General features: G+C 38.2%; 1 protein-coding gene across 3 annotated transcripts; it reads left to right on the top strand.

The window, feature by feature from the left end:
* The first annotated feature begins 728 nt into the window (after nucleotides 1-728).
* LOC149273458 (voltage-gated potassium channel KCNC1-like) lies at nucleotides 729-32,602 on the top strand. 3 transcript variants are annotated; one of them, XM_089506299.1, is made up of 4 exons: nucleotides 729-1,328; nucleotides 17,988-18,921; nucleotides 23,495-23,605; nucleotides 32,466-32,602. In XM_089506299.1, the coding sequence occupies exons 1-4, from the start codon at nucleotides 729-731 to the stop codon at nucleotides 32,600-32,602; spliced, it is 1,782 nt and encodes a 593-aa protein (XP_089362425.1). The 3 variants fall into 3 exon arrangements, with proteins under 3 accessions (XP_089362425.1, XP_089362424.1, XP_089362427.1); XM_089506298.1 differs by having other exon boundaries at nucleotides 23,411-23,605; XM_089506301.1 differs by lacking the exon at nucleotides 23,495-23,605.
* The last annotated feature ends 28,346 nt before the right edge of the window (nucleotides 32,603-60,948 follow it).

Here is a 60,948-nt window from a genome sequence, read left to right as displayed (position 1 = left end):
TATATATATATATATATATATATATATAAAAGGCATATGGCAATGGAAATATAGGACAAGGTAGAAGAGAGGAGTTATCTGGGACAGATGATGGAATGTCAAGGAAAGAAATGTAGATTTACTGAAGCTTTGGAAAGGATAATGAGATGGGAATAATGTAAGTGATGTGGATTTCAATGAGTGTATTTCAGATGGATATGGAACTATGTAAAAAAATTACAAAAAAAACAAGAAAAAAAAATAATGAAAATAAAGTAACCTGTACATATTTTCCTTCTTCTTTCAGGCTCCCCAGTAGCACCAGCCAGACGTGTTTGAGAATCCAGTGATTTTTTTTTGAATATCATCCATCAACTTTACTATCCATAGTCTTCCAGCCTCAAAACTAGAACCCTGTTTTAGATCTTGAATTGATACATTCTATATATTTTTATACAGAAGAAAAACAAAACAAAAGGAAATCTTTCCAAATATCTTAATTACAAGGAAGCTCTATCCTCTCTCTGCAGCTTTCTCCTGTATTAGGTCTCTTTTTTTTGGAGGGGGTGTGTGTGTAGTGAAGGGGCTGGATGTGTGTGAGCTGGAAAAAAAAATATAATTACCCTGTGATGACGTCATAGGTTTGAAGCCACCTGATTTGATGTCCCTGTGAAACCTGATCTGTACTTGCAGATTTCTGTAGGAAAAAAAAAAAAACACTTGGGGTAAAAAAAAACCCAAATGCACTTATGATCAGTTCAGTTTGTGTCTCATCCTTTCGTGGGCGAAAGTCTGGTAACAAACCTCCTTCAAAGTCATGTTTGAAAGGAGATATGGGCAAATCAGAGGAAAGCGACAAGATTGTCATTAATGTGGGTGGCATTAGACATGAGACCTACAGAAGTACCCTGAAGACATTGCCAGGTACCAGGCTCTCCTGGCTTACAGAACCAGATGCCTTCAGCAACTTTGATTATGACCCCAAAACAGATGAGTTCTTCTTTGATAGACATCCGCAAGTGTTTGCCTATGTGCTCAACTATTACAGGACAGGGAAACTCCATTGTCCAGCAGATGTCTGTGGTCCTCTTTATGAAGAAGAGTTGGCCTTTTGGGGCATTGATGAAACTGATGTGGAGGCTTGTTGCTGGATGAATTACAGGCAACACAGAGATGCAGAAGAAGCCTTGGATAGCTTTGAAACTCCAGAACCCACCGAGGAAGAAGAAGATGGGGATCTGAAAAGACTCTGTCTACAAGAAGATGGTAGAAAGCTGGGTTGGTGGAAAAGACTCCAGCCTAAAGTCTGGGCTCTCTTCGAAGATCCTTATTCTTCCAAAGCTGCCAGGGTAATGTATACAAAGCTTATATTGACCTCTTTGTCTTTTCATTTGGCTATACGAATGTGTAGATATACTGATAGCATTGTTTAGTATTTCATTGCTTATTTTAATCTGGAAAATCATTTTAAATGAGGTATAGTAGTAGAGAGACTATCCTTCTCTAGAAGGGGTGTTTAACAGTTGTTTAAACCACAGGGGATGATGAGGGGACATGTTGATGATAATTGTGAAGCCTATCATCTAGGTCTTGCAATCTTAGGGTAAAATGGTACAAAAATACAGGTGCATTCTCAAAGGGCCAGGGGCTACTAATGCATGCTGTATCTATAAGCCCACCATTGCTTTAACTGCAGAATATAGTGCAGGGTGCAAGTGTTAATGGGGAGGTCTGGAAATTGGACTGCAGTGCAGAGGAAAGCAGCAAAGCTTGCAAGAAATTCCCCTGCTGGAATCTAGCTTTACCTTGTATGTGCAATGGGTCTCTTAGACCAGAATAAATCAGAATTTAGGGCTATAGAAGGCTGATACAGATGACCGCAGACCATTCACTCCATAGCATGACTTAGAAGAAGGCAATCAAGTCTACCGAGACTTAATAAAACACAGTGGTCCTTCTAAATGATGAAACTGCAGTTGGCATAGCTCTTTATTTTAGTCTTTACAATTAGATTCCAGCAACTTGCTGTCTGTGTTCTGGAAACCTTCATCCAGACCCAGACAGCATTTAATGTTATCAAGTAACCACAAATATGAGAATCTCAAATGTGGGTTAATCTAATATTTGGTGATTACATTGAAAGAAACAAAGTAACCAAAAAGGTTTGTTTCAGGAGGTAGGTCAAAACCACCAATATGAGACTCAGCATCAGCATTTGGTGCATTAACATTGTAAAAAAGAATTATACTGATCAAGTATTTAACAAAAAAACCTTCCTTTTTTTGTAATAGACTTATAGCTCAATTGATACATAGATGAGGTTGTGCTTAGCTGATGCTGATTTAAAATCAAGGGTAATTTGTTTACTTGGGTTAACCACAAAACCTCTTTCCCTAATGTATCGGTTCACCTTCCTCTGTTGGTTCTAGTTTTGTCAGACCCTTTGAATGTACGGATTGTAAGAAGAGCTGCGGAAATTGTTGTTGCTATATAAATAAAAGATAATAATAATAATAATAATAATAAAACAGCTATAAACACCATGATGTATCTTCTTGACGTGTGAAGCTAAATGCAATTCTCCGTACCGCCAGTAGAGGGCGTTATTCTCAAAAGAAACTAGAAAAATGCAGCAAGAATTTTAGCTAAATCTGCAGTTTCTTACACCTCTCTTCCAAATTAATTATCTATTGTCTTGTACAGTAAACCGTGTGTGAGATGGTTGAGATCTATGGCAGTCCCCATAAATAACCATAAAACCCCTGAAACCACTTAGGAAAACCTGATTCCAATTATTGATCTATTTTTTCTGCATCAAAAGCTTTCATCCCCACCCCCCACCAAGTATTACAATACAATATTATTATTATCTTATTTTATTTATATGGCGCCAACAATTTCTGCAGCGCATCTTACAGTCCAAAGGGTCCAACAGAACTAGAACCGACCGACTTAGACGAACCGATACATTAGGAGAAGAGGGCCCGGCTTGCAAGATTATAATCTATAGGTGCTTTATATATATATATATATATATATATAAATTAGCAAACCAAATTGGCTATAATCCAATTTGGGATTTTTTAGGATTAATTCATTATTATGAAAATAATTGTTGAAGGCTACAGATTTATAGCTTAATCAGTTGCACTGACATCATACATATGCACGTTATGTACTTAATAATCATTTAATGAGTGTGAGATGAGATAAAATTATCACAAGTAGATCATAGAATTCTAAAACATTAAGAACAGAGTGTTACTAAAGGCAGTTTAACTCCTGGCATGCCATGGGATGTAGAAGTGTATTCCTCTAGGTTGTAAGCTAATGAACAGATCTCATTACCTAATGTATCAGGTCGTCTTGGTCTAGTTTTGTCAGACCGTTTGAATGTAGGGACTGTAAGAAGCTCTGCGGGAATTGTTGGTGCTATATAAATAAAATATAATATTATTATTAATAATGATAATACCACAACCTCCAATTTTACCCTGGAATGGGTAAAATCCATCAGCCCTGTCCCTAGTATATTCCATCTGTAGTTTATACCCTCTTTGGGCCATCAGCAATGCGTCTATGATAGCTGTCCATGGTGCTGAACACTGCAATAATAGGAGCAGAGGTGCTGATTCTGCTGGTGTCAGCTTAAAATGAAACGTGGAGGCAGAGATCTGATACTAACATGTAGTAAATAAAAATGTTATTTACTAATAATATATACATTGTAACTTAACCAGCAAACAAAACCATATCAAATGCAGAAATAGATCATAACTCTATTTTGATGACGGCCAGACTTCTGCTGCAAAGGCCACTCAGCACAAACTCCCAGTACTCTCAGCTGGCTATGCTATAAGGTGTAATACAGTTTTCATTATTAGTTTTCTGTGGCCATCCAAGTTCTATAAGTCTTAATAACCAGAGTTGCATTATGTAACCAACTTAAAGCCATTATCGTTGTTTTCAGGTCTCCTAATACCCCACGTCTTTACTATATGATTTTAAAAACTTTAAACTCTGTACATTTTATTATGAATATTTTGTCAACTTTTTATTTTTTCTAGAATAAAAAAGGCTAGTTCTCAAATAATAGAACAAGGTTATTTCTCTTCAAATTAAGCTTAGCAGTCATTAGGGCTCTTTTTATCTGCCCCCAAAGAGGCTTCATTCTCTGGAGTCTGCAGTACAGTAGTTATTGACAGCAAAAGCCTTGGCAAATATTATGACGGTGAATGCCAATGTTTGTTTATATTGGATTACATTCACTAAAAGCATATTACATTAATGATATTTCTAGATATATATACGGTTTCTTGGGAGGGTTTGTTAGAGACCTTTAGGCGAGATATGCTTCTAGGAATTCTTGTAGGTTCCAGGAATTTGTCCATGAGTGTGAAGAAACGTAGCACTGAATACTCTTTCTTATTGAAAATATGATAAATTATACCAAAATATACTAACACAAAAAAAAATAACTATAGAAAATTGGGAGAGAATAGAAACAGGGTTTGCTGGCAGATCGGCGCCCTCTGGCCCTTCTAGTCTGCCTGTTTCTCCTGCTGTAAAGACTCAAACCTTAATCAGTTGTTGGTCTCGTCTTAGATTCAGGAGCCGTATGTCTATCCCATGCATGTTTAATACCCTCACTGTATTAGCCTCTACCACTTCTTCTGGGAGACTGTTCCACTTATCTACCACCCTTTCAGCACTGATGGCACTGGAGTATGATGTCATATCTAGGGGCCCTCAGTATCACCACCCATTAATCATATGGAGCAAAGGAGTAGCAGATGAGCCTCCAGACGCGCATGCTTCTCTGCTACCTTCCACTTGACCACCAGGGTTTGTGAAGCCCCCTTTTTCTAATCAGGATAAATAATGAAACAGGGAGAAGAGAGGTTCGAACAAACAGTATTCGGCCTCAAAATAAGTAAACATTGGGTCCCCCTCTGCTTCTGTTCCTTTACTCTCTTCGCTCTCTAGGTTATTTTATCAGAAAATCTATTGGTTCTCCCTATCGCCATTAATTATTAATTTTTTTAATTATATGAGCCAGTTAAAAACAAACAAACACATTAATAAAAAAAAACAACAATATACTGTTTAAATCAATTTAAATTGGGAAGTACCAATTTTGTCTTTTTGTAACTTTTTGTATATGTACCCATTGTATGGTAGGGCCAGAATATTTAAAATATAGTAATGGTTTACTGGTCTAAAATCCACTTTTTTGTCACTTTAAGAAATCTATAAAATAACGCATTCACAGCTCTATTGGCTAACGCGATATCACACGCATCGATAGTCTTACTGCATCGTGCAGCGAAACAGCTGGGCCCCGGCCATGTCTTATATTTAAATATATATCATATTTATGGGATTTAATAGGGATTTACCAGGGTTTCCTTGTTGAGAGAGAGTAACGTCCTTTATGATTTTAAATGGAACAAAGCTCATTAAAATGCTAAAGTTTTTAATTATATTTTACCATGTCTTTTCCAATTTCTTCCCCCCCTTTTTTATTATTATTGGAAATATGCAGGCAATTTATAAAAAAAATATCTATATACTACTACAACTAATAATAATAATATTAATAAATAAATAATAATAATAATAATTTCAGGCTCCTGCTCACCCTGTGTTCCAGAAAGAGTTAAGCCTTATTTATAAGACTCACGGGGTGAATGGGTGAATTCTGGGACAACAAAAATTGCCTCTTTGGAAAAAATATAGTTCTTGGCAACACGTTAACCCATGCTTTGGTGACCGTGCTGCTTCGAAAAGCTCTGTAAGTTCTTCTGTAGTGGTTGGCAGCTTCGGTCCTAGAGGTCCTCTATTATCACACGTTTCCAATGTATCTCCCCCCAAAATGTCCAGGTAGCCCTTCTATTAGCCCAGATGGGTCTGTGAGGCAGACGATGATGATTGACGGGCCGTTCTTTGCTGATGTGAGAAATTACTGATAACTTGGAGGATCTTGGGCAACCGAGCAGGGTCCACCACTAGACTTTACAATGTGATATACCCAGTTTCTGTATCTTCTAACCAAAGCCAAGTGTGTCTAGAAGCAGAAGACTGTTTGCTACATTTTAGAACGCTGCTGTGGACGTTGCTTTATCTTTATCCATCCTTTTTTCTCACCAAAACATACAATTTGATGGCGACTAAGAACCCCCTGTCCCATCTTGATGGTCCTTTTTCTACAAGCTGTCAAATGTTAAACCTCACTTGATCCTTGACCTGGTTGGATGCTCAGAATAACCGTATAGACTCAAATTACCTCATTGTATTAACTTCTACCACCTCTGCTGGAAGATAATCCTACTTATCCACCAGCATCTCAGTAACATCTAAAATGCCAAACAATACCCAATAGAAGACACCCCGCTAAATCTTAACATTACAAATAAGACTAATAAATTCTCTCAGTACATTCCATTTACGTGATTCTATATCTGGTACGAAATCTACCGTTTTCAGGTCTTGGTTAATTTTACTGTATTAGCCTTAAATCTTCCGTACTATCGTTTTTTTGTGTTGTTGCTGTAGTGCAATAGATGTTACAGCATTGCAGTGTCTTTCGGACATGAAGGATATCTCTTGCTTGGCTTGCAGACGCCGAACGTGTAGACAATTATAGACATCCCGATGTCCCTAGATGTCCCGATGACCGTATAGCGAAGAACACATTCGAAAACACGCAGTCATCCTATTTTTAAACAAAAAAAAGCAAAAAAAAAAAAAGGTGATTGGTTGGACAATGAAAACACAATTAAGGACTTATCGAATGGAAGGTGAGGGGTCGAGGGACGTTGGGTGTTTATATAAAACTGCAGTCTCAGTAGGAAAAAAAATAAATAAAATCCCACCCAAAAATTCAGAATTTGGAAATAAGTCCCAAGTTCCATTTGTAGAATCCCTTATTTCAACCTGTTACCAGGAATAGTTCTTTAAATGTAAGGAGAACGCATTCGTTATGAATTAGGGCAAAAAAAAGATGAATTGGAGGATATATTTTAATGTTTTCCAAATAACACGTAAATAACAAAATATTACATGGGTTTTTCTCTTTAAGGAATAGGCAGCATTTGGCCTTCTGAGGACCTCTATTGCGATGATGTGAAGCATGCCAAATATCAGGCTAAGCATCATGGGAAATATGGTCCACAGCAGTCCTGGAATACTCGAGGTGGCCCACACCTGATTATTATTTCACTCGTAGACCTCCGCACGTTTTTAGAACTCGCTAAAAATTAAAATCTCCTGCCTGCCCTAATTAAACATTCCCTTTTTGTCTCCGACTTTATTTTTAGCATCAGCCTGAAGGTATGTTACATCATCATGGGAATGACAGTAGGATCTTCATAGAACTCAGGAGAAATTCTCGGAACTCTGGCCTATTTTGCTGCATTTAGAACACAAAAAAAAAAATAATAAATAAAAACCTCCCCATTGTGCCAATTTATAAAAAAAATAAAGGGCCAGCCTGGGTTCTTTCCGTCTAGAAGAAGGGTTAGAGTAGATCCTTGGGTATGTTAGACACTGACGATTATTAATTTAGATTTTTAAAATTGTTTTAGAATTTCAATTAAATCTCTATTTTCAGAAATATTTTACATAAAGGTCATGTTATTTTATACATTTATTTAATACAGTTTCCTTAAAATGGGGGAATGTGTGAATTATACTTTTTTGGTAAAAATGGCAGATTAGGGGCTCCAGAAAGTATGGTGACTGTATAACCTGCAGGCAACATTTTATATTTCTTAAAATATTGTTAAACTTATCCTTAAATGTACCTTCATGGCACAAGTGGACATGGAGGAGAGAATTGTGCAGGGTAACATAGCTAGCCTGTCCATGTAGATTAACAGTAGTAGTAGGGCGTTAGATCAAAAGAGGTGCCAGGTCATGAAGGTCATGATGGGTCTCATTACGCGTCTGTGTGGTGGAACCTTGTATGTCCTCTTCTAGGAAGACCATGTAGGTGGAGAAGGTAGATGGAAGTAACACAAAGGTAGAGGGGTTGGAGAGACTGTGAGAAATGGGTGGAGAGGACATGATGTTGAGGGTTGAAGGGGAAAAGGGAAAGTAGACTTGAAGGCAGGTCTGTTTGAAGGAACATCCAACAAACCTGATACTTTCTATATCGATTCTTGTATGGATAGGGGTGGTGGCAGTGATTCGGAGAAGTCTTTGTTCGTTGAGGTCTCCAGATCCCTAGGTCCAAACTGGCAAAGTGACTTCATTGTATACCTTGAGAACAACCCAAAAAAGGCTTTAAAATCAGCCAATCGAGCAGATAAAGTTTGGTTTTGAACTTGTTCATGACTCAGATAAACCTTTTTAACCCATGAATGTGACCTCTAATGTATCCAGAGGGAATAGATCAAATATGTATAAAATATGCATGAATGACATCTATTCAGGGTAATAAACATGGACTGCAGTAATATTTGCACCGATGAAGAACTCGGTTTGCTTTTTTTATTTTTTATTTTTTAAAAGTGACAATAAACCTTATATATAACTTAATTATAGCGTTCAACCAAAAACTCTATAAACAAAGTCACTCATGTTTAGCTGTTCTGAGTTGATATCCCATATCGGATAGAACTCAAACTTTCAGGATCTCCTGGGCCCAACAGATCTTCATAGGCCCGATACTCAAACAGTGCCCAACCTGCAGGTGGATCATGTTTTGCTCGAGCAGAATATTAAATCGACGTTTACTTTGCAACTTGCAGATATTGCCCTAAAATAGTGCTGCATAGGACATGGGTAAGACTAAGCGTACCCCGAACGAGTTAATAGCGGGGAGCCAGTTCAGCTTCTGGTCTACTCTAACGTTCTAACCATTAATGGAGCCTCCGACACCAGTGCGATGAGTTAACAGCCTCGGCTGACCTGGCACCGTGCTTTGCTTTTCTGAGCTAGATTCGCACTGCGACTTGTCACTGCAGTACATCCTCCGTGACAAATATCAGCAGATATAAAGAACAATGTCTTATGGATCTATCGACTCGACCGTAGAATCGACATATTCTGCAACATCCAGAATGCTGCGTCTTTCCCACGATGGCCAGGGCTGTTGAGGAAGACCCCTCGGGCTCTGCACTGCAGCCTATAGTGCTGCAGTGCAGATGTTCAAGCAAACAACGTTATCTTTGGGATTCTTATTAGAACAGACAATTACCGGGGGGGGTGGTGGCCGGAACGTCAACTATTGATGTCTTTGGCGGCATCGTCCTCAGCCTGTCCTATTCAGGAAATAACTGCTGCTGATACCCAGTAGCCAAAACTGAAATTCCCGAGCCCCTTACAAAACCCCTCATTTACATCATCACAGAATTTGACGCTTTCAGTATTTATTTTTTGCTGAGAATGGAGAGAATGGTCACTTTAAACCAGTGTTCTAGACCGGTGGTTCCCTACTCTGGTCCTCAAAGAAACCCAACGGCGTAAGGTTTCAGGATCTCCTTAGATACAGGTGGGCCTGGACACGTAACTTCACGCGCTCATATCAAGTGAAACTGCGGTCTTCTCAACTTTAAGGTCAATTCATTTATTAAAACCACCCATAAAGTGTGCTTATTTGCTTGCGATATTTAATTACTAAATCCTCCTCATTAAAGATAAGTCTCAGAGTGTCGGAGCCGTAACTCATAATATTAATCAAAAAGTATTGACCAGTTATAAGAATCATTTCTAGATTAAAGAATCACCAGAATATTATGGGATACAGTAAGGAATTATTGATTGGTTATCTAATTTTTAATGCCAACGTTCTCTTTCTTTCTCCTCCCCAACCCTTACAATGGCTACCTGGACCACTCATGGTCGTACATGGGAACGTGGTTCCCGCGACGTCAGCAGGAGGACCTACTGGCGTCGGCGGGAATGGCCACTGACATCAGCGGAACCGCACTGTCACTGTAGGATTTGGGGGCAGATGCCCCATAGCTGTTGGCGGATTAGAGCTGGAATCAATACTCTGCTTTGTTGTGGAATCCTGTGTACCCATGTTTTTGGAACACATGCACACAGTGCAGAATTATCTGTATCTAGAAATATTTCTGTAAGATGAAGCCATCAAAGCTTTGAGACCCTAATGAGCAGGTTCAATGGTTATAAATCACCCCACTTACAGCCTGTGGTTACCCTGCAGGTTAAATACATGTTGATTTCAATGCTATAGGATACACGATATAGATGTTGGATTGGTCTGGTGTTGTGGTTGTTAGATGTTGAAAAACTCTCAAGCAAATCAAGGTGAAGTTTGAGATTCTGATGGAATGTCAGATGCAGACAGGTAGCTACCAAGAGATCAATAACCTACATCCATCTGCTGAATCCAGGGCCAGACTGGGGACGACTAGGTGGCTCTGGTAGTTTAAGGCCAGTGGCTAACAAATGACGTAAGATCGTCTGGTGGCAGGATATCCATTCAGTGGCAGCAAGCTATAGTACCCTATCTGTAATGGGTGATGTCAGCCAGCGGCCCGTAGGGCATTTGCCCAGTGTGCTAAATGACCAGCCCGGGCGTGGCTTATATCTAGTAGGGTAGGGTTGGGTTAGAAATCAGCCGGTGTATTGGTGAGCATGGATCTCAGCTGTTGAGGAACCTCAATGGAAGTAGTTGTTTGAGTTGTAGCTTTTTACAAATGGATTAATCTACAAATTATGAAACAAAATGTTAATTCCAAGAGGTTATGCAGGGTACTTTACATTGGCTTTTGTTTCGGATATCCGAACTTCCACATTGGGCAAAGCTTTAAGGTTTCACCAGCCTCTTGGACCAAGAGGGAGGGCTAGTATGGATTTTACATGTTGCAGATCATCAAGATGCTGGATACATATTCTGATATAATTAAATTAACTTGTATATATTATACATATTGCCTGGCTTTGTTTATGAAAAAGTCATAGACCGCTATGCTCCAAGGGTTGTTCAGAAGTGTCCGTTTTTAAACAGCAGATATGCCAACTCTAGGAAATATTTTTTGTTGAGTCTGGGAGATAACTGAAGGTCTAAACTGATAACGCTTGAGCTGATGCCAGAAAAATATCACCTTGATATTGTGTTGCGGTGTTGGAATACAGTATGTTTAGCTAAACACTTTGCAGTGGAAAAAAATCATAAGCAGAAATGAAGGGGGCGGCTTAATGTTGGGCGATTGGACGTGAGGAGACACATGATTTGGTAAACATAGAATCTGCTGGCAGATCGGCCCTGTTCGGCCCTCATCTAGTAGCCTGTTTTTTCCTGCTGTTAAGACTCAAACTGTAATCAGTCGTTGGTCTCGTCTTAGAGTCAGGAGCCATTTCCCCCTCACTGGTATACTCTTTAAAGAGCATATATTGGCACCCAAACAAAACACAACCGAGTTTGTACGTTAATGAAAAATGTTTTACTTTGTCATGTTAAAACCAAGGTTGGAAACCTCAATTGGACCGGATGCAAAAGTATTTTCACAAAGGGCTGGCCTGACTTTCATCAAGCTGGTACACGTTAATCTGGCCCTTTGTAAACAATTTTGGACCAGGCAGACATCACATTACGTGACCCCGAGGTTAAAGCGAAGCCAGAAAGAAATCTGTGGGTGAGGTAATCGGGTGAGTGGGAGGGAGTATGTATGTATAAGTGTGTGTGTTAGCATGGATGTGTATGTGTAAGTGTGTGTGAGCATGGATGTGTATGTGTAAGTGTGTGTGAGCATGGATGTGTATGTGTAAGTGTGTGTGAGCATGGATGTGTATGTGTAAGTGTGTGAGCATGGATGTGTATGTGTAAGTGTGTGTGAGCATGGATGTGTATGTGTGTGAGCATGGATGTGTATGTGTGTGAGCATGGATGTGTATGTGTAAGTGTGTGTGTATGTGTGCGTGTGAGCATGAATGTGTATGTGTGTGTTAGTGAGTATATGTAAATGCATGTTAGTGTAAGTATGGGTCAGTGTATATACGTGTTAGCATTAGTGTATATGTTTGTGTAAATGTGAGAGTGTGTGTACACATATGTGCCAGTGCATATGTGAGTTACTGGGGGGGGCAAGGGGCCGAAAGAAGATGGCAGAAGATGCCAGTTTTCCCCTGTAAGTGGAGGCCCTAGACTACGAGATACTTAACTGCATCACATTGTACCAGCAACACATTATTATTATTACTATTATATTCTATTTATATAGCGCCAACAAATTCCGCAGCGTCTCCTTTTAAACCCCAATTTAACATTATCCTCCTTTAATGTTGCCCGGGCCAAGGACAGCTGCCACTTTCACCACTTTTTTTTTTAATCTATTGCACCTACATGAAAAGATCAATCGTGATTTAACACAAGGCAGGACTGTGCATCTCATTACTCGGGGTTAAAATAAAAACGGGTTACGGGCATTGTTCAGGATGATAAAGGAAACCTCGCAACGGCTGTATTTTTCTTTAAACGTTAAGCATATCTGCATCAATGCAGCAGCACTTAATCCCAGTCCTCCGTCTCTCTTTATACGAGCTTATTTCCATTCACTGACCCACTGCGGTCTCAGAAATATTAGCTGCAATGCATCAAATTGTAACTTTACTGCAAGGAAAATGCATGTTGGGGGAAACAGTTCCATTTACCGGGATGAGAGGAGCTATTTTATTCTATAGGATATATAAGATAAATGTGTGGTCCCAGCCGGAATGTTTTTGGGGGTTTTTTTTAGATAAAGGTTTAATTATAACCAATGTATGTTCTATGAAAGAGTGCAGGGTGTTCCGTGTTCTCGTAGAAGGGTGTTATTGGGATTCGGCATCGCGAAGGTATTGCGGTGGAAACTGCTTACATGCTCTTTGCGGTGCGGAGGATCGAACATCGCAGCCCCCCTAACGCAATCCCTTATCCTCGGCACACGCAGAGCTGGAATGCAGACGTCACGGTTTGCCCTACGCTCTGCAGCAGAGCGAGCCGGGCGCATGCACACGCAAGGGATCGTTGTAACATAGAGCTTTCGGTTTTAGAGGGTAATAAAGTGGGGGGGATTTAAACATGCGTGGGGTAGACATACGGCTCCTGAATCTAAGACGAGACCAACGACTGATTAAGGTTTGAGGCTTTACAGCAGGAGAAACGGGCAACTAGACGAGGGCCGAATGGGGCCGGCAGATTGTATGTTTCACTTCTGCCGGGTGGCTGTTCCACTTACAGGGAACTAAAGCTGGGGACAAAGGAAGTCCTATGCCCCTGCTCAATTCTTTTCCACCCTATGTCCAATATATTAAATTGAGTGAGGGCACGTCAAGCTCCTCAGTTCTTCTTCATCACCTGGTCTGTGGGTCGAAGGCTCAGACGCTTTATTAAGGGTTTTAGGATGTTCAGATTTTTTTTCCACGTTTTTGACCTTTTTGGGTAGGTAAAAAATAGCAGTTTATTAGTGAATAACCAATTTGAGGAGGCCTACAGAAAATGTTTAAGAACCATATTATTGGCTACTATAAGTAGATCAAAAGGCACCTGGAGTTGATTTATGGAGGAATTAGGAATTTGATCTCTACCTGTGGGTTTGTGTAAAAGGCCCAGGACATTTGTTGCTATTGATCTGTTTATATTCCGACACATTGTTTCCCTGGCAGATGAAAAAGAGGCCTCCTGGGAAGGTCCAAAAGAGCCTCCTGTGCTTTAAATATCAACTTAAGAAAGTGAAAACAATCCAGACACACAGATAGAAGTCAAAATAAATTAGGTAGAAGACAGGAGAACACATTGAGAAAAAAAATCATCGTAACACCAACAGCTAACATAAAATAATAAAATAATAAAAAACGTCATGCAAGATTTGTATTAAATTTGATTTAAAAAAATAAAATAAAAAAAAAATGTAGAATTTATAACAAGGAAAAAAAATCTTATTTTAAATAATAAGAAAATAAATAAATTTTACACATTTTAATTGTAAACCAGGGGATTAAAATAACAAATAATATCAATGTAAATTAAATTGAATTTTTTTCTCTAATTTGTTTTCTTTTTTGTAATTTTTTACAGTTATTTTTATACATGACGTACATATATTTATACAATGAAGATTTTTATTAAGATTATTTTGAGCTAACACAAAGGTTTGTCACACATAACATTTTTGATGAACCATAAAGATATCATATCATATTAATCTTTACAATTCGTAAATCATAATTTTCACTTTCTTTAAAGATTTTAAAAACCAATTTGGCCAAATACTCTCATTGCCTCCTTCAAATTTTGAGGATGAACAGGCTCTTTAAAAATAAATGAAATTCATAATTTCGTATTTTATATAATTATAATAATGATTTTTTTCATCATATTTACAAAGGCTTTTCCCATTTAAAAGTTACGCCAGCACCAAAATCTGTGCCCCCCCCCCTTTCAGTGCTTATACTTTGCTCCCACTGCCTTCGAGAAGAGATCAAGCAGGTTTTCAGTACGTGGCTCCTCATTTGACGCGTCCTCCATCCATTCCTTTCTCTAATATATGTTGTTGTTCTATGTCACACAAAATCTTTGTTTCTGTGTTTTGAAGATGACACCATGAACATTCTACACTTATTCTTGACAATGAAGTTCAAAGAGGTCCACTGGAGCAGCAGCAGGGGATGGAGAAATAGTTGGCTGTTTAGAGCAGGCTAACTGACAAAAAGAGCAGAAAAAAAAACACCTGTTAGTCAGGGGTGTGCAGCAAATTTTTATTAATTTAATTCTGTACACCCCCAGCTGTCAGAGTAGTTTGGTTTGCTCTCCTCCTTTGCCTGTAGCTGGTCTCCTCACCTTCACTGTGGCAGATGTTCCTTCACAGACACAGAGTCTCTGCCTGGGCAGAGATGCAGTTTGCAGGCTGCAGACACAAGGTAGTTTATTTCAAACATGTTTTGCAGCTAGCGTTAGTGAATACAGCCGTTGAGACTACATTTCCCATGACTTTCAGCCAGTCTAGTATGTTAAGCATCATGGGAAAGGGAGTACTCAACAACTGGAGTGCCAAATGTTAGATTTTTATATCATTATTGATTGGCGGTGCAGCTGCTGTGGAATGCACATCTCGTGATTCTCAGCCATCCATTTGGTTGACTGAACATCATGAAAAAATGTAATAACAGCACTTTGAGTGCCAAAACTATCAGGTGTCCTATTTTTTTTGGTTCCAAGCATTTATGTCACTTTTTATTACCCTCTAACTACCTTTTTTTTTTGTAACACCTCAGAATGTTTACAGTGCGTCACAGAGCCCAACTTCACAACATTAACGTTTCATGACTGCAGCTCCCCTGATATACAGCCATTACAGTCCTCATGTTGTGCAGGTTCATGATGGTCTGTAGCTACTACTACTGCAGTCATATCCATTTTCCTATTAATGGGTAACTAACACCTGCCCCCCACCAGGAAACCCCTCTCCTGGGCCAACAAAGGTAGGCAATTGGGAGAAGGTAGGCAGGTATTTGGGGGGGGGGAGGTGGGGAGAATATTTTGCCCCCCCTGGAAAAAAGGATTGTTTATACCTTGTCTTGACCTGCAAATAATACATTTTTAAGCAAATATCTTAAGAAGTTATCTGTACTATGATTCAAACGGGTTAAAAAGCAGAATAAAATTGGTTGCTTTATATGGAACATTTTGAAGTAGTAAGTTATGTGATTTGGGTGCTTTTATGGTGTACCCTTGACTTCATTAATTCATATTTATCCTTAAGAAAAATATTTTCGTTATTGCGGATCGTGTAGGGTAATAAACTCAAAACACAGAAAGAAAAGTTTATTTGGGCAAAATAAGACAACATAGTGAAAGGAAATTCAACTCAGAAAAATGCAAGGTTATGCATTTGCAAAATAGAGTTAAGAATTCTATTGACACATGAAATTATTGGGAAGCTAAAAATAACAGCAAAATAAAAAAAATCATTGTTTTCCCCAGGACATTAAAAAGTAATAAGCTAGGATTTCTTTATAAAATATATTCTGTATGATATCGAGTACTTCTAGCTGCCAGCCATACTCTCTTTTTCTGACATTTATGCATATGTAATATTTTGCCATTTTTAGAGAAAGACATACAAAAGTATATAGACGTCACTTTAAAGAGTCTGAAACTGATAAATCTATCCCCCAAAAACTGAAAAACGTATTCTCCTATAGACCAGTGGCCAACAGCACCACACAGATATCCCACCTGCAACTCCCGCTGGATATTCCCAGACACATTCAGCTGTCGGCCGCACTTACATCATCAGGTGGCCGATGGCCTTAAAGAACCAGGGCCGCCCCGTTGCCACCCCAGTGTCTGAACCGATATATTCTGTGTTTTATCAGTTTTTTTTTTCTGTTACAGTCTATGGGAGAGTTTATGCTCAATTTATCTCCAGTAATAACCCCAAAACCATTTCTTCCATGGGACGTATAAAAACAGGGAATAAAAAAAGTTTGAGATCGAGGACGTTTCACTGGGGAGGTGTATATACTTACAATATATCCTATTTAGACCTAAAAAGACCTTAGATTCTGCATTTCTTTAAAAAAATAAGAAGAGAGATAGAAAGAAACATTGAAATATTTTCATGAGAATAAACAAAAAGCGAAACACATGGAGCTAATTTCTTTTTTTTCTATTGCGAAAGTTTAAGCCCGTTTTATATGCGCAGCTCTGGATTGATAATAAAAAGTAATATAGGTACTCTATCCAGGTACCACTTCTTAAGATAGTACTGAGTAGCACTTAAAGAATGATCGTTACATTCATTCTTAAGAAGCCCGTCGAAGAATGAACGTTTTTGTGCCGTATTCATTCACAAAGTTTCCATGTAAATGAAACAAAATACGCCTTCAGGCAACCCTATAATCATATATAAGTACCTCTTTCTTTTTCTTTGTATTTACCATTTTGTCAAGGTGTTCAAGCTGATTCCAGCGCGCTATTTAATTCAGTTGAGTTAAGAAATGGATTGAGATTTATTATCAAATATTTTAATTGGAAATTATTCGATTCGATTACCATTACAAGTTTCCATCCAGGAGAACCATGAAATGGCTTCAAGGGTAATATAATTTTGGAGATCTATTAAGGATCTCTCAAAATCCAATGGAATCTTCAGTTAGTATGTCCATTGGTTTCGTCCATATCATTGAAACACAGAATTTGACGGCAGATAAGAACCATTCGGCCCATCTCGTCTGCCCATTTTTCCTGATGTATCAAAAGCGCAAGTCAATCTACATGATCATTGTCTACTGGTGTTCAACGCAAGCATTCACCAAAGTCAACCGTACTGAGAACCCTTGGATAGAGCACATGATTAAAGTAGGATTAAGCCCCCAAACCCTGGACAGATCTTATTTTAAATTGTTCTATATTTCGTAGTAAAAGGAAAAAAAATCATAAAACAGTTTGTATATTTTAAATGATTGGAGGACAAAAGGCGCTCACCTCCCTGACTACCTTACTTGGCCATGTTTGGTGGGTACAGGACCAACACCATTCCATATATATATTAAGAATCACACCAGGTCCAGGTTATGTTTCGCATATTATATATGTTCCACAATCCTCTATGAGAGATGGATAGAAATGGATTCACACTGAAAAAAGTCACTTTTATTTCATTATATCAATATTGTTCCTGATGGTCAGAAGTTGGTTTAAAGATTAAAAAAAATGTTGTAGGAAGTGTAAAAAAGAAGGCTTTAAAATGTGTGGTGATTGGATATTTAAAAAAAAAAATAAATTTAAGGATATTGCTTCCTTAAAATGTAATAAGTCTTTAGATAGATAAATAGATAGATAGGTATATGAGATATTCAGCCAGGGAAAGCTCTAACAAACTTTGTTGGAAGAGTCCCATTCTATAGCAGTAAGTCTTGGTCCCAGCGTAGAGATGAGTAATTAGCCAAGCTTTTATATACCTCTACAAAATGTTTGTGTTTTTCTATTAATATTTTCCATTGAGTCTGTGTCGTTTGTATAACTGTAAATATTCTCTGTGTTTGTTTGGCAGTATATCGCCTTTGCTTCCCTGTTCTTCATCCTCATCTCCATCACAACGTTTTGCCTTGAGACCCACGAGGCGTTCAATAATATCAACAACAGGACCGAAACGAACACACGAAACAACATCACCAGTACGGAGATCATATTAGAAGTGGAGACTGAACCCTTTCTAACATATGTAGAAGGCATGTGCGTGATCTGGTTCACTTTTGAGTTTCTTATACGTGTTATGTTCTGCCCAGATAAAATGGAGTTCATAAAGAGCAGCTTGAATATTATAGACTTTGTGGCCATCTTACCGTTTTACTTGGAGGTTGGCTTGAGTGGTCTGTCTTCCAAAGCAGCTAAGGATGTTCTAGGCTTTCTGCGGGTTGTCCGTTTCGTTAGGATCCTGAGAATCTTTAAGCTCACTCGACATTTTGTTGGGCTCAGAGTTCTTGGTCATACTCTACGGGCCAGTACCAACGAGTTTCTCCTTCTTATCATTTTCTTGGCGCTTGGGGTTCTAATCTTTGCCACTATGATATACTACGCAGAGAGGATCGGCGCTGATCCAAAAGACATCACCGGCAGTGCCCACACCAACTTCAAAAACATCCCCATAGGGTTTTGGTGGGCCGTGGTTACAATGACAACTTTGGGCTATGGGGACATGTATCCAGTGACTTGGTCGGGAATGTTGGTGGGTGCTCTCTGTGCTTTGGCAGGCGTGCTAACAATTGCTATGCCGGTTCCCGTTATTGTCAACAATTTTGGAATGTATTACTCCCTAGCTATGGCTAAGCAGAAACTACCAAAGAAAAAGAATAAGCATATACCCCGGCCGCCTCAACCTGGATCACCTAATTATTGTAAACCAGACATGCAGTCTCCCCTTAGGAGCATGCAAGGAGATTCCTGCCCTTTAGCTCAGGAGGAAATCATTGAGATCAACAGAGCAGGTAAGAATGGATTTCAGATCAAAAGAATTCACAGCTACGTACAGGTACAGTATACATTATATGGAAAATATTACCAGCTATCCTAAAAGAAGCAAATAACAGGTAATAACAATTCTCGGAATGGGTTTAAATAGAAAACTAAACTATTTATATCTGCTCATTGTATCTGCTGGTAGACAATCTTATGGTGTTCTGTATTCTAACAGTGGATCGTCCACAAAGTTTTAGGTATCACTAAGAAAACTTTCCAAACTACCTATTGTTTTAATTCGATATAACCATTGTAGAGACTGTTGGTGTCGACAGGGCTGTTTTGCCCCAGAAATGTTCTGTATTACCAATGACTTCCATGTCGGCTCTTAGGACCAATTAACTATTATCAATGATGAGAATCAACATAACGATCCTGGCCTGGACCATATTCTATATATTAACCCCACGTAGGACAAATACCGTAACAATATGGGCTGTAGAAATCATATACCTTGATAAAAACACCCATTGTCTTTATACCCCTGAATAAATGGGTGCAGAGTTCTTTAATACAGTGCTAAAGGACCTTATTCTTCTAATATCTTAGACCATTGCTGGTGCTCATTCATCATGCGCTCTCGCTGAGTGTCGCCAAATTTGTGATTAAATAAATTAAATACAAGATTATATATATAAATAAATTAGCTAGAACCAAACAGGAACACTGGCAATATCAGCAATATTAATATAAGATAATATCTTTATTTCCTAGTATGGTATAATTTTTTCCTGCAATAACATTTTGTGACAAAAGGGGACAAAATAATTAAAAAAATGATTCATTTTTTATTACTCCCATGTTTAAAAATGTAAAGAAATGCTCAGCCTGCTCATAATATCCATCAGCAACAAACTGAGCCCTTAAAAACGGCCCTGTGGTCAGCAATAAAGTGTCTTATTCAGGCACTCACTGAATAATTAAAGTCAGGGAGGAAAGGACTTCATTAGATAAGCAGGACTTCATTAGCATCGCCATAAAGCATCACCTTAGTGTAGTGTTGGAGCAGGGAAGGTCACATGACTGACAACAATGGCGGCCTCCAGGTCTGCAGATAAAGGGAGTTTTTTGGAACAGTTTGAAATAAAAAAAAAAACCTTTTCTTGAGTGCAACACTACATTATTATATACATCGCTGTATTTAATATTTAATATTTTATTGGATAGTTATTTTTCTAATAATTTTTGGACTCATTTAAATAATTAATTTAAATAATTAGTCTTTCAATTGACTAACTATAGTTCAATGCTGAGGCATTGACTTAATTTTTATCTAGTAATCACTTAAATTACAGAAATATATAGCCTGCACATATTAGAAATTCTCCCTTCATTTAATATTTTTTATTTGTGATATTTAGATTTTAACTGGATGCTATGATTTGCATTTTTCTTAATTAGTGTTTTTTTTTTTTGCTAAATCAGAAAGGTATTCAATAAAACTTTTAAATCATATGAAGAAGTTTGCAAACATATGACTATTTTTTAAGAGCTGAACTGAATCTTTTAGAAACGGCGCGTTTTCAGCTTTTCAAATCAGATCAGATTTGCCCTACTTTTGAAGAAGAAAGGCTTTGGTAAATGACTCGGAGGCACAAATGGTTTTTTTTTAAATTCTATTTTTAGCATCTTTTAAATTGGCTCTATCAAGAATGAACAACTTGGCCGATAATTGTATGAAAACACGCACACAATGGATGTCAATGGATACTGCACGTTGTCCTTTATCTTTCCTATGGAGGCAAAAGTTTTATTACTAGATAATTTGCGACTTTGTTAATCTGTACAGGTTGGGGCAGTAATCTTAAAGTACCCCTGCGTAGGCATTAAACAGCTGTATTATAACAACCCAGTCAATGGGTAAAAAAAAATAACCTAGTTTTGCTACCCCATTAACTCTATCAGAGCCAGAACTGGAGCGAAAACATTTCCAGGCACTTAAAGCCCACCAGTGCAGTGATTATGACCTTTTTTTGCAGTTATAAAATAAAGCCTGGGCATTTAATCTTCTTGCCCGATGGCCAGTTAATGCTTGCATTTAATCCTAATTCAATAAATCTTAATTCATTAAATCCTAATTTTTTAGATTCCAAATCTTGTAGCTAAAACAGAGCCACTTCGATGTGGGCTGTTGCCCATTTTGTCATACCAGTACTTTCCATCATAAAAATGTTGGTTTATCTCTACACCCGGAAACTTCCCAGGACTGCCTCCCAGGAACTCTCTCTCATCTGCTCCTTATATGGAGCAGAGAGTGGGTGTGTCTGGGGTGTGTCTGGGTGGGGCTAGCCATGAGTGGGGCGGAGCAACCTTCCAATAAAACATGGAAAAAGGGCTGTGAGGGTCTAGACTCTAGACAGGACCTAGACAGGGAGTGGACCGAATGCTGCTTCCTCGACAATACATGAAATGCTTTCATTCAGAATCAGTCCTGATTTCCAGAACTTTTTGGGTGAAATTCCAGATATTATGCCCCAAGCTGATTTCCCACCTAGCGAGAGTTGATTAATCAACGTGGTGGCATCTAGAAGACTCTCGAAAAGCCAACATGACAAAGAAGACGGGCTTAGTTTCTCTGCATTTTGTTTCTTATATAAATATAGCAAAGATAGGCAAAGAAGGGCATTGGTTTTAATATTAAATAAAGCTAATTTAGCTGCTGTAATTAATTATTTAAGCCCTCCTTGATTTCTGCGGAAACATCTAACATCTCTCCTTCAAGCTTCACCTACACTAAATTTACTATCATCCTGCGGCTTTTGATGCGTTTTCCCCCAATATGCCATATATTAAACATATTTTAAGACTTCGCAGACCATAGAATGTTGGCATCATTAGTTACCGCGTTGTTACCGCCACGGAGTTCTAGCTGCCAAGCCTGTGTCGAAATTGTACGAAAAGGGAAAAAAAAAAAAGAATAATTATACTTTTTATGGATTAGACCGCATCGAGACAGTCTCATTATACATACGATGACAATTTTGTGTTTACTAGCCTGTGATAAATTATACCCTGCATTTGTTAATTATACTTTATCTTTTGCATTTTAACTGTGAATGTTTAATACATGTAATACAGTTAACTGAAGGTCAGATTAATGTTAATGGCTTAGGGTTGACTTTGTCAACATCTTGAAGTGCCACACCAGCTCCATTTTAGTCTAATCGTTTGGGAGGGGGTGGGATGTACCACTGTTCATCACGGTGACTAATTACAGCAGCAAATGGGTTAAAATCAAGATTTTTATCTAATAAATGTTTTCCTTAGTGTGTCTCAGCAGATATAATACTCCAGGGCAAAACACTATATCGCTAATTGGCTCAGCTGTTATCAGCAAATTAAAAAAATATAAAAATTAATAGAATATGATGGCTTCGTTACTTTCGAACTAATTTATTAAAAAAAATCTGTAATAAAGTATTAATGTGTAATAATGCTACGGGCATACATGTGAATTTATACATTTCAGAGAAAAAGCTAGTAGCCTGACCCAGAATCCGTAACAGTACGAGCTGAGCCAAAATTAATTCTTTAAGATCACATTTAGGCGACTTGAGGGATCTCAGAAAGGACACCATGGGCTTGGATTCAAAGCTGGGGTAACAGCTAATTACAAAGATACATAGAATTTGCAGCCAGATCGGCCCCATCCGGCCCCCGTCTAGTCGCCCGTTTCTCCTGCTGCAAAGACCCAAAACCTTAGTCGTTGGTCTCGTCTTAGATTCAGTGCGACAAGTTAATGAAAATTGGCAAATATACTTCTATTTTTTTCTTCCATTACAGTCTATCTGAGGATCGTTATTCACATACTTGCAGTAGATTTATTTCAGACATTGACTTCAGGCCAAGGACATCATATTTCAGAATTACAGGATGAAAATAAAATATTCTCTGACGCTAAAAGGTTACAAACTAAGCCACTCTGCTACTTTTAGAACGAGCACAGAATCCATAGAACGTCTTTCCAGTAGGGGTGGTTGTGATGAAAGGGTATCAAAAATGCTAAACCTTACTCCTAATATCGAGGTAGATTTGATGATACTTAATGATGGATTTAACTCTTTGTTATCCAGTGTGCATTAGATGGTAGGCCTTTTGTTCCTTACACACGAAAACATTATCTGTGAAAACAAGTCTATGATGGTAAACCAAAGTTCAAATGCTCTAGACTGCGCAGAATTTTCTAGAATTTGGTAACCAGGCATTTTAGAGACGAGAAAAGGCTGTATCTGTAGTTTTCATGTAGTTTTCATCAAACTACAGTAAGTTTTAACATGGTTTCTGTTCATTAATTCTAGGAGAACTCAGTAGGACCACAGAAGGTCTCAGTCCAAGACCTTCTGTGGACCTCATGAGTTCTCAAATTGTATAATTTAGATATTTCTAGCATGGACCACATGTTTGACCCTTCTAGAACTAACACTAGATGTACTTTCTGTCTTTCACTTATCACTAAAGACTCAAAGCAGAATGGAGATGCCGCCAACGCTGCCCTGGCGAACGAGGATTGTCCTACTATAGACCAGGCTCTATCACCAGAAGAAAAGTCTCCTGTTACTCCAGGGGCAAGAGAGAGATACAATCGTGACAGAGCGTGCTTCCTGTTGTCCACCGGAGACTTTGCACATTCACCAGATGGCAACATTCGCAAAGGTATTCGCCTCTGACGCATTTGACCACCTTCACCGCTCACTTTCATTTATGCAGCTATTTCAACCAAAACTCCTTTTGCAAAGAACAATGTTTTTGGTCTTCCCTCTACTCCTTAGATATCTCGGGGCTTCTTTTTTTTTTTTAAACCATTTCCCTCTTTTGAAACATCAATGCTGATATTTCCTTGGGATATATAGATGATGTGCGTCACACATGGCCAGTGTATTTTCAGAAAAGAGCTGCCTCCATCCTGACGACCCTGCCTTCTGTAGGTTATCACCATAAGACCCTTATGTTTTAATCCATAGAACATATTATCCAGGCAGCAGACATGGAAGAGGATCCTACTTTTTTTTTTAAAGCACCCAAAACAGATTGCATGATAAATATGGAGGAAATAAAAAATGAAGACACGAGTGCATCAAATTTACATTTCTTTTAAAAAAATATGTATAGTGTGTTACTGTTTTTCGGGTCCCCAAAGCAAGGCTGTTACTCCCTTTTTTTTGTGATGGATGATGACAGGTTTCTTTTAACTATCTTCACTTGGAACAGGTATGAGATCGTTAAAGTGATCTGAAATAGGAATATGAGTATATGGAAAAGGGATTTTGGAGGAGAGATAAGAAAGGCCAATTCACAGGTTAAGATATAGCAAATCAAGCCATAAATGTCTAAGCAATTCCATTCATTTAGTCGTATTATGGTAAATGGGATATATATTATGCCATTGCCTTGGGCTACACTCATCACATTACATTAACAATAGATTTTGCCAGTTTATTGAAACCGAAGAAAGAATTATCACAAATTTGTATGTCGTTCTTTTAAACAGACGACATAGAAGAATATGGAATCTAATCTCATCTGGCAGCAGGATAAGATACCCTCGCTCCAGCTACTATAGTCCAGAGTATTATTACTAGCAGGGTATGATGGGAACTGTAGTCCATCAAAAAACATTTTTATACTGAGCATGTACACTCAATTCATGTATAATGTCTGCATTTAAATATACATAACTAGCCTATAAATATACATTCATGTAAATATGTACACACATGGAAGTGAGTGGGAATCAGCCATGAGTTCTGATGTAAAGCTACTTTGGCTCTTAAAAAAAGTGAGGTTTAATTATTATTATTATTAAAAATGATGAGCTGTATATGGGTTGAAGTGGGATGAAAGATCTCATCTCATTGAACTCTTTTCATATGTCTATGTTGAACCCTTTTTTATTGCATTTATGGCCAAGTTCCACGTAAAGTAGACTTGGCATTGTCCATGTGTCCACTTTTTTAAAGGCACTGCAGAAGATTAGTGAGTGTGGCTTCACTGCACCCATTATAACCATGCCACCCATTCTTTGCCCATGTTCCTTCCACTTTTCACCCATGCGCTTCCTATGGTGGCATTTTTGATAGGTGTGTTCCTAGGGATGTAAAACCATCCCAGACCATATGATGAAACTTTAAACTTAAAAGAGTGAAAATTGGATGAAAAAGATGCTACATGAAAATGGTGTCCATTATCTCCTTGGGATTTATAGATGATGTACAATGTGTAAATGTCCAATGTTTTTTGTAGAAAAAAAAGCTTCATCCTAATGACTCTAATGACTTCATGCTAAAGACAAATAAATTTTTTTCAGTAGGCAGTTAACAGTCGGGTAAAATCTCTAAATCGATGTCCAACCTCAGAAACTAACAAGCTGAGTTGGATCCCTATTGACTTCAATACAAAAGCCAACCTCGAGAAACTTGCATTCTCACGGACATTATTCAGCTCAATAGCGGACAAAAGAGAAAAATGTATACATCAACATCCATTTAGTGCTATTATAATAGGGGGGGCAGTAAACTTTAACAGTAACATTAAAATTGAGGATGGACAATTTGGCAATATAATTAACTGAAATAACTATTACTTGAGTTAAAGGGTCACTGAATCTCATTATATAAATCCAAACTGGATTGTATATTTGCAAGAGTGGGACCTTCTTCTCTTCAGAATGTTAATGAGCAAGCTACTTGTAACCTTTCTTGTAACGTTCAAGAGTAAGTTTGCCAGTAAGTCCAAAATTTGACCTCCATTTTTTTCAATAGAGGAGAGTGTACACATCTAGGCAGCCGAATACGGTGTAATCAGAAGCCTTCACAAGATAACTTTACTCAGTATTACTCAGAACAGTATAAGGGATTTGTATCACTTTATCATTGTCATGCTTGCAATTGGTCATTTAACATTATTGTACTGGCATCTTGAGAGTATTGGAGATGGTTGTCTGCATCTGCTGGTGAGTGTCAAGTACCCCCCATGTATCATGTAGGGAGGACTACCCACTTGGCCATTTTTCTAGCGTATCTTAATGAACAGAATTATCTTACCTCCCATGGAACCCATCAGGAGGCAAAGCTGACAATCACACACCATTAGTGACCATGGCTCATAGAGGCTCATTTATGTATTTGCAGGACCTGTATCGACCATAGAGTTAGTGATACTTCTAATCATCCCACCTAAAGGGTGACACTCAAAGGTTTAAAGAAGGGGCCATATACTGAAGCAGATGTTTGGTTCTTTAAGACCCCCCCCCAAGCTGGATAGTCATATAGATTCTACGAGTAACCTCAGGCATGATAGCAAATATTGCAAACCAATAACTTATAGCAAAGGGGTCGAAATAGTTACTTAGAAAAAAATGTAATCTTCTGTATCTTGCAGGTTTCTTTCAAATAGAAAGAAATTAGCTCTTTTACGCAGGATGAGACAAAGGCTGGGAGTATGGGGGCGGAACACCTTTATAAACCATCCACATTAAAGCATTTCTTTTTTTTGTTTTTGTTTATTTTCATTTTCATTCATGTTTCATTGTCATTGCCTGCGCCCTTCGCTCTTCAGCTGTCAACGCCTGTACTCCATCTCCTCGACACGGCGAATGGTACAAACAGGACATTGATCTTCTGCATGATCTTAATGCCAATGCTGCCTCTTGGATCAAGCAATAGGATGCATGGAGCCTTAGGGGTGAGTAGCATGAAAGGGGATGCCCTTTTCTCACCCTCATTAACTCTAAAACATGCTCTTTTATGTTTATTTCTGCAATGCACCTCAATAATCCTACTCATAAACCTCAGATCCATATGGATTATACTTTGGTGTTTTTATTGGCTGGAAACTATTAAGTTTTTTTCACATAGATAAAGTCTTCTCCAGCCAAGTATGGATCCGAAATTTCATGTAACTCATATTCCATGTACTAAATGGTTATCTAATGATCTGATGCCCAAATGCCATTTGTCTAAATGCATGTCTGGAATGCCCAAAATACATTGTATCAAGCAAGCCTTTGGATACAATATACAGAGTTCAGATCATTCCTTAATAATTGTCACATGTTTACAGGTTACAGTAGAAGTCAACTGCATCTCTGCAACATCTGAGTCCATACATGGCCAACATACAATGATAATCTCATATCGAAGTTCATTTGATCCAATTAAATAACATTAATGGAATGTTTGATCAAGCAAACATAGTGTAGACATACGACCCACAACCATTAGTGGATTGTCCAACTTAGCTCTTTTTGGAAGTCCACCTAGATGTATCAATAAAGTATAATATACTTAAAAGGAAACTCAGTTCTGAAGAAAGACTGAGTTTTATCAACTCAAGTATTAAGTCTAATGAACATTCTCTTTCAATATCTAGAATTCAACACTTGATCATCTTTCCACCCAACTTAAAATGCCATTCCATTCTTCTCTATAGGAAATAACATAAAAGTAGCAATAGCACATACGCCATTCCAAGGTCTGCTATGTGGATTTTGTGTGGCATCCTTTCACGCTGCCCTCTAACCCATTTTATTGAGTTCCAGGTAAGTCGTTCCGAATAGAAATTGCAGTAAAACAATCAAAGGGACGTGCAGTGACTCCAGACAACCGTTATTCTTTATATGTAATGTTTCAAAAATCTGTAAGAAAAAAATCTTTAATTGTCTTTTAAAGGGGTTTTATTAGTCGGAAGACGTTCTATTTTAATATAGTGCGTAGGCTTATACAAGAAACGGTAAAATAATCAAGTAAAATTATGCCTTGTTCATAATTCTGCTAGGGACACTTAATTGTCATGTGACATAAAAGCAGGCTGTTATAGGTTGTTTCAATAGAAACTGAAAAATGATAGACCTGCTTAGGTTTATTTGCTTAATATCCTAAACAGTGAAATTCTCTCAATTGAGAAAAACATTAGGGGCTGCATGATGATTTTTGTTTAATTAGACACTTGTAGAAATTAAATAAACATAAAAAATTGTGATGCATGTAATACTATAAAATATTTCCAATAAAAAAAAAAAAAATTAAGTAACAATATAAAATTCACAAATATTCTAAAAAATACCTTGATCTACTGAGATTTTTGTCTCATTATAAAGTGAAGTTACATTTAAGAGGTAAAAAATGTTTTAAAATTGTCTAAAAAAAAATCTCAAATTACATAAAATAGCCATGAATTATAAAAAAAATATATATATATATATATATGTAGTTAATTGTTGCATATTTGCAAAAAAAATGTCAACATGGAAATAGTAGCTGATTCTAGCTGATTCATAAAAAAATATGATATTAAAAAAGATTTAATTTTGTTGAGAGACGCTTTAATTATTAAACACATTTTACAAAAAAATTTAAAAAAGAATAGCGAGAACCTATTTTGATTTGCTATGTTATTCCTCTGTATTTTTCCAAATATTCCATGTAGAAATCATACCATATGGAATTGTTTATTAGCTTATATTCAAGTTAAATGCTTTGAAAAAGATTAAATATATGGCAATTTAATCAAAATTCTTCATTAAGATGTCACTTGAATCTAATTATGAAATAAGGAAATTGGTCTTTATAAAATATTATATAATGACTCACATTAATGATACATTTTCTGCATTTTCTGGTATTGACTCAATACGGCTACATGAGATAAATGAATCACTAATGTTGGCAGAATTTTATACACTTTATTTCTATACAATAATATTACAACATTAGAGTTGGATTCTGAATCAATTTAGTAATTTCTAGATATTAACTTTTTTTTAACTGACTTGTGTAAGGAAAAGGTACATAGTGGAGGACTGCCAGCATGCACTTTTCGTTTGAAAGTGTATTAATCCAATTCATGAAAATGCCGTAAATGTTGCGGTAATGAGGAGACCTCGAAGAGGAAGCATGTGCCAAATATGTCTGCCCCGGGGTACCTAAAGTAGGGCTTAGTGAGTGTTGAGGGGTAAAAAATGGTCGAGTACTAGAGTGAGGTGTAAAAGAATGAAGAAGGAATAAAGAAAAGGAATATATTTTTTCATAACATTAAAGCTTAGTGGAAGATACCTAATCAACCCCAAAAGCTAAGGCAAGTCAGATCAAGTCATTGGTCTAAAAATAACATTCAAAACCTTCATGACGTCTATACACAAGTTTTTAACATCCAGTGTGGTTGGCTGAAGCATGGTGTTCTACAGCCAACAGTGCAGATACAACTTTGCTCAAATTCCACATTAAAAGTTTCCCCACCTTCGCTACATATTCTCCCCCCATTGCCTGCTTCCAATGTGCAGGGGAAAGGAGTATCTTCAGTTGCTATATCTGATTACCCAATGTGTTGGAGAAAGACCTATTTTGCGCTGAATCACGCACATTATTTTGTGTACTTCTTCTGTAGAGTCACCGGACTCCATGAAGAATTGGTACGAAACCTTTTGACCTTCTGCATTTTCTGTCATTATAAAACTGCCCTGCTGAGTAAAGCCAAGATGAGTTCACCTTGATTTCTATTGTATTTTTTTGTTGAGCAGAATAGGTCCCAAAAAAACCCTGATTCTCCACATGCATAAGATTAGCCCAAATTAAGGAAATCTTACTAGGTTCAGATGGTTGAGTTGGCTCAAATTAGTCTAGATAATTGTAGGTCAAGGTTGCCCATCTATGTCTCTAGTACCAGGTATCCTTTCCTCCCAACTTTGGTCATCCTGATGTTGGAACATGTCACCTACAGAGAGATGAGTGCCCACAAACCCACAAACCTTCACTTTATTCTACATATTCTAGAGGTAGGACTAAATAATCCCATCTTCAAGAAAAACCAGTGAGAACTTTGTGATTTCCACTGGACTTCCTTGATGCTCAAAGAATGAAGACCTTCATTAGATATACCTAATTCTGAATTCTCCATACAGCTGAGAACAGAATACAGATATGTTCTCTGCAAATTAGAACCAAGCTGGTTTTTGTTTTGAACTAGGATTTTTTAATAAGAATTATCAGCATGCAGTTACATTATTTTTTTCTGATGACTCCACAGCTCTTACATATAACCCAACAATGGATACCACATGTTCTCAAAGTCACACTTCAGGTAAAAAGAGTGTTTTTTAACCAGCAAAGAATATTATTTTTAAAGAATGAAGTCTTCCTCTTTGCCAGTATAGAAACTGGGAGCCAATTATTCTAGACTAATGGTTTTATTCGCAAACATCGATGGGCAGAGGGGACCTAGTCAAGAAGACCTGGCAAATCTTAACACAACCATCCCATGACTTTCACTCATTCAGTAAAAAGTGTTTATATCTAGTAGGGGAGCAGAAAGGCCCATCTAATAACCGGGATTCCGGTAACCCTAACAGGGTGAAAAGGACTTTATCCGTGGCTTGCTTGGCGCACTTTTTCTTAAATTTTAATTCTTGATGCTTCTGACCGTTTGAGCACCAGAAGAGTGGGCAAGACATTGCTGGGCAAAAAAGTACACTTCCAGCAGGTAATTTTTCCATGGGCTTATGCTTGGGAGAAATACCCACTGCGGCAAAGAAACATAGAACCTGTCGCAGATCGGCCCCATTGGGCCCGTCTAGTCGCCTATTTTCTTGCTGTAAAGACTCAAACCTTAATCAATCGTTGGCCTTGTCTTAGATTCAGGACCCATATGCCTATCCCATACATGTTTAAATTCCCTCAGTGTATAAACCTCTACCCTTTCTGCTGGAGGCTGTTCCACTTATCTACCACCTTCTTGTTATCACATTTAAGTAGTAGAGTTCTATGTTCTTGCAAATTTCAAATAGAATTCTAACAAACTCTAAATAGTTGATAAATCCAGCCTTCACATATAACTAAAGGGCACTAAATTTTTGATAAACATATCATGGCCTTTAAAAATAAACATTAGCCTTGATACATTTTTATGGATTTTTTTATTTTTTTCGCGATGGCTGAGAAGTCTATATTCTTATTGGCTGGGACTACAATAATTTACTTGTTTGGCTACTTTAAAACTTGTTTGCATTTGGCATTCTTGTTAATTTTTCTCTGCTTTAGCCATTCTGAGACATAACAGCCAAAAATATATATATTTCCTTAATCAAAAATAAAATGGGGCTAATTTATTTGAATTTACAGAATATTATAAGTGGGCTTCTGGATAATTAGCTTTTTGCTATTTTGGTGGGTAATATAAAGCATTTAATTATTTTACCTTTTTTTTTTAGTAGTGGATAAGTCCAAATCATGAAATCATTTTTAGCTGGAAATATTCAGTTTTGGGGCTGTGTAACTTAGAAATTAAGGTATTATCCCAAATATATTTTCTAGTGCCGATAAATATTTTTTCCCTATTTTTTTCAACGTTAGGAAAATTATCTTCAGGATTGTCTCAGAATTATATAAATGAGTAAATATATCAGACATTAAATAACATTTGTAGAAGGGCAACTATACACCGTGACATATTTAACATAATATTTGCAGCATCTTACAATCATAAAATTGATTAATGAATTTAATAGAAGTGAAAATATAAAAATTATACCTAAAATTTACTTTGCGATGCTGGTAAACTTAGAAGGAGGTACATGGTGTCTGCAGCTTGTGTTTTCAATAGCCTGGGGGAGTTCTTTTCTCTTGCACTCTTCACTTCCTGCTAAATGTTATATCAGCTATCCAAACAGGAAGTGGAATGTAAGCTAAAATACTTTCCACTGTAAATGCAAATATTTGTTTCCCTGATAAGATATTTTAACTTTTGTTTCCTATAACACTTAAAGAAAAAGTGTTTCTTGTTTCTAAATCTTGCAATTTTTACTTTTCTTTTTTATAAATGAAAAAAAATGACTCAAAATTGATTTTTTATTTAACAATATCTTATTTACAATGATAAAATTAACACACAAGAAATATATTTTTCGATACTTGGCAAGTGCCATTGATCTCTCACGAAATCCACATTGCTCTAGACAGTAGTGCTTATACTACTTTTTTATGTTTTCCTAAAGACTGAAAAATACGACTGAAAAAATACAAATTAGCTATTTTTTTAAAAAAAAAGGGCAAAAAAGCATCAGATCAAATAGATACAAATACTAAAAATTCTAAATGAGAATTAAATGAATTGGTTAATGTAGTAAATATAGTTTTTGGGGGTTTTTGCTAAATGACCTTCAAGTTAAATTCACGTGGCCAATAACTGAACTGGGGAAAAAAAAATTGGAACTAGGGAAGGAAATCCATAACATTTTTAGATAAGAACTAGTGATGGACAAAGGTCTCGAGAAATTCCACATCCCATGATGCTTAGCGGAGCGACCTTACCGAATGTCATGGGGCTTGTTGGTCGCCAACATCAGGAGACCTTTGCCCATCTCTGGTCCTGTCAATGGGAAGATATAAGGCTGTCTGTGTCTCCAAACTCCCACAATATTGGCTTTTATTGTATAAAGTTATCCTTGCCCCAGGATCTGGACAAAATAAGTTGCACTTCATAATCTTTATTTTTTTCTTTTTTCATTTATGTCATGGATATGAAGGTTATGAAAAATCCCGGAGTCTAAACAGCATAGCTGGCATGAGTGGAAACACGCTCAGACTGTCTCCTGTCTCCACCCCATTTGGGTCACCATCTGCAGTGAGACGTCCGCGGTCACCCATTCCCTCCATCTTATAGCATGGACTCAACCAACTGATAAGGGGAACCTTAACTAGTAATAACAAGTCAAATACAAACATCAAAACTGGCAAACGAACACAAATAAGAGACTATAACAAATTATATTATTTTTTAAAGCGGTTGACAAAAAAAAAATAGATTATACACAGATATATTTAAAAAAAATCAAGTCTGGCTTTTAAAATAAAAAAAGACAACAAAAAAAAACAAACAAAAAAAATGCACTTTGCTGAGGAGTATTAAAAAAAAAAAAAGACTTCAACACCCCTGGTGAATCAAATTGGTGTGCTCCAGGAAAAAGCTCTTTACGGAGTTGAGAAAGCTCTTCCAGTAAGGAAGCCAAAACACCAAAGGAGATTTTATTGGGGAGTCGGGGGATAGGGTATCATTTTTTTTTATTGATATAATATTTATTGTTGTTGAAAAAAATGGAGAAAAAAAAAGACTAAACTATTTTAAAAAAGAATGAAACTGTTAATGAGCCTGAAAAACCTCTCTAAATATATATATATATATATATATACATAAAGAAATATATTTAACTTTATAAATCTCCAATACATAATATTTCCTTTATAAACACCTCTTCTATTTATTCTTTTCTTTCCTGTTTTATTAAAACTTTGATCTCATTCTTATGGAGCTGCATTCTGCTTCCCCTGTCATCCCGTTACCACCATACTCAGGATATTATGAGCCATATCGTACAAATATATGTGTGTGTGTATATATATATATATATATATATATATATATATATATATATATAGCCACACGTTTGTTAGACATATACATATATATGTGTATAGATACATACATTCTCTCTATTTCTACATATATGTATATATATATACTCTATATATTCAACAGATAATATATAGGTATTTATATATTCTAATACTTGTCATTTCCTTAAACCCTTCTGTGCATGATCTAGTTTTGCAAGCAATAAAAAAATCTGCCTGAATGCATGTTTTCACGTAAAATAAATTGAAAATTGTATATATACTGTAGCTTAGCTCGGTTCCATTCCCATACCTGGCTAATCATTTTGGTGCATGGCTTAATATGGTGACAGTCTGTGTCAGAATGTCCACGTTTCCTCTCTCTCTCTCCCTTTTAATCTTCTTTCCCCCCTACTCTCTCACCTACCTCCTTTCTCCTCTGCTCCTTTTGTTTTTCTCTTCCCCGCACAGAAAATTATAAGGAGAATCCAGTACTTGCCCGATATATGCAGGCGGAAGCTGTCACTGTGAATTAATTGATTTCTCCCCATAATTAAAAGTATCCTTCAGATACTTTATTTTCAGAACAAAAAAAAAAGAGAGAAAAGCAGATAAAAAAAACAACCACCAAATGAAATTTAAGGTATCAAAAATAATTTAAAAATTGAATTAAATGGAAAATTAAGGCAAACGAGGACGAGAAAAAAAAAAAGATGGCGAAATGATGAAGCTTGGAAATATATGATGCATGGATCAACATCTAAATGAAAATGGAATGAAAAAAGATGGAAGTGAAATGGGCAGCTAAGAGAAGAGGATGAATATGAAATAAACTGGATTCTTCTATTTTTAAAATTGAGGTTATATACACATGATTGCACTGGAGAGTATTGAAGAATGTGAAGATGATTTAGACTTTTCTTGAGAGGCAGAAAACTGCTGCAGATTCAACAAAGAAAAAGAACTGGGAAATGACAAAAAAAAAATTACTAAAAAATTACAAAAAAATTTACTATTTAAAGGTTGCATTTTCCTAGCCAGCATGTGTTTGCATGTTATACTGTAATAATATTTAATGTTATATGCAAAAAAAGGTATATTTTTCCTTCCAGACTGCAAAATCTGACAAAAATGTACAAATTTAGCCAGCCATTCAATGAGTACCTTAAGGACGATATTTAAATTGATGACTATATATATATATATATATATATATATATATATATATATATATATAGCTCCTTTTTGCATTGGTTTTGTTATTCTAATGTAGGTTCTTGGACGCGTTAAAAAGTTACCATTCTAAATGAAGGAATATTTTATGGATGCATTTCCACAGATGCGTACGATATGTTTGGGGTTTTATGTTTGTTGAAAACCAAAAGGGTGATTTATCGTTCCGTTGATAACTCAAAAAGATTCTCACCCTATGTTCTGTGTTGTCTCTAGAGGTTGTACCTTCAAGGGTTTTTTTGTGCCATCACTGGTGGTTCAACTTAGAATAAGACATATAACCCCATTTTGATAATGGAAGAAGGAGAGAAGGAAACAGTCAGCCATATTGTTTGCCCCCCCCCCAAATCGAGCAAATAATATGGTGGCCAAACCATGGTTCAAAAATGTTTGAAAAAACAAGTGACATTTAAAGCTTTTGGGATACAAATCCTCGTAAAACCAGGAATCAGTTTGCTATTTTAATTAATCTGGTAAAAATTTTGTGGCTCAGAGATCAGGAATGTATTTCCGGTTCCCACCGGTAACGAATTCTCTGAAGTACGGAATACACCGCCAAATGCGTTCACTTATTTCCCATTCAATATAAATTATTCAGGTGTGACATAGTAATCTTTTGAAGGTCTTGTGTACTCCATTAGTATTTCATAAAGCTTTGGAACTGGAACAAAATTACATGTTGAAAAAAAGATGGACGGTAGAAAACATTTAAAAAAATAGTAATAAAAATCCTAATAAAAAAAAATGCATATTAACGGTACCTTATGGCCATACGCATATCTTTAATATCTTCTAGTAGACGAGGTCACTGCTGTGCATTTAGGGGACAAATGTATATAAGTATAGCATCCTTAGTCAACATCTCAAAGGCAGTCATCAGCTTTCAGATCAAATCTAGTAAAACGGACGCTAAAAGTGTTTCATCTTTTAAATTAGGCGTATTCGCTTGTTACCCTGCTTCCCCAGATTTCCCATGTATGGGGGGTACAACGTAAGAAGAATTACATTTTTGCTAGTCTAGATTATATGGTTGATTTTTGATAACAGAAACCAATCTGGTGGTAAACTCCCTGGCTTTTCTTCTCCTATCCACCATTTTCTCAAGCCTTCTCTGTAAAACTGTGATGTTGTCTGTAAGAGATTTGGCGCCATGTGCGGTACCTTCTTGCACATCGGTAACCTGTCTCCTGTCTCATCTTCTTCTTCTCTCCCTAACCATTTCTAACCACATGCCCTCGCCTGGTATTTGTTTCTTGATTCTTTCTTTCCCTATGGCTCCTACACCATAGGTAATTCTCCTTCTGAGCTCACTTAATCATGGCCATGCAGACCACAAGGAGGTTCTAGATCAGGTGGCCTACCCCTGGAGATGGAGGGAGCCAACTAATGAAAGGGCCAGTGTAATAAATCCTTGGCGTCTACCCAAAAATTGCCCTTTTTTAATAAAGGACAAATACTATTTTTCCCCCATCGTTATTCATTGAAAATACCTTTTTTTTATTATGATTCCCCTTATCCCAGGGCCCAACTGGCGATGACAAGGTCCACAGGTATAAGGAACTCAGCTGGTCTTTGGAAGACTAGAAGACTTTGGAGGACACATTGGTGGATCTTGGCCAAAACTGGTGGATCATAACTGGAAGTGGATGTGGCTAAAGAACATATTGTTCTAGGCACATTTTATTGGACATATCCAGTAACAAACAAAAACCTATGATATTGGTATATTTATGTAATTTATTATTTTAAATGTATTATTCAATTATCTAGTTTATTTTAATAACCGTCGATTTCCAAAAAAACAGAGAAAATACATTAAAAAAAATAGCCAGTCCAGGTTTAACACAAAAGATTTAACTGCTTCCGTGAGAAAGTGAAATGTCATGGATTCATTTTGTATGCAACTTATTCTATGCAATTCTGTTCTTGTCTCTCCTTCTTCCAACGTAAAACAAAACCCCAGTAATAAATCAAAAATCCCTTTGAGCTAATGAGCACTTTGTGTTTTGTGTGCATGTTTTATACAATTTCCTAGTCAGATTATTTTCATGCTTGCAAACATATTCCTGGCTGTTTTGGCTCATTCTTCTCTCTCTCTTTTATTTTTATTTTTTTTTACTGTTTATTCTCAATTAATCTTTGTGATCGAAGCAGAAGATTGGGTTGATACAAAAAGGATAAAATGCATTAAAGACAACATTTCCTTTAAGTGTTTTTTTTATATATTTTTTACATTTTTCTTTATTTATTTATCCCACGATGGTTATTCAAGGAGGTTCCTCCAAGTGCATTTGGCCTTCATGTAGTAGATGGTTAAGCTTTGGTTCAGTAAAGTTAAGTAACACTTCAGTGAATGAGCCTCAAGACTTTAGATCTCTCACCATTGGAAAGAATCTTGTAATGTTGGGGAACCCATGTGAAACAAATACTGTGGGTTACAAAAGATATCCAGTGTTCTATATGTAGCTGTTGTTGAAATGCAATTCCAGCGTTCCATGCAAGCCAGTCTTCTGGCCCCCTTTGGATCATTGGGACCCTCCAGCCAACTTTCTACATCAGGAAAGTGTTGTACCTCAACAACAGTTGGTTCTCCTCGGTCAATGGCTTCCGATTCACTTGAGTATGGCTTCTGGATCTTCTTGATTCATTGATTGATTGTTCTTCCACTAATTTTGTATAAGAAGATTCTGAAATACTGCATGGATTAGGAGTTATATATTTTCTGCTTTGCTTGTGTTCTACCTGTAACATCTTGGGAGTGAAGGATATCCAGCGCCCTCCAACTTGCTCTTTTGTTTTAAGGCCGAAGTCTTGCATGGCACATAAAAAAATTTGTTACAATAACCCTGTCTTGATTTAGAACTGGGGACAAACAGATGAATTGTTATTTCACAATGTAAATTAAGGAAATCTTATTGCTCTGATGGTAACAATATTTTGTTTCCCCCTTATTATAAAAGCATTAGAATTAGGTAAACCAAGGGTTTTTGGAACTCTATGCTACAAGGTTATAAAAATAAAATACTCTGAGCCACTTTAAATTCATCCAGTGGTAGGGCCTGTACTATTCCTGAATGAGATGGACAGTGGTGTTATGGCATTGGTGTTTTTATGGCAAAGATGCTACTTAATTCCATGTGGGCTCCAGGAGAGACAGCATTTTCTGGAGCCCTCACTTGCTGCTGTTGTGGACGGTAGGGTGGCAATCAGACACCTAACACCCCTAGGGATAACTACTGGATGCCTCTTTTCTTGGTCACCAAAAGGCACGTGAAGTTATTTCAACACACGGGCAGCACTGTGATGTTACATCACGACCTGCCTTCTCATCTTTTATGGATGAGCAGTGTCCAAGTCAGCGATAGTACATCCAGAACGGCCGGAGATCCTGATCGGGGGCATCGACTGGGCCAGCCGACGATTGGGATATAAGTTGTGTAGACAAAGAGTGGTTAATATGCAATCTAAGTTAATATGCAATCGAGTGCATGTGTAAGATATAGTATTTATTTTTTTTAAAGAAGTTTTACAGAAGATGTAGTTTGGAGCCCAAAACACAGCAGATGAAGCTTAACTTCAAGACCAAATGGCGGGAGATGTAGTTTGACAATCCCTTCACGTCAAATCTTGATCATTTTTGTATGTAAAATTAGGAACAGACTTCCTGTCCTCCAGGGGTGAAGGTTTTTCATGTGCGCATATTTGAGAGCAAGATATTGATTGATCCACCTGTGTAAGGCAGGTCCTACCATTATAGGCAACCTGACCTGGTGCGGTCACCAGGCTGTCCACTGTGTTAGCAAGAAATACACTCAGGAGCACGCACTTGACACGCCAGGAACCCTACAGAAGGTTCTGCAATTGTTCTTATTTGAGTAAGATTTGAAAAGCTGGATTCCTGGTGGGGCTCGAGAACTGGTGTGGAACACTGTGCTCTTAAAGCACCTTGAGTGATGGAAATAGGCATGACCAAGTGTTAGCCTATGGTCTTGCAAAACTATGAAGAAGCCCCATCCTTAGTCTACCTATTCTCCACCCACAATTGCTTCTGGAAATGAGAGTTAAGGTCCTGATTGGAATCTTACAGATATTGTTTCAGAATCTCTACTGCTTTTTATACAGTTCTAACCATTTCCGTAAATGTCCGTAAATATTTGAAGCAATATTTGGCTTTTGCGTTGTCAATGTGATAAACTAGCATTAGACTTAAAGACCTCACATCATGGAGATGTTGTACTAAAACCTTAATCATCAGCAAAATATTTGTCCTATGTTTACTGTACATATTTAACTCCGAGAAGTAAAGAACTCAATACGGTTGGGTACGACAGGCTCGTGATATCTGCAAACAGTCAAAAACTTTCACAAATGGGGAAATCGTTAGAATTCAACCCGTATTCCCACATTTTCAGGGAACGTTGCTGAAATCTTTAACCTCCTTGAATGGTACCGAAAAGGGTAAAACCAGAGGTCGGCTGTTCCAGTCCTCGAGGCGGCACCCCCGCATTTTACGCGTGGGTGGGACACTTCGTTTGATTGGTTCATTGACTGGCTGGCACACCTGTATTTAAGTAGGAATATACTTTAATTGTGGACTCTAGGAAGCCTTCGAGGTCTGGATGGGCCATGACTTGTTGCCTGGTGATCCAAAACAAGGCAATCCATGTTAAAAAGGCATGAGTCCGCTGTTCTCTTTGTACGTAACCACTTGAAAAATGTTGTATTAGAAATATGCTTTTTGCGATAATTGTGTAAATAAGGGAAATGAAACAAAATTGTATAGGGGAACGGTCTATGATCAAAAATGCATTTAGTATTCGGACTCGGTGCACTTACATTAATAATACAGCTACCAATAAGAACTAGGATGCTTTTTTTTCTATTAAAATTTAAAATGTGACTATAAAAAAAAATACTATTTTCAAAATGTATGTGCAAATATTGATGCTATTTTATATACAATGTATATGTAAAATGTATGGGTGAAAACATTCTTACAAACACAAAGTTCGTGTGTTAGCTACGTGGGACTCAATAGTTTCAATGGCCATCGTTTCCAACGCTCCCTGACATTCTAGTGATCGCCTCATCTTGGTGCAAATCTGTGCGTTTTTACATTTCTTTAGCCTTAAAAAACTGTGTTTTAACCCTTTCTTCTTATGCATCAATGTATCCTCCTTCCCTTAGGAGCTATTTATAAAAAGTGATTCTGGTTCAAACGGCAACTGCTGATTGGACGATTCCGACGGTTGCTATGGTGATAAGACCGCTTTCCAAACTTTGCACCAGAATCAGTTTTATACATAACTCCTTCAGTGCTTATAAATACTTGCAATATTTTGCACATGGTTATAGCACTGCTACTTAAAGCTCAAGTATGATTTTCCTATGCGTATGAGTATATATTTTAATTTAATAAATTTAATGTGAAATAAGGACTCATAGTTCGTGGAACTAGGTGACAGGGGGATTTGTTTTTCCAGATGCTTTCCAGAAAATATATTTGGGGCATTCAGACCACCCCGCCAATCATGCATGCCCATTGGTTATTGCCGTTCATTAAAAATCCGGTATCATAGCAATAGACTAAAAGTGCTGTTGGCCCAAAATGAATCATTTGACCCTCTGCCCCCTGGATACAGTTTGGTAGAAGTGAAACCATCTACTAAACAGCATTCGCAATGGAATTTTTACATATATATTTTAAGAAACATATATATGTAGAAACATTTGCATATATGTGTAAACATTACTTAATGCTGTTTCATGTACAACATAGATTTTTATTCGTTATAATTTCCTTTATGTATGGAAAGGAACAGAGGTTACAAGACCTGACTTATTTTGCTTATATGAGAAATTGTCACGTGTCGAGATGATGTAATAAGCCTTCCAAACCAGCGCTAATCACGATGTATTCCATCATTATTTTTGTATATGTAGAGACCAACTTAGAAATCTCTTCTACTAGTTTCATATTTCATATTTAATCCAGGAGTTGTAAGAACTAAAACCAGCTCGAGAGGGACTCATTTACCATTTGTGTCACAAGTCATAAAAATTTTAACCCCTTAAGGACAACGGGTTGTCCTTAAGCCCATTAATGATAATGCATTGTGAGCCTATACGGGCTTTGTCATGAAGGGGTTAAAAATATTTTCATTTCGCTACGTGCCTCCAGCCTCTTGGGTTGGGATAAGCTAAACACAAGGTACATTTCCATCCCGAACATCCTCCACGCTACCTAATGAGGTGGAAGGCAAGGAATTTGATTTACAAAGCTTATCGCATTTTTCTCTTAAGTCTTTTAACACCGTAGTAACATGAAGTGGATGCCATGAGTATGAAAAGTTGGGAGACAACCGTACAAGGCATTGGTTATCCATTCTTCAATCTCTTTCTCTTAATAATAAGAAATCTCAAACTTCCTATCCAAGGTACATCTTAAATAATGATTTGCCAGTATAGTGATGTCGCTCAAAATAATATGTATGTAGCTTTAAGGACCATCCAACCTTATTTTTGTAGAGGAACCTCTCTAAATTTCCAGAACGTTTCAGATTTTAGAACTTTGGTGACCAGACCCATCTTTTTCCAAGGGAAAGGGCTTCATCAAATCATATCGGCCCCGCTTGATGCATTCTTTGGCATCCTCGTTTTCAGTTTCCGCCACATCTGCTCACCATACTTGAAACCATGAGAGACCATGGTGGCCTGAATAATACAGAATTACGATCTATGTCGAGCGAAATAGCTCTCATTTAGAACCTGTTTTTAGGATCTGAATCAAAATGTTATCAAATTGAAGATCTGGAGATGTTTGTTGTAGAAACGCAATCAAGAATAATGTCCATTTATTGACAATCACCCTGTCCTCTTTAACCCAAGAGAAGGTAACCTTTATCAATGTGTAATGATTACGAAATACTTTCATCTCTTACATACAGCCTATGGTTTGTTAGAAGAAAATGCATGACAATATTTCTATATTTTTGTGTATAGCCTTATTCTTAAATACGGCTGTAGATGCCAATTTATATTGCTAACTTTAGTCTCCTACTAGTAAGACGGGATCACTTATTTGCCAATCTGCATGCTAGATTTGCCTAATGTTTTAATGAAATCTGAGATACTTTTTGGAGCATATTAGAGTTGTGTGAGTACTTTATTTTCATAAGTTTCATAATAGGAAAAAGAGTTCTTGCTGAATTATCTAGTATCGCATACAACGCAAGGCAAGGTTGTCCACGTGTCAACACTACTATAGCGATGTCGTAGTGATCTCTGTACAATGGCAATTTCACTCAGGTATAGCAGAGACAGGGAGACGGTTCTGCTACGTTATTGTATTTCAAACCCGTTGTTTCAAATACCGAGCAGAATTCAACTCTTTTAATAAGATATCTTGCATGTTTTGTCTTACATAAGCACACTATGAAATTGTCCTGGCAATAAACGTTTCTTACCAGTAATAAATTGTGACGATTCAGAAAATGAAGGTATTTAAATTAAATTCACGTTTATCACGCCTTGTATTCATCAGGAAAACTTAAGCATTAAACTGTGAGCTGTTTGGGGTTAGGACTAGAAATCTGCTGAATTGGATAGCTTTTTATTAAAGTATATTAAACATTGTATTAAAGGCAGCAATTATACATACAATCATTAGGTTTTTTAATATATGTAAATTAGTAATAATAATTAAATTCATATATGTAAATTGGAATGTCGGTGATGTATCGCACTCCTTTTCACACCTCTGAAAAAGTGAGTTTCTATTAAAAACAATTGAAAAGAATGATTTTTTTTATTGGAGCTTGCCTGCCCTGGTCGGTAAGGTAACTAATAAGCTTCGAAGCTAAAATAAATTGTGAACAAGCAAAACATCAATGTTCCAATTAAATATCATAGAAATATTCATACGTTGTGACAAAAGGGCTCCTGAAGATATTCTATTATGTGTTATAGATTGATTTGATGAACTGCATCTGATATAAGGAGTAAGTTCCAACATTTCTATCCCAGATTCTATTTTTTATTTGTCTTTTGCCATTTTGTGCCAAACCCCAAACCATTTAATAAAATATAAACTAAACTATAAAATATATAATATATGATAATATAATATATAATATATGAGAACATAAAATATGACATTTATATACTATATATATATATATACAGTATATATATATATATATATATCGGTATATGTATAATATTATATATATATATATATATATATATATATATATATATATATATATACATATATACATATATATAAATATATATATGTATATAATATCTTCTGATATGTACATCTTTACAAAATGACCTAAAGCAGGTATTTTTGCTAGAAAGTATAATAAAAAACAGGCCCATTATTCTAAAAATGACCACATATTTCGAATGGTATGTTTAAAATACCTGCATATTCACAGCCAGCATATCCCCAAAAAAATACAGGGCAATCATTTGCCTACATGCCAAATAATCTAAAATTATTTCCTGAAGTTGGTTTATAGTCACGAGAACAAAAAAAGTAGAATATAGACCGATAGATGTTTTTTTTGTTTTTTTATTAATTGTTTTATTCTTAAAACACCATACTGCTTCTCACTTGTCTGGGAGACGAAGAGTCCAGAAGATCCAAAGAGGCCGATGTATAAAAAAAAGTTTTTCTAGTGCAAAATTTGGAAAAAAGGCAGAGTCTTATCACTATAGCAACCGATGGAATGCTCCTGCTGATTTAGACCGCTCCGCTGGTTGCTATGGTGATGATCTGTATCTGAATCATTTTTTTTTATACATAAACCCTTTATTTCCTTGTCTAGAGGTTCTCTTTGGAGGACCAGGAGGATTCCATATGGCTGTAGGTTCCTGATGTCACCTGAACCCTAAATTTTAAAGGGTCCTACCAATGTGGGGGGGATACCTAAAAATATCTTTATTTATCTAATTCTTACGCATTCCTTCATTCGTCTTCTCGTCTTTCCACCATAAGACCCAACAGACGTTAAAGTAACACTGACCACTGGAATAGTTTTAGATGTTAACTAATGAAACTAGTGCCTGGCGAGGGGGTAAGAAAATATATAGAGAATTATATTTCAAAAAAATCTATGTTTCCGAACATTTCTCATTTTTTACGTCTCTTCTTTTTCTTTGATTGCCTTTTTTTTTTAACAATGGTGCTAAAATAGAATTTCACAAAGTAGATCCTTAACGTCTCAAGTCCAGAAAAAAATAAAAATAAACGGTTGTAAGTGAACAGATCGAGATATGTTATAACGTTTAATTTTTTAACATTTCCTGTATAGACCTCGAATCGATGGGGAGCCTGGGAGATGGGCAGCTCCTGGAAATGTATACATGCCTGTTGTTTATTTTTTGTTTGTTTGTTTACCGTCCCATTGTACGATGTTTATTTCTGCAAACAAAAAGCTTGTTTTTCCTGTTATTTCTATGTCATCTGATTACAAATGTTGAAGTTTCGAATTGCAGGAAACGTATGCATGAAAATGACATGCAGGGAGTTGACGCATGAAATAAACGTTCCTTTTTTTATTTAAACTTTTACCTGGTAATGCTGTGTGGTCCTTTATTTGAGTCATGTGTTGTTTTGTTACGAAATATTCCGACATGCGCCGGGTTGGGATAACAGGTTGTAACAAGGGGGGTCTATTCACTAAATAGAGAGTTGCGTTTCAGCTCCTTGCCATCACTATTTACTAGGAGGGGCCAACACTGGCAGGTTTCTCCAGAAAGAAGTCTAAGATGGTCCAAGAGAATGTATAACTCAGTGGATGAAGAAACCTCGCTGATTTAACTATACATTATACAGGGCTGGCCAAGCTCTCCCTGCAGCAGAAGCCCTTGATAATGTATGGTGAAATCAATGAGCTGAATCCCAACATCACATCGTATTCATTCACATTTTGTGAACAATGTGAAACAATTGCACAAAACCAGAACCTGGTCAACCCACGCTACTCCAGAATTGACATTTACTCAGACAAAGCCATATTAACGCAAGAAGAAAACAATTCTCAAGTTAAAACCTATTATTGGGCCAACATACAAAAAACATGTAAAGTTGTCCTCAAAGGCATCTTTTTCCTTCTGAAGAGACCTCTGAGGTCCAGAAAGCTTATACTTTACACCTTGTCCAAAATAAGGGTTTGTCTTCACAACTTAATTGTAAAATAAAAATGACTCATGTCATAACAGCCATAGGTTTGAATTCACGCACACACACAAATAAGCGTATGAATAAAGCCTTTCCGAGGAATTATCAGCCCGGCAGAAGCCAAAAGCAGACTTAACACAATTATTTTAGTTCTGTGTTCAAATCCTTCTTTTCTTGAAATGTTAAGATTAACGGCTTGCGCATACTCAAGCTGTGCTTTGATCTTTTCTAGTGTTAACATGTATCTGAAACCAAACAGGTCTTCAAATGATTGAACATCGAAAAAAAGAAGTTGGCTTAATAAATCTTTTCGTTTTATCTCCACTCTCGCTTGGTGATGAAGATACCGGAAACACATGCTTTATTTTTTTCCGTCTATGACATCATAGTGTGTCTATTTATAAACACAACAGAATACAGAAAGACGCACGTTACGATTCTAATAATTGTCAAAAATTTACAAATTCTGAAAATCAATTCTGTTCCTTACTTTCTATTTATTTGAAATCAATAAAAATAATTTTAGATAAAATACTCGAGTTAACTTAAAAAGATACGTCAAAAACTGAAAAAAAAACTTGGCCAACATAAACAAAAAACTCACAAGCATGGAAAAATTTTTGTTTGCAAGACACAAAGTAGACTCGAGGGGAACAGTTAATTAATTAGAATCTTGTAAATGTATCAATATTGTAGGGGGGGGACACATTCTAAATACTTTGAGGCTTCTTCTCCCCCACTGTCATACATTGGGGTGGAAAAGGTCCAGGAGGTGACTACTGTAGATGTAGAAGAAGAACATGGAGACAGATGACACCATTGCCACTTATCTCATGGTCTTCAGTGGCCCCATGTGTCGTGACATGGACTTGTAGTCTGGCAATGGTCAGACCTGAGTGAACCTCTTCTGGATCCTGCGGTTTCTTCATTGTAGGAAGGGTACGTGATCTTTGACCGTCGGTATTCAGGAAAAGGGTAAATAAACAATTAAATATATGAGAACCAAATAGTTTTAGTTTGTCTTCCAAACAGTTCTAGATGTTACATAGCGGGAAGCCTTCTGTCTTACGAAAGAGGGACACACAAAGAGAGGGAATTAAATTAAGAATGGATGTGACAAAAGGCAAACGCAAAGACAGACAAGGAGAGCGTGGACAGATGCTAGCATTAGTAGGACAGGAGATGGCAACCCCCCCTCTCTAGAATTTTTTAAAGCCTTTCCTCCGTCTCAGAATCAATACTTTTTTACAGCTATTTATGGCTTAGCCGAGACAATTAACTATATTGTATTAAAACAGAATGAAAACTGGATTTTTTATTTGGCTTTCGGGGAAAAAAAAATCAAAGCCCTCATGTTTAAAGATATGGCCCAGTTACAGGCTGGAGCCTGCCCCGAAATTAAAGCTGCCCGCTGAAATCTGAGCTACACGCCTTCATTTGCTTTTAAATTATTATTATTATTATTTTTTTGTATTCTCCGTATCAAAAGGCTCCTTAGAGGCCGCTTCAATTATTGGGTCCTAATGATATCTGGCGGCATTGACTTGTGGTCTGGAATAAACCTCAGCACAACAGCATCTGATAAATTAAGCATTTTAGGGCCCGGAGCTGCCTATATTTAACCCCCCCTGCCCCTTATGTAGTGGTATGGGCCACCCCTGTGGGAATATCATCCTTCCCGGCCAAAAAAAACAGCCGAAGTTTAACCCTTTCTTAGTCTTACAGGTCTGCAAAACAGAATCTTATCTCTATGGGAACACCGCAGTCAAATTGGCATTTCCATTTCGTTTTTTTCTTAAATAATACATCGCAATCTAAAATATGAAATGATGGAATAAGTGGCTTTATGGACCAACGTAAGGACAAAAGTGCGGAATTTGCCTTTTAATTAAATGCGTAAATAATGTATAATTGTGGTTGTCGTATTCTAGAATCGAGGGGAAGGGCAGAGAATGCTCCGGTGTTATTAATCACTGTCAGGCGGGTGAACGCTCTTGACCAAATGCTTTTGATGGCAAATAGATTGTAAGGTCGCAAAAGCAGGGCCCTCTTCTCCTCCTGTATCTGGATGTCTTGACGTGTTTTTTTGTTAAATTGTAGATTTTAATGTTATTTTTAATTATCGCTGTAATAGTGTTACGGGATCTATAAATAAATGGGATATAATAATATAATTCATATTCATTGGACTCCTAAACACAAATGATGTACTGTATGTTTATCGATGATTAAGCTTCACTTTGGCCTAGAACCCCTACATTCGTAACAAATATGTAGCCATTACGTTACCACCAGGCCACTTCACTCTGGACGGCTACGTTTGATTCTTCGTCTTCATTTCATGTTAGCCCTGCCATGTGTGAAGATATAGCTGGATGTAGATCGTCGAGCGGTCACTTAAAGGGAAGTTCCATGTTGGATTCTAATGGCCTCAATCCGTATTGATAATGGTGAATGGCGCACAGGGTCTCTGAATAATCTAAAAAAGTGCTGTTAAATTAAATTCTCTTCATAATCATCCAGAGACCCCCATACCATACCCTCATCACTTGGTTCCTATATCTCCAAGGGGTATGGATACCCCCTGTTAAGAACTTCTGCTTTAGTGGAACATAGGCATTCGAGACCTCATGAGGTCCATTCTTTTGGTAGAGCGTTGCCTACATTATTATTTTCTTTACAATTCAATATAAAAAAGGCTCATGTCAAACTATCATGATTTTTTTATACTTTAATATTTTAAAACTTTGAACATTTCATGTATTTCTGGCTTCTACTATGCCAAAGTGGACCAAACTTAACCACATGTGAAACCAGAACTTCCTTAGATCTTAATTCAACACATTTAGTCTGATTTATTCTGAGAAAAGAGCTTCGACGAAATATTCCGGTGCTGGTTGGGAGGTAACATGACTGTCTAGAGATTGCGGTTATCAATTCAGATGCATGAAACAACGTTCTCACCAGCACATTTGGAAAGTGATGTCATTGAAATAATTTTCCCACGCAGGTGTCCCTCTGAATTATGGATGACTTGCCACGCAGGGCTATAATGATCCCTGGGTGACTCACCACTCATCAAACAGATATTCTCAAATCATTTGTTACACGGCTCTCACCCTAATCCTGTACATCGACAATAAAAGCTCGTCGGAAGGCAGGAGGCAAAGAGCTGATCCTTAAAATGTAGTGGGTTTTTACTTATTATTTTAGCTTAATTTACTTATATATTTTCTTCATTGTTTCAAAATTGGAGAACCACACAGAGAGATTTTATATAGAATCCCACCCGTGATAAGTTCGTGAAACCAACGTGGAGGATCTTCCTAGATCCAGATAAAGGAACTTCTTCTTTGGTATAAGAGTAGCCATTAAGAGAAGAATTCACTAACGCCCGAAGCTGAGAGAGCATTCTGTGTATGGAATTTTATGTTCCTTATGTGTTGTTATTATTATACCTGAGAACTCTCAGGGTTTGACCCTGAGTCTTGGGGTTTTTGCCCCAATCTCAGTGTCTTAGGCCGAGCAGATTCAAAGGGTCACAGTCTGGAGCTGACTTATTCCTACTAGTCTGCTCACAGTATGTTATCCCTGCTTGAATGATAACTAGTACCTGAGCCGAATCTCTACCGTCTTCATGAAGGGTTAATGTTTCACAAGTCTCAGTATCAGCTCGTTCAGAACGTTCCCAGTTATGGTTATTATGATTACGGCTGTTGATTTATAAAGCGCCATCATATTATGCAGCGCTGTACAATGGGTTCTAAGATCAACATGGTCTTGATGAAAAATATTTTGGGTAAGGGCATCTACCCGGTTCTCACCGCATTCCATCCCTCCTCAAATTCAAGACACAAGAGCAGTTGGGTAAATACTGTCTACTACATGTTCCTCCTATGTTAATCTTAGGAACCCAGGATCAAGTCACACTTGTCTTCTTCTGCACCAAATCGTACCAAATGAACAACCGCTGTCTACAAAGCAATTTCATTAAGGATGGATTCCAGCCGTACATTTTGCGTTTGTCTGCAGAACGTGGGCTCGGGACGAGTCTTGAATGGAAATACCCATTACGTTGAATGAATTGCACTGTTGACTTATATGGGTACCACTGATCAATATGTGTCACTGATCAATAGCACTTTTAAAGTGGTTAACACTGTTAATTAAACAAATGGAACATGTTTAGCTCATGAAAACCCAAACAGGACAAGGAACAAACAATAGCACGTGGCGTTTGAAGGTGACATTCCACTTTTTTTAGGACAGCGCTTACATATTGTCTCGTTTCGCAGAGCAGACGTGTGCGCTAGTTCTGAAAAGGAGACAAAGTTTTGGAACACAATTCATTTTTGGCTCGTGGCCGATACTCGATCATCGTCATCGCTTCGACTTAAATACAATCATCCCACAGATGGAGAATTCTAAATCAGAATTATTGACATAACTGTTTGTAAGGAGTAAGCAGAGGAAATGCAGGGATAATTGCCTGATTGAAGTTCATAAATTGGTTATCTTGTGTATCTTGCAGATTATGTGTGTTGAGATGTAAGGGTAGTGCTTTTTGTTGTATCATAAATGTCGATGTGGGGATAAAACAGTTACAGTGTATAAGACTTGTCAGAGTAAATACCATGAAAAAGGGGGGTCTTCTAGGGTGATGGGGGCTACATTTTCAAAGAATGAAGCTCTACATACCTTAAAAAAGACAAGAAAATTGTGAGGGCCTCGTAAAATAGAGTTTGGTCTGAAGTGATCAGAGTTACTGGCTGATCAGATATTTGGCTGATGTGACCGGCAGACCATTTCTTGGTCCTTGTCCCAAAATTTCTTGGTCCTTGTCCCAAAATCTTGGTGTTCTTCAATTAACGCATGAGAATTGCCGAGTTAAGAAGCTTGTTGTGGTCACCTGAGGCACACACTAGGTTTACTACCATCCCAACCAGGGCCAGACAAAGGATGAGTAGGTGGCTCTGGCACTTTAAGGCCGACAGCCACCGGTGACGGCTGGATATGAGAGGCTGCATTTTTATGCCCATGTAACGTTTAGCTGATCATGTCCAGCCGATGGCCGCACCCAGGTCGGGTGTCTACGGCACAATACAGGGGCAACTTGGTAAATGAGCATGTTGAGATATATTAAATCGCATGCTATGGGTTCTGACCTGGACACAAAGCATTCTAAACAGACATTACAGAACATATGGGTAAAAAATGTGGGTGTCATGAATGGTGGCTTTGGGGACCTCTTACAAGGATGTGAATGCACCCCACAAAACACCAGTTTATACAGGTGGCCCCTATATCAAACACGCATGATTTAATAAAGGTGGAAAGAGCCTGTTAGATTAATAAGATTTTTGGTTAAAAAAAATATGCCTTTGTTACTTAAAGTTGGATAATTTAATGTCGGCATTGGCAATTAAGTAGTTCAGGCCGTATTGTCAGTTACTGCGGTCCCAAGTGGTGGCCCTACGAAACGGAAAGTGTTAAAATGATCTGAGCAATCCCCCCCTACTGTTCACTGCTCAGCTGATGCCTGGAGACAGGAGGTCAGATGCTATTTCAACACAACACTGAAGCAATTCTGCTTCTCTAGGCATTTCACTGTTCCCTGGGACCCTGGGGAAGAGAAAGTTATGCTGAAAGATAATAAATTACACTACCGGGGAGGGAAAAAAGCTAAAGAGTGAGGCTCAGAGAAAAGGAAGTGGAAGGAATGCACATAGAGCCCTAAAGAAATTGGTGGTCGGAGGTGGGTGAAGAAGATGAAAGCTACCGGAAGAGATAAACCTCCTTTATCCAGAGAGATCAGCCACTGGTTTGGGCATACAGATGAACACAGATGCCCCACTTTGGGAGTAGTCATTGCCTTTCTTGGCGAAAAAGCTTTAACCCCTTAGGGGGCAGGGGCAGTTACATCACAGGCGTGTTAATGTGACACCCGCATGCAGTAATTTATCATTTATATAAACGTCTGATTCAACTACATTATAGTTGGGTATATTTGACCTCTATGTTAAGCATCTAAAGATGCTGAGCCGTAAAAAGAGCTCAAGGAGCTCACAAGACTTGCGTCATGTGATCAGGGTCAGTTTCTCAGCCAATATCAATGGCGGCTGGACAACACTCTCAGTAATTGTTAAATGTTACTGAAGCCTTTAGTTTTGCGTGGACTTGACACAACCAGATTCAAACTGTTGTAGAATCCTGTAGATTTCACCGAGAGGGTGGTAGATAAGTGGAATGGACTCCCGGAGAGGTGGTAGAGGTTAATACAGTGAGGGGATTTAAACATGCATGGGATAGGCATATGGCTCCTGAATCTAAGACGAGACCAACGACTGATTAAGGTTTGAGTCTTTACAGCTATAAGAACAAATAGACGGAGAAAATTTTGTAAACCGGATCAGGTTGGCAAGTCCACATCATGTCCAAACAGTCTACTACCAGCCATTCAGTAGACATTAAATGACAGTAACATTGTGATCTGAAGGAACATAACCTTCAACAGCGGAAGGCTGGCAATGTTCTAGAAGATAAGTCCATCCAAATATATATATAAAGCGGCCACACACTTCCAGTCCCACCACAGAAGTGATCCAGCCATTGTGAAAATTCTAGGTGAACCTGACCTGTCGGAAAAATGATGGGACGTATGGCTATTGTATTTAATGGTAGCAAAGGTAGCCTCGACTAAATGATATGGGGAGATGGAAATGAGATGTCTTAATTCTTATAAGAGGACATGGAGATACCCTGCTAGTCTATGTCTGCAGACCCCAGCAGAAGGCCACGGGTTAAAACTGCAGAGAGGACTCACTGCCCTCCTCCCCCACCAGCGGTCTTGCGTTACTGCTGAAGGCGCTACCGTTTAACTATATACAGCCACATAATTAATTCAGGTAGCCCGAAACAGCAAGAGCAGCAGGAAACCAGAAAATTAAGATCTGATCTTCATTTCGTCTTTAAAGGGGAAGAGGGCAATTGTTGGAGCGGGGGGGGGGGGGCTTTTATAATGCACCAGCCAACAGCCCACTGATACGAGCAAAATAATTGCATATGCGTTCCATTTTATTCTCTAATTCTATTGCCAAGGCATCAACGAGATCGGTATAAATTGCTAACGCCGCTAATATTTGGAACGCAGGTCAGGTCACGGATAGCTTGTTCGGAGTAACTGGGACTAATCGTGGGGGCTGTGAGAATTCTTCAAGATGTTAAACTCCCCTTCGCTGCCCCGTTTCAGTCTTTTTCAGTGTTAAATAGAATTGATGGTATTTTCTCAGGACCTCGAGATCTAGAAATATACACTCTTTGGGTTCAAACAGTTCTTCTCTTAGGAAAATGAGAACTTCACCTTTACATTGTGTTTGTAAATGTATTGGTGACCATCGGTCTTACCAGAAAGTTCTTCTCCTTTATGGCAACAAACCCTTAATGAACATTCTAATGAAACTGGAAATCATGGTTCCCATCCTGATGTCCTCTCGCACTCTTCCTAATATCGCCTTCCCAAACCCCAGCACCTACATAGCCTTGGGCACCATAGGCAAGCTCCACGGATGAGTGTAGGTATCTGAGTTGTTCGAGGGTGCAGCTGGCTGCACCCCCCCCCACGATACGTTACAGTTTGGAGAAGACGTGTCTCTGCCGGAGCTTACGGTGATGCAGCGAAGCCAGCAACGCAAGTAATTACTACACTGCTTAGCCTACAACAAGCGATCGCTCGGGGCTGCTGCCAAACCATCGTACAGTGAAATCTCATTTGCTTTGACTGGTTAAGATGCGCCGTTACCCCCACCCACCACCACCACCGCGTCTGAACCTCAGCTCCGTAGGAGATGCTCTTTTGAATGTTCTACAGAAGTCACCCAACCTCTAGGACAGGACCTTGAGACTCTTTTAGGATGTATGCTGTTTAGGCCAAGACCTCCTTTTTTTTTTTAGCAATATGGCGGCGGGTAAACGAACACGAAGACGCACAACGCGAAGAATCTTCGTTTCTTCGCGTTCGTCTTCATTTTCGCGTCGCGCCGTTTCTTGGAAGAGGAGGAGGGACATTGATTGAGGGAGCTGATCTTTGTTTGTGACATCACACTTGTGACATCACTCTTGTGACATCATGCATTAAATAACACTTATAAAATGTAAAATTAGATAAGAATAGAACCTTTAGCCAAACTGGTAGTATGCTACTGTAGGTAAATTGCAAATGTTAAGCAAGTATGTAAAACTGGTCCCGAATTCCCTATTCAACTTCTTCTATGTGTTCATTTATTGATTTTATCACCGTTTCACGGCATTTCCATGGCAACCAGCAAAAGATGAAGAAAAAAACGAATACAAAGAATCGATCAGCTGTTTAGGGCCCCCATTAGTGAAAGGGGCCCCCTTAGAGGATGTGGAAGGATTAAGAACAGAATTCCTGTTAAACTTACACTTGCTTAAGGACAGTTATGAAAATATACAAATTAGTATTATTAGATTGTAAGCCTGCGAGGCGGGCCCTCTCTGCCTAATGTATCGGTTTGTCTTAGTCTATTATAGTCTCATCATTCCCTTTGAATATTTGTATTGTAGAACGCGCTGCGTGAATTGTTGGCGCTATATAAATAAAAGATAATAATTAATAATATAATTTACAATGTATATAATATTATATTAATAATTACTATATTGTAATTAATTGATTATTAGAATAATAATAATCATCATTATTTGCCAATCCAACCATAATAAAGGCAATATCTAAATATGTAAAATTCATTCAGCCGCACTTTTTTATTCTAATAGATGAACACATTCATGTTTGTAAAATGGTTTATCTTATCAAAGAAGCCTGGTGGAAAATACTCTAAATCTGATGTACTTACAAAAGAATGGAGCCTTTAATAATTGATGCACAACATGACAATACAGCAGGTTTCCTCGCAATACAGCTCCCCGTGAGACCATCGTCTAGGAAGTGACTGTAACGTTCATGCTTGGGATGGCGGGTCCCCTGCAGCGCTGTGGGGATCTGGATCTTAGTCTTGTAGTCAGACCTCTATTTGAGGTCTGATTAGAATACAACCTTGATTATAAGACAATGCTCTGAAAAAAACCTCGTCTTACAATCGAGCAAATACGGTAATTTGTGTAAGTGTGTTTACATATGTGTGCCAGAATGTATGTTGGAGGGGGGCAAGGGGCAAAGAAGGCACAGACTAGCTGTTTGAAGTCAATGACGGCACAGACCGGCTGTTTAAGGGCTAGGATGGCACTGATAAGCTGCTTGGAAGCAAAATCACTAAGAAGCTGTTTGGGGTAAAGGTGGCACAGTGGGACATGTTGCTTGGTGAAGTTGGGGGGCCCCGGGGGAATTTTCGAACCATGGCACTGTGGTTTTACGCCACTGCCCATATAAGCTCAGTCAGACAAAGTGTTCCATCAGTAGTAGGTGGTCAGGAGTGTTCTACAGCTATAACTTTGTACATTGCTTTTAGCGTGTTCTTCTGAACGTTAACTGTGGAGGAGAGACATGATGAGGTATGAATAGTTTGTGCCAGATTTAATTTCTACAAAAAGACTACTTCTATCAAGATCCGAAGAAAAATCTGTTTTATTTTCTTTCTATTTGCAGGCCAAGGATCTCATAACACCCCAACAATCTGGTGTTAACGACGAAAGCCTTTCTGTTATTACCATTACCGACAATGGCCTTTACGGCATTCCCATTAATGAGAATGGTCTTTTTTGGCATTACTGACAATGGCGTTTTCATCACAACTTTTATTGGCGATGGCTTTTCCAGCATTACCATTACTGACGATGGCCTTTCCGGCATTAGCATTACCGACAATGGCCTTTCCGGCATTACCATTACCGACAATGGCCTTTCCGCCATTACCATTACCGACAATGGCCTGTCCGCCATTACCATTACCGACAATGGCCTGTCCGCCATTACCATTACCGACGATGGTATTTCAGGCATTAGCATTACTTACTATGGCGTTTCCGTTACTACCATTACTACGATGGTCTGTCATTGCTATTACTGGTGAGTGCCTTTCCATCACTACCATTATCGACAATGGCGATGTCTTTTCCAGCATTACCATTACTGACGATGGCCTTTCTGACATTAGCATTACCGACGATGAGGAAGAGGATGATAGCGGATATCACCCTGCGCCTCCAGCCAAGGAAGAGGAGAGAGATGCCCCAGGGCCCAAATGGTCAGTTCTTAGGTTCTGTTTTAGTCAGCCAAAAGTGCAAAATGTCTCCATCACCGTTCCGCCCTCTCCGCACTATTACATTTTATAAACATAATTTCATATTTTTAAACCAAGAAAAAAATGTCAATACAAAGCTGATTTACTTTCTTTCTATTCGCAGGCCAATATTCTCATTACTCCGCACCAGAACAAGGTGGACTTTTTATACCCAAAACCAGAAGCTTAAAATAATTTCAGACAATGATGTGGAGGAGGAGGCCGGCAAACATGGGTGCTTTCCTTGCAAATGGAGACCTAAGATAAAATCCAGCCAAAAAACACCTGTCCGCCTGGGCAGACTCCTATCATCATGGAAAAGAGGATTATGGAGAAGGGGGTTCACAATAAGCTTGTTTGCATAATAAAGTTTTTATGTTTTTTTTTTAAAAAAAAAATAAAAATCTTGGGTTGGATTTTACACAAGACTCCCTCTAATATTTTCTGTAAGACTCAACAATAAACTCTCACCAGGTCCTTCCATCACCAGGACCAACACTCTACCTGCTCTGTCCGACAATTTCCTAAAAAAACCCTTGTTTACAGAAAACATAGAAACATGGAACCTGCAGCAGATCGGCCCCATTCAGCCCGTCTAGTCTGCCCGTTTCTCCTGCTGTAAAGACTCAAACTTTAATCAGTCTAAGATTCTGGGCGTCCACCACACCACCAGCCATTAGCCATTTTACCCCTTATGTATGTCAGTTTCACTCCCTTGAAATTGTACGGTCTTATGACCAGGACCCTCCACACACACACCGTTTAACCCATTGCATGGTGCTTAGGAATCTGCTGGCTCCATATGAATGAAAGCTAATGGTATTAGGGAAGAGTCCTATTACCAGTTCAGTGCTGGCCGTTCCTATCTTTACTGGTACAAAGGAAGCAGTCAAATTCTAAGACTTTGGATTCGGAGGGCCGGTTATGGGTGCATCTTTAAATTTTGTAGTCCTCTACTTCCAAAATAAGTATTAACTTCCAACACATTGGAATGGAGACAAGTTGTCCATGTGCCGCTCTTTTAAAGGGTTAATGTTGTTTCATTTATTAAGAATACCCTTGATAAACATGGAGGCTGAAGATCTTAGACAGAGATCCATCGCCTTTCAAAGGATTATGTGATGCATAATAATCATACTTGTGAACTGACCCCGAGATTCCTACAATATTAACCCTTAAATAGCTCATCAGAAAGACTCCGTTATGATGACTCACTAATGGTGGCAAGCAAATGGTTAAATGGAAGTTAAGCTATTCTAAATTAAGTCACCTGTATTCAATGAACTTCAGATATAAAATAGCAGGGAGAAAATCACCAATCGGGACGCTGAAATATGCAGTGGGCTCTGCCCAATCACCCTGCAGCAGGAGTAAAAAGCTCAGGTTAATAATTTTTAACGGGATGGGGATATCTATAAATCAGCAAAAGTAGATTATGAACACTAATAAATTCCAGGTAGTGATTGCAGACAATTCCCTTTTCTTCCAAACCAATTAAGCAGTCATATTACATTTGAAGGGGAACTGTCACTTTCTCAGCTTTTAGGATACTAAGTTAATCTAATAAAACTAGCTAAAGTGTTCACTTTTTTTCTGCAATGTGTGTAATTGTTTTGGTGCTAATTTGGTTAAAAACAGAAAATTAGAGTTGTGGCAAAAGAAAATTAAACTTGGATATCAATGAATTCCGCATCCTGGAGTTATCTCTCTCACACTCTATTTTTTTTTTTTTTTACAGAATGGTGAAATTTTATATTTGAGAGGCATGGCAGATCTGTTTTTATGCGGCCATGCACTGTGGCCGTGAAAGGGTTAGTGCAGCAGTGAAAGGGTCTTACTTAGAAAGCTAGCTTTGCACTGGTGCACCCCTGGTGGTAGGTTGAGGTATTACTCTGCTGCCGCAGTGAACTATGTCATTCATTCCACCTGCAGGGAAATGTGTTGGAATTAGGAATCTACCCTCAAAATTCAAGGCTACTTTTTTGGGTTGAGCTTTTGGGTTTATAAATGTCTGATGGGATCCGAGATGCAAAATATATTACTATTTATGGGCATGCATGTTACTGTGTGGAGTTGTCAGTGTACATGCGCAATACCATAGATGCGAGAGTGGAATTCTTTACTGGCAAAGATATCCTAATATGAATACTGAGTAAAGAGTATCCCTGAAACTCACTCGTAACCACCTATCATTAACCAAAGCACTGCCTGTGAGCCTATGAGCCTTATCCCAGTGCTTGTTTAAGGTAGGGAGTATACTGTAGGTCACTGCAGTCCCTGGTCCTTGTATTGGTGATGCTTGCACAAGTTGCTTATCACCATATATCTTGTAAAATGGGTGCCTTGTGATCAGATGACTGCACATGCGCAAGTGTCATATTTATGCATGTGCACCTTCTGCAAGAACTTCGTCTGGGTACAATATGGAGATCAGATCCTCTCAACCAAAAGCTTCCCAACCTATGAGTGTCAACCCGCAGGGGTAATTTAGCACATGGGGCTGGAGCAGCCTGTATTTCTAAGACTTAATATAAAACTTGGCCCCTGATAGCAGCTGTGAACTCATTCCCAGGGTCTTCAACCCAGAATACACGAGGGTCGGGGGCCTCCTCCTCTGGGCTTAATGAACTCCGTCTTTTGACAGTAATATCATGTTGAGATATCTATCAGATTTGGCAAACCCAGTGACATTACAATGATGGGAAAACAAAATTTCTATGAGATCTTCTAGTGTTCTTTACGTATCCTGGCGTTGCTGTGATGGGAACTTATTTTCTGGAATGGCAACTGGGACAGGGGGTAACAAATGTAAAGCTATTTTGTGAAGGACACTACAAAGCATTTCAGAGGCTTATTTCTTGTCTGTCGGTTCTTGGTTTCCTTAGCTTTTCCTGCCCGTGTTCCGCGTATCGTCTCCGTGGCGGGGGGTACATGGGGACGGAGAGGATACACGGATTGAGCAGTAAGAGTCAGGCAGAAACGCTGCTTCACCTGAAGGCATGAGATGAATTACAATGAGCGAGACTGCAGCAAATGATGGGAGGCCAGCTACATCATCACCTCCGTACCAGTGCGAGTGAATTCCAAGCGAGCAGCGGGAGAGAGGACGGCGTACTGAGGGCTAAAGCCTCCTACCCCATTTCTTTGCTTATCCCCCCTTTTATGGTTAAGCCTATCGATACTAGAGGGATTAGGGGGCATTGATGGCACAATAGTTCTAAGAGATACAGCAGGGAGGGAAATTCCAATTACAAGCATAAGACATGAAGGATAGAAGGCTTGGGTGATCTTTAGAGTTCCCAGTGACTCCTGTGATGGCCGATTCCCAATATCAATGGGTGCTGTCAATACTACAACCCCCGTGTAGGGTCGCCGTAGACATTCACATCTAGATATAGCACCTCTGGGACATCTTGATGATGATAGCGGGAATGTCCTTTGTAGGTTCTCAATCCAGTGGAACGTTGAGGCTTTGGTGGTGGATTCCAGGACATGGTACCTGGACAAAAGAGTGAACGCTAGGACAACCCAGTAATACGAAGCAGCAAACAGGATGGTTAAGGCTCTACGCTAGAGTGAGACTTGCCATTTTATCATGTTTTGGGTAAGCTGGCGTGCACCATGTGTTACAATAACCTGAACCCAGTACAGTATCTTAGAAACATGCTGAATTTCCACCATGCGCCTACCCAAAGGGAACATGTTGTCCTTTGGGGATGTAACACTGTATACAAAAAACAAAATACTGTCTGCGCTTCTCACCCTAATAAAGTTGGCAACAAATATATAAACATAATATAAATGAGAGGTTTTGGTTATATGAATTGGCCAAAGCATAATTAAGCTCACCCGCCACGTCAAGGCACACTCTCAATAGGGTGAGAACCTACTCTCACCTCCTACATAGTGGGCACACACTGTTTGGTAGGCCTCATATTATACATTTGTATTATTTGAGCCTGAGACTAGCTTAGCGCACCGACATTTTTTCTTTTCCCGGGATGTAACACTGACCAGGTAATAATTGCCTCTGCTGCACCAAAGACCATTCATATCCAGCCTATGTCTGGCTGATGTGATGGGAGTGGTGGCTTACAATAACTTTGGGTTCCTGAAGGTTGTCTCACCGACCTTCGGTCGTCTGATGGCGATCAAACCTTTTGTCCAACAAGAGCTCAGTAGCCAAATGTTACCTATTCTATCACTGGCTTTGCTGGATTTTAGGAGATAAAGTCTGACAAGGTAATTAAAGCAGACGGGAGATTAAAAGATACTGAAAAAGTACCGCAAGACAAACTGAGGTTGCAGTGATGGAGGCTGGCCTCCAGAATCCTCAAATACAGAATAAACACCCTAATCAATAGTGAGATTTATTAGAGAAAAGCTGCATTACACGCATTCAAATACGCATTCATCAGGACGACAAAACCCTGTGTTGTTAGGTCAAAATGTTGGTATTTTTTGGTCAAAAGGTAACCTTTTTGATATAAATCTCAACGTTCGTGCAGAGTCCGCAATAAATCCCTTTATTCTTAGAATGTAACGGAAAGCAGGAGGCACAGGCTCCTCACCCCTGATTTATAACCATGTACTGGGGTTGGTTGTAAGTTAACCCTTCACATGCCATAAGGGAGGCATGTTGGCTGTGGGATTCCAAGGGTTAAGTAATGTCTCCTATACTGTATTCTGCTGCATTATATACGAGGCAACAAGAGTCTGACATGCCAAAGCGGATCTACATATTGTCATGCCTATTACTCTGCGTTACTGCAGTCATGCAGCAAATTTGTATCGCCTCCCCTCGCTCGATCCCCCCCTTCCTCCCTTTCAGCTGCCGGTCTGTCTTCTTCTCTAGTGCAGCTTATATAATGCCATGTTCTCAACGAGGTCTCATACAGCTCCGTGTATATATCCCCGGGGACCTCATCTATAATGTCACGTCCCATCCTATAACTAGCCCAGGCTTTCCAAACATGCGCCCTCTTTTGCACACATCTGCCCAGGGCCATAATTTCCCATGAGCTCCATGCAGGACAGACATAGAAAAGGTATATATAAGACTAAGATAAGACCCATTCGTCGCCCGTTTCTCCTGCTGTAAAAACTCAAACCTAAATCAGTTGTTGGTCTCTGTGCATGACCTCTACAGGGTTAACTTCTACCATTTCTACTGGGAGCCTGTTCCATATATCAACTACTCTCTCCGTAAAGTAAAAGGTCCTTACGTTACATGGAAGAGACTAAATCATTTGTTGATAAATTGGTGCGAAGGTCGATTATCTGCATTCTAAGGAACCTAGTTTACCAACGCATTTTACACTTGAATGCTTCCTTGCAGCCTCCCTTTACTTCACATGTTGACACATCGGCTCCATGCATTTTGCTGTCTCCTTTGTCTCCACCTTGTCTCTAAGTGTCCTGCTCTCTTCTGAACCCTGCTTGGCACATTACAAATGCTGCGCTGATTTATCAGACTAAATACATTTACCGGGACCCCCCCGAGCCTGGCCACTGTTAACACCAAACGCAAAAATATTAACCCCTTAATGACAAAGCCCGTACATGTACGGGCTCAAAATGCATTGTTTTCAATGGGATTAGGGACCGCCCATTGTCCTTAAGGGGTTAATGCGTCGGCCGTCAGCCCTTCTCATCTTTAAAAATGAATAAGTAATCTAAATATTCGCTAAAACTCAAAGTAATCTCTCCATGATGTGCATGGATTATACAGTCAAACCCCAACGCATTTCTCACAACAAAGATAGTTCACATACTGATATGGAATGTTTAATTTTGCCCCAACACAGCTTTAGTGGATAAAACTTGTTAGGCCGTGCTTTATAATAATAATAATGGCTTAATGCACCTGGAAATGGTGTTGACCATCTAGATCCTATTTAGTAGAAGGTGGTGGGTTGAAGGTGATGGTGGACC

This window comes from Sceloporus occidentalis, unplaced genomic scaffold (genome assembly GCF_023333645.1).
Source record: "Sceloporus occidentalis isolate IW3139 unplaced genomic scaffold, rSceOcc1.0.p SCAF_375, whole genome shotgun sequence".
NCBI classification, from domain to species: Eukaryota; Metazoa; Chordata; class Lepidosauria; order Squamata; family Phrynosomatidae; genus Sceloporus; species Sceloporus occidentalis.
This window is presented reverse-complemented; position numbering and strand designations above follow the sequence as displayed.

Bases quoted from the DNA above. Each gene is read 5' to 3' on its own strand.
- LOC149273458 (XM_089506298.1), top strand. From the start codon at position 729: ATGATCAGTTCAGTTTGTGTCTCATCCTTTCGTGGGCGAAAGTCTGGT. The intron at 1,329-17,987 runs GTAATGTATACA...TTTGTTTGGCAG, and splicing joins ATTCTTCCAAAGCTGCCAGG to TATATCGCCTTTGCTTCCCT. The intron at 18,922-23,410 runs GTAAGAATGGAT...TTATCACTAAAG, and splicing joins CATTGAGATCAACAGAGCAG to ACTCAAAGCAGAATGGAGAT.